This window comes from Silene latifolia, chromosome 2, assembly GCF_048544455.1.
Source record: "Silene latifolia isolate original U9 population chromosome 2, ASM4854445v1, whole genome shotgun sequence".
NCBI classification, from domain to species: Eukaryota; Viridiplantae; Streptophyta; class Magnoliopsida; order Caryophyllales; family Caryophyllaceae; genus Silene; species Silene latifolia.
In genome coordinates, this window is record NC_133527.1 from 28315504 (window position 1) to 28387592 (window position 72089).

The window sequence follows — 72089 nt, forward strand, 5'->3', positions numbered from 1 at the left end:
GAGGATTGACCTTAGGGCAGAGGTGGGAGAAAAAGTTTGGGGGACCACTGGCTAGTGACTCTTCTCTCCTCGTAAATCCCGGTACTGGTGGTAGTCTAATTATGGAAGAGGTTATCTCTAATTATGAAAATCAAGATGTATGTATGAGATTTTATATTGCCAAAGGTCTAGTAAGACTTAATATTGAACCTACGGTCCACAACTTACCTTTGGATGAGCAAGATATTAGAGGTCATGATGATTCACCACCCTTACCTTCTCCATGAAGATTGGGTTTTGGAGCATTCGAGTTATGAATGATAACCTCAAGTAGTATGAAGTTATGGAGTTGTTCTTTAAGAATAAATTAGATATCATTGGAATTATGGAAACCAGAATCAAAATTCACAATATGAATAAAATAGTGAAGCATTTTAAGCAATTTCCTCCCTACATAATATAATTCTTATTATAATGTGATAATATGGGTCTTATGAAGACCTTCTATATTCCAGATAATCAAGTTTAGTGAAGGTTCTCAGTGGATTACTCTTCAAGTTACTTATCTGAATATGATCTTTTTTATTACCTGTATGTGTTGTGTTAATGATGGACGCACTAGGCATCACTCTGACAACATATTAGTTTTTGTCTTTTATCCCGGTTCCCTTCCTTGGATTCTTCTTGGAGATTTTATCTGTGTTAGAAGAGGGGAGGAAAGGATTATTGATTGTCCTCATACTCTTGCTGATATAGATGATTTCAATTATTGTATCTGGGACTCTGGTCTTGAATACTTTCACACTATTGACTGCATTTATACATGGACTAATAAACATTAGTCTGGATGTAGAAAATGTATTAAGTTCGATAGAGTTCTAGCTAATTCTGCCTGACTCTGTGGTTATCCTTCCTCTTTCGTTGAAGCTTTAACATATGGAGTATCTAATCATTCTCCATTAATGGTTACTATGGACCCTAGTCTCTCTACTAGGCCAAAGCCTTTTCAGTTCTTGAATTGCTGGGTTGAGGATTCCCAATTTAAGGAAATTATCTCTAGGTTTTGGATACTAAGGTGACTGGCACTAAAATGTTTCAATTTATTACTCATCTAAAAATGTTAAAGCCTCAGTTTAAGCTACTCAATTCAAGAAATTACTCTCAGTTGGCTTTTAGGGTGGCTGATGTAAGAAGCAAATTGAAGTTTTGTCAAGAATCTCTTCAACAAGATCCTACTAATGAACACTTGCAGTAGGAGAAAATTGGTTTAAATTAGCAATTTTGTATTCTAAAAAAATCAGAACTTAGCATGCTAAGCCAGAGGGCTAAAGAACATGATATCAAAGATATAAATGAATGTACTTCTTACTTCTTTTCCAAAGTGGCAGTTCAAAGAAGCATTAATAATATAGCTAAAATTCAAGATATGTAAGGCAACTGGTGTACTGATGCTAAATCTATTGAAAATGATTTCTTGGTTACTATCATAATTTTCTAGGGACCAGGGAATAGTTGTTGATCCTGACTTGGGTATTTTGCAATCTGGCCCCTGTCTGGACTCAGCACAGCAGTTCTCTCTTACTCTCCCCATAAGAACTGATGAGATTAAGGAAGCTCTATTCTCTGTTGCTTCCCATAAAAGTCCTGGATCTGATGGTTTTTCATCTGGTTTTTTAAGCAAGCATGGGATATCATTCAGAAAGATTTCACTGATGTTATTTTGGATTTCTCTAAAATTGGTAAGCTGTTGAAGCGTATTGTTAACTCTACTCTTATCTCCTTAATACCTAAATAAGACAACCTAAACTTTGTCCTTGATTATAGGCGAATCTCTTGTTGTTCTACTATCTATAAAACCATAAGCAAAATCCTTACTAACAAAATCAGAAAGTTATTGTCTATTCTAGTAGGCCCCGAACGGGCTGCATTTGTTGAGGGAAGGTCCATCTTTGATAACATGCTCCTTACTCAAGATCTTGTTAGAGGCAACTCTACGAGTCATGCCTCCCCAAGACGTATGAACAAAATTGACATTTAGAATGCTTTTGACTCTTTGGGTTGAGGTTTTTGAAAACAATGTTGGTTACCCTGGGGTTCCTTAATCAGTTCATTCATTAGGTAACTTGTGTTACTAATGCACACTACTCTTTGAAAATTAATGGTAGCGTTGGTGGTTATTTTCCTAGTTAGAAAGCTCTAAGGCAAGGAAATCCTATGTCCTCCTTGCTATTTCTCTTAAGCGTGGAAATCCTTTCAGGGAGTTTAAGGACTCTGAAGTTTAATATTCACTCAAAATGTGTAAGAAACAAGCTCTCCCATCCACTCTTTGCTGATAACTTGCTCATCTTCTCTAGAGAAGATTTAAAATCTGTAAAGGCAATTATTCAAGGGGTGGAATTGTTTACTTCTTGGCCACGACTGTAACATCCTCCATTAATTAGGAAGCCATTAGCAAGGCCTTCCTAACCAAATGGAGGTGCTACACATCTTGATTGCCCAAGGTAGTAGTGCGAACAACCAAGTTAGAAGTAATTTAGCATAGATAAGTTTTAAATTAAAAGAGTTAATAAATATTCGGGAATTAAACTACAATACCAAATTATAGAAACCAAGGTGAAATAAGTTGAGACTAGTGAATAATGTCAAAAATTAAGAAATGCGAAATGGTGACATGCTAAATGATGGACCCCTCCAAGCCTCCGACTCAACCAAATGCACAAAGCTACATGTCAATTCACTGCTCCCCATATGACCAAAAATATCATATGGTTCACCACCGATTTTGAAAACATTTAAGGTCAGTCTTAATAATACAAGTGCTTACGAAAATATAACATGAGTAAACAATATGAAATGCAACAATGCTATACAACAATGAAGTATGGCAACCACAAGTCACCTCTAACACCACTCCTCCTCCAAACCAAACCCGGTGACGACATCGCAACACCGCCACCAATAGCCGGACCGCAGTCCGTAAAATATACTCTGGACATCCCCAAAGTACCGAGCCCGAACGCTAATCGGACCCCTGCCACACATCATGACACTACACGAGTCCATTCATACTCAAGTCATAAACGTGCACGTGCCTCTTGGAGTGGGAAACTCCAAGAGGTGAACCAAGCGTAAGACGGACCTCCAGATCCGTCTTACGTCACCTCAACAACCCAACATAAACACACCCTAACAATCCACCACCAACCTCTTCCAACATCCACAAGTAATCAATGTTCACACAATATATGCCAAATAAGCATTCCCACATTAACATGAATCAAAATATGACATGAATGCATATGTTCATCATTATTCCAACCTGATTAATTCAATTTCATGTTATAGTGCAATTCAAATGATAATGTGAAGCTAATACCACTTACCCATCAACATAACATGGTGAATTTTCAATACTAATATGCAATAAACATTAATTTCCCAAATAATCATGTTATAATGCAATTATGACATATATTAAGGAATTCATGGCAATTAACACAAATATAAACAACCATATTATTAAGACCGAGTAGGGAAACCCTACCTTTTGCAAATCTTCAACGACAACAACAACAACAACAACAACAACAACAACAACAACAACAACAACAACAACAACAACAACAACAACAACAACAACAACAACAACAAGCACACTCTAGAAGGGCTCCTCTGAGAAGTCTCCTTCTACATTTAATTAAGGGAATACTATCCCAAAAGTATTCAATAATAATAATAACAACAATAACAATAACAATAACAATAACAATAACAATAACAATAACAATAACAATAACAATAATAATCATAATAATAATAATCATAAATCCTCAATTAAACTCCTTAATTACCCAACACACTAATTAAATTCCCATAAGACAAATCACCCAAAGTCTAGAGTTACTAATAACAATAAGAAAAGAAAAAGGGTGATTAACAACTTACAAATGTAAGGAAATGAAAAGATATGGGGCTTGAGCACAAACTCTTCAAGATAAAGTCGGAATCTTCAAAGGTAAGGTGTAAGGAGCATTTGATAGGATTTTAGGGTGGTTGAGGCATGGTGGGAAGTGTTTAGGGTTTCAAAAGTGAAGAAAAATATGAAAAGAGGGTATTTATATCAAGGCCCAACACACGGAGCCAGCATGAGAAAACAGTGTCTGGGCGCGTACACTCGATCGACTGCTCGTAGGCACTCGGTCGAGTGCACCAGCCACTAGGCCGAGTGGCACACAACCAGGGGTTAGGTTAACTACTCAGAGGGCACTCTGTCACTTAGCTCGGTCGAGTACTCTGCCACTCGGTCGAGTACTTTGTCATACTCAACCGAGTGCACAGCTACAAAAACCAGGGTATTACAAGGACTGAAAGCTAATGCTATGAAATCCTACCATTTAGTTTAGTAGTGTGTGTTAGATTGAAAAGAATACTCCCTCCTATTCTCTATTTTCTTCCCTATTTCCTAAAACGGATTATTCAGGTTTTCTTCCCCTTTCCTATTTTGGTAAGTTTTTCACCTATACAATTACCATTCTATCCTTACTACTTTTTAGTATTTACAATTTATGCCATCAACTTATTTCCTAATCCAACTACTAACCCAACTACTTAACCCACCCATTAACACTAATCCCAGCCCAAATAGTAATCCGGCCCAACTAATCATAAAACCCTAATGACACCCGCCATATTTAGCCCCCCCCTAATCAGAAACCCTAAGAACTCCTCTCTCTCTCTTCCGCCATCTCCTCTCACATTCTCTCTGTAAATCTCACTGATTTTCTCTCATTTCTTCCTTTGATTCTCATCAAACCTTATTCCTCATCACTGATCCATACTTTCCCACTCTCCTTTCTCTCAATCAATCACCATGTCAATGGATTTATACCTAAATCGCCATAAATTTGAAAACTTTTCGAAGTTTACAGCAGATCTGAGTTTTGTTGACTCGGATTATGAAGACGGTCCTTGTTTATTCAACAACACTGTTGATTTTGTTCGAGTTGATGATGATTTTGTTCGAGTTGATGATGATTTTGTTCGAGTTGATGAAGATTTGGAGGGTGTGATTCGAAATGATGTTGATGGGAATATTGTGACTGATTTTGGTGTTGCGGTGCTTGAATCTGAGATCGATGATGATTTGCAGAAACGAAGGGAAGAAATGGCGGAGTTTGTTCGGGTTGATTCTGAGAGAAGAATGAAGAAGATGGTGGAGAGGCGTGAAACCAAAGAGCATCGTCGTTGGTTTTTGATGGAATTGTCAAAATATTGGCCTATGTTTGGCCTTGAACTTGAAGATGACGATGGTGTGAAGGGAGATGGAGTTACTGCAGATGACGATGATGTTGATGTTGCTGGTTATAGTCAGGACATACCTGAATCTGTTGATATTGTTCTTGACACCTATGGGGAATGGGATACTATTGTCCCTGATTCTCAACCGTTACCTTTGTTTGGGGAGGTCTAATTCTGTTTCCCTGATTCTTTTAACAATTTTTTTTTTTTTTCATATGGACTAGTGATGATATAAGTTGCCTAATATGGGTTTTATACTCCTTTTTTTTACCTTGTTATTGCTCAATGATCTTATTTGAGAGCATAAAACACATTCCATGCATTACGCCACCACAATAATTTGTGATGCAGGCTATGCAAGGAGTGTTGTTGGTTATGTCCTCATCTGATTCCAAACTGTTGAAGTCTTACCGAATTAGCACTGCCTAATTTACATTTCATTAAACTTAATGTGCCCAAAAGTTCATACAAACTTATGCAAAGTTCAAAACAACCTAAAATTTACTACTGCATGCTTCATATGCTTCTGTTATGCTTTTGTTTACTCCAAAAAACTTGCTTCATCTGCTTCTGATTTACTACTGCATGCTTATCTTCACTTGTTCAAAACTTGTCTGCTCTGCTTCATAGTTGGATGCTTCATATGCTTTTGTTTACTCCAAAAAACTTGCTTCATCTGCTTCTGATTTATGCACGCATGTCAATGTCTATTTGTTGTTGTAAATTTTCAACCTGCACTGCATTACTAATAACACCCTCTTCAGTAATGTTACCAACAGGATCATTTTCACCTGTTGGGCCATTACTGGTACCTGCATGTTCTGTTAGTTCTGAAATATTTTCTGCAGCACTAATTGATTCCAACAATTCACTTATTGAGCTTGCATAACCAAGATTTTGTACATATGTGATGCACTCTTTCACTAGTTCTGCATCAGCAGTTAGATATTCAGGTAGTATACCTTGTGCTGCCAGTTTTGACTTGTGCATATGAGGCACTGGATAATCAATCCCACCTTTTAGCTTCATAATTTCTAGCATACATGCCTGCAATGTAATGAACACATAGTTCAGCCAAAGACTTCTAACTCTGTAAATGCTTTCATTGTGTTTTCAACAAGCTCGTCAACTTTCTTGGACTTTTTCTTTTGCTGAAGAGCTTGAATGGCTCTAAAAAAGCCCAAATCCAGTACATTTAAATCTGGAGAATTAGGAGGCTGATAACTAAATTGAATATTCCACCCATCTGCTTGTCCATGCTTCTTGAAATCTGCATCTTTGTTAGTTAGATGAGGTCTTGCATTATCCTGCTGTATCTGAATTTTTTTGCTGTAGTTAGCTGCCCATTTTGCCTTAATAGTAGGCAACACATTGGTAATCAACATCTCCTTGGTGACTTGCTTAGTTATTGAGTCTATAGACTTTGTTTCTAATGTCCCTGCACTTCTGTTTTTTGATTTTCTCTTAGCTGGTACCTCCATTACAAAAGGCCATATACCAAGTTTTCCATCACAAATTACTTCCTTGTTTGGACCATATTTAGGTCTTGATACACAACACATGAACATGACTTTAGTTATGAATCTTTTTGATTGAACACATCTATGGGGTCTTTTTTCTTTTTTGCCTACATAAAACCTTTGAGATGGTTTTGTTATAAAAAACCATTTCTCATCCATGTGCACTACATTACTTTGGTCTTTAAAAACAAATTGTTTGGTAAGCTTATCATATTGAAGTTGTGAAAGACAATAAATTAATCTATCAAGTTTGTTCTTATCTGTCAATAGAGGCTTGACTGCATTTGTATGTGAGTCAATCAGCTTTGCTTTCACCCATCTGTTGACTGTTGATTGACTAACACCCAGCCCTTCACTAACTCCATGCTGAGTTGTCCTACTACCCATCTCCATATTCTCTAGTTTGGTAGTGTCAAATGTGAGTCTGCTTGGCATTCTTCTACCTTTCAGTTTGCTGTTGACATTGATACCATCTCCTGCAATATGCTGCTTCTTGGCTTCATTCCAAATGTCGGTCACTGTCTTTCTACAAACCCCAAATTGTGCTGCTATTTCTGACATTGAACCATGCTTTGGTTTACCACCACTGCTTTTTTCTAGTAAAAGATCACATATTCTTGATCTTTCTAAATTATCCAGATTTTTTGTCTTCATTTATTGAGAATGTTTTTGTTGTGTTTCTGAAATGGTAAGAAAGTTGTTGTTTGGCTCTATGCAAATAAATGAATTTAGTTGATCATCCTTTCTATTTATATCATCCTTGAACTTTGCATCATGTTTAAAAACATTTGGGCGCATAAAATGAAATGTTAGTGAAATTTGGCTCCTTATTTGAAATTTGGTGCCAAATTTGGAGCCAAATTTTCATAATCAAGGCCATTTGCAGTCAGGTACTTACTTTGACACTTGGGTTTTGTGTGAAGGACAACCAACTTGGTTGAAAAGAATGGAGAAACCCATCATCAAATCTGAAGTCCAGATTAATCACCCGTTTTTTTTTTTTTTTTTTTTTTTTTTTTGTTTCGTGTTGCCTAATTAGCTGTAATTAGTGTAAGAAGACACGAATCTTATGTCCAGATTTATTAAAACGTTTATTATTGTTAAATGGAGGCATGTCTCCATATGTAATGGTTGTTAAACAACCTTGTTTTGTATAATTATCACTAATGATGAACTAAATGGGACAGTTTAATCCCATTCTTAAACATGTACTAATGTTGTTTTATTTTTTGGAGGGAGCAATTAACTTTATGCTTTATCTTATTTAACTACTAATTATTCAACACTCTCTCCACTCAACAAACCCCACCAAAGTCCTTTATTCATTCTTTATTCACTTTCTTAAAATTTGTGCCCCATCCAAAGGGGAAGAAAAAGAAGAATAGGAGGGAGTACTATTTTGCAGAACACTCAATTCTCCCAAGGGTAGCTCCCATTTAGACATTTGGGCACCCCACTTCATTCTTCCGGGTTTACTCAGGTTATGTACCATTCTCTCATCCAGAAAATTCAAGGAAAAATGTCTCACTGGGCAAGTCAAAACCTGTCCTATGATGGCAAAATACAGTTGATTAATTCCATAATATTTGGCCTTGAGAGCTTTTGGTGTTCTTGTTTATTCTTGCCCTCTGGAATCATAAAGCAAATAAAACAACTATATATGCAGGCCATTTTTATAGGGTTACAAGTAAGGGAAAAGGCGTATGGTATTTTTTGTATGTGATAAGATGTGTAGACCCTTAAGAGCAAGTGGTTTTGACATTAGAGAGTTTCTGAGCTGGAACAAATGTTTAATGCTCAAGTATTTTTGGAAATTACTTTCAGGTAAGTGTTGAGTTTGGACAGACTGTGCTAAAGCCTATCTTGTCAAGGACGTTGGTCTATGGACCATTGCTCCCTTGATTTCCTCTTCTACTCTCTGGAAGAAGATCATTTACACTAGGCATCAATTCATTCAAGAAACTGGAGGGATTAGCCAAGTTTAAAGGTTCTTATCTACTAGCACTCCTCACCATAAGCTTCAAATCAAGGAATGCTATCAAATTTTCAGAGGGTAACAGTTTCCTTTATACTGGACTAGAGCTCTTCAGGACACTGTTATCATGCTCAGTCATCACTTTATCACCATGCTGGCTATGCAACATGGTTTGTCCACCATTTACAATCTTTGTAGATGAAGATTCTATCTCATTAATAGATGTGTGCTCTGTTTGGGGGCCTATGAATCCCAGATTCACTTGTTCTTTCAATATGTTTTTTCTATGCAAGTCTTCCAAGCTATCTTAAATTGACAGAGGGTCACTCGTGCTATGCTTAGCTGATAGTAGTGTTTTGTATCGGTCTAAGTTTATCACCTTCATGTCTTTTAATATGGGTCTTTAGGTTTGGTTATCCTAATAATCAATAATTGGTTATGATGTGATAACTTGTCCATTTTTCCTCAGTTTTATACTTGATTTTGATGCACGGAACCCGAAGGTTGAGGAGAACCTTTTCACTGTCAAGACATGGCGCAAGCACCTCATATATGGCCAAATATCGAGCTGGGAGAAGTGAAGATGAGAAGAATTGAGAACAATTGAAGAGGTCAAGAATCAAAGGAATTAAGAATTCCAAATGCGAGCTTAGGCACAGCCTGCGCAAAGGGTCAGCGCAGCTGTGCCCGATTGCGCAGACAAGAGTACATTTGGCGCAGCCTGCGCAACTCTATTTTACGGGGCTTTCTAATCCGCATTTGGGCTTCTTAAGTGAGGATCTTTTTAGGTTTTCGTGAAGCCATGTATATACCCAAGATTTGAAGACCTCAAACACATCTTAGAACATCATATCATCTCATCTAATCTCATTTTTACTCTCATATTTAGGGTTTGAATCTTGTAACATTTTAGAAGACTTTCCTATAAAAGTTGTAATCTTTCTTTGTTATTTGGGTTTATGAAGACTATAGAAGGCTAATCTTCCACTATTTGGTGTAATCCATTTCGAGCTTTCATCTTTATCATTGTATTGACTCTTTAATCTTTACTCTTTCATTTATTTCAATTTTCTATGTTTGAATGTCATGATGAATGTTTTGTTGTAAAAAGTAATTACCCTTGCCTCTAGAACACTCATCTATTGCTTGAATGTTGCAAAGTTTCTTACTTTTGTGATGTTTTATTGAAGCAACTCATATTGTTGTTATCTTGGCTTAAAGTATCAACCTTTTTGAGTAGAAATTGAATATGTCATTGGGTTTGTTGGCTTAGACATACTCTTGTGATATTCCATTTACTTTCCTCTTGGTTTTGCTCTTCATGCTCTTTGCAACAATTCATACATGGTTTAATGTTAGAATTTGTAGTTTAAGTAGGATTATCATTGTTGGCTTAGATAGTGGTAATCATTTGCTTGAGGTTAGTTGTTGGGTAAATGAATTTAGAGAGAAAAGAGTCATGCTTTGAGAAAAGGTGGAACTTGTAGGATTATACCAAGTTTTCTCTCATATTATTGTTGTTTGCATACCAAGTGTTTGTTACTTTGTTTCATAAAAAAAATCATATCCTTTTTCATCTTGTTACTTGTTTCCGCCATGCCAATTCTCCTTTTATGTGTCTCAATTGTTGTCCATTGTTAATATCCATAGTTTGTGCATAGGCTTGTGTTTTGTTCATTGTCATTAGTCTAATACAAGCTTTTAGTCTTAATCCCTTCTCTTAGGTTCGACCCTTACTTCCCTTTACTACTATTCTTAGTGCATAGTGTAGAGTCAAGTTTGGTTTATAAATATCTAATTTGGTAGCTTAATTCTAGTATTTAACAACCTAGTCTTTTAAAACCTACCATTAGCCTTAATCATGAACTCGGAAGGCTATTTAGACTCACTAGTAGAGGATGGAGGAAGAAATAGGCCTGTTGTGCGTTAGCTGCTATGGTTTATTGGGTATGGCAGGAAGGAAATGCCAGAATATTTCTTGATGCTCGTTAAACCTTGGAGTAGCTTATTCATAGGATTAAGTCTTTGGTTAAAATTCATTATTATCTCATCTTAATGGTGTAAATAGTGAGGAGCTTGTCGTTGCTTTAGAGTTGTAGGTTTTCTTTGTTTTGTTCTCAACTTTGTGTTCCTTCCTTTGTATAAGTTTGGCTACTTTCTTTAATGAAAGATCACTAATTCTTACAAAAAAGAAGGTGACAGGGGAACACCTTGACAGATGCCTCAGGTTGGTGCAAACGACTCTGTTCTTTCCTCCATTCCAAAGGACATTAAGGGAAGCCGATTTGATAAGAGTCTTGATAGTTTGAACCATCCTAGCTGGCTCCTATATCAATTAGCATATGATTAATAAATTGTCACTCGAGTTTTTCATAAGCTTTTTTAAGATCGAATTTGAGGGCCGTGAATCCTTTTTTCGTTTATTTCGCCCCAATGTAGGACCTTCAGAACAAGAATAACATGGACCATAAAAGACTCTACACAACAACACACAAGTAAAAGGTTCACACAAATACCAATTCAAAGATAAGAACAAGTGTGAAATGACAATTAAGCTAACTTCACACAATTGAAAATGAACCAACACAACTATTCTAGAAACACAACTAAAAACACTAACAAAACCGTTACCTTCCCCGGCAACAGCGCCAAAATTTGGCACGCCTAAAATGTCGTTATTTAAGACGGTCAAATTAACAATTTATAAGCCACACTTAATACTAATTTAAACTAATTCTACGACAAGTAAAGTAGTAAGAAGGGGATCGTACCCAAGAGATCGAGGGGGATTTTTGAATTCGGTTTTCAATTATATTATAAGAACAATGGTAAAGTAATCAACAAACAAGTATGTAAATAAAAGGAGGGGGGTTGGTTTGGTTTTCAAAAGTAACAAAGGCAAAACAACATTCAAATAAGAGTGAGTAGCAAGTAATCAAGCAAACAAGTTTTAAGATGAAAATTTATCAAGTTTAAGGAAGACTTAACCCAACTCAATAAAGTGAGACACTTTAGTTGACAAAACCACTCAATCAATCCTTTTAACTAATGTTATTGCCCTATTAGTGAGATTAATTCTCCAAATTCCCTTAATTAGAAGCCAATCACAAGGAAATCACACTTAGTAATTGACCCAACTTATTAGTTCCCCTAGTGGAAATCACACACATATGGTAGATAACAAGAAGATATAGCAATGGAATCTAATAGGTGCAATTACTCACAATGAAATCACAATTAATGAGCAATTACAAATTAATCTCTCAAATGTTAATTAAACCAAGAAGAAATCACATTCATTAGTCTAATAACAAGTTGTTGCAAGATGGGATTACAAGGAAATCACACTTAATAAACCCAACAATAATAAATTAAGGAACTTGACAAGATTAAGTAACAAGGAAATCACACTTAATTACTATAATCAAACAAGGTTTCAAAAATTCAATACAATAAACACAAGAGATTAATAACAATAACACAAATTAAGGAAAGATTAGAGTGTCTTACAACAAAAGATTACACCTTTGAGTTTGATTAAAAAGAGGAGATTAGTTCTCCATAATAGATCTCAAACCCGAATTAGATGATAATTCTTCAATTACAACTTGATTAACAAAATTAAGCATAAGATATAGCATAAGATGGTGAATCCCTAATGGTTTTCACCTATATATAGTCCTAGGTTAAGGAGGAATTGATGGGCTTAAGTTGGATGAAGCCCGCAATCGAAACGCGTAATACCCAGGTAGGGCGCACGGTGCGCCCAGAGTGTTGGATTTCCGCTTCAACTTTTTCCTTTGCTTCTTGTCTTGGATGGTTTTTTCCTTGTTCTCTTGTAGCTTGCTTCCATGCTTCACTTGTGACTTAGAACCACCCTGAGCTTCCTCTAAAACATGATCAAAGCCTCCATAACAACTCTACACTAGGAATTGGTTAACACAGACATAAGCCAAGCAAAACCGCTTCCTAGTGTCACTTATTATGTATAAAACACGGTAAATAGATGGTAAATATATGAGCTTATCAGTGACATTACGGGTTTAGCAGGCGCATACCACTACCAACTAGAAAATTTGGCATTCATAACTTTGACATACTAAAACGGTGTTAGAGATTGCACTTGTTTAAATTCAAGATTCATGTTACAGCTTACTACATAAGAAGAGAGTCACGTTACACTCAAGGATATAGACATTGTTCGGTGCCCAACTCTTCCCGGTTCAGCATTTCTCATACTAGATGCAACTAGGATCTCGCGACAGAATAGTAGAGAAAGAGACTGTACAACTGTAGAATTGGGACTGAGTGAATCAACTGTGTACAACTCTACATGGTATATAAATCAGTTTCATGTATAAAACTGACTAATACTCCCGTACATCATTGAATAAAATGTGCTCGAATAAATGAAGGATCAAAGCAATATCGATATATCATTTATGTGGATTCTCCTGTTGACAGAGTACAAGAATGTTTAACCGGCTTTTTACAAAAACATGGCCAAATAGCTCTTAATCTCAGCATTGAAGTTATGGTGCCAACTAGCTTATCCTGCAAAGTCATTGAGCACTTCTTCAGCAATGATACTCATAACCCGAGTTTCAAACCCATTAGCAACATAGTTGCCTTTGTGGAGAGCAGATGTTACCTTAGCTTATTTGGTAAGCCCATTAGCAACAAAATCGCCATACTGAGCACTGTACTCATTCCTAGTTGAAATCCATCACAACCGAACATCCCTTGTGGGAAGAGTCTCATAAGACAGTATGCTCCTTCATTTAACTTGTCATGAACTGTCAATAACGATGGCAATGCAGTTCTCTTCACTACATGCCACTGAGTTAGGAACCTCACATGATCATTATATCTTCCATGTGACTACCCAAAATTTCCAAGATCGAAACGATTTCTTCATACTGAGGATGATCACTTTGACCTTTACAAAAAGTTGTAATTTTGCCATGTTCCTGAATACAACTCCAACCAGGAAGCTTTTTTAATCCCAGAGCCTTCATCTGAGCCCATGCATCATTTACCCCCTCCCATCTCTTCATTGAAGCATAACTATTAGCTAGTTGCACATAATTTTCAGCACTAACAGGTTTCAACTTCATCATATCTCTGGCAACAATTTCACCAAGTGTAGCATCACCCTTTTCCCGACAGGCATCGAGAAGTATGCCTAAAACTTCAACAGTAGGTTCAGAGAACATATTCTTGGTGAAGTCATACGCCTCTTCTATCCTACCAGCACGACAAAGCAGATCAACAATGCAAGCACAAGGATCATACCCTGGTTTAATTCCAAACTCTTTAATCATCGATTTGAATATGCTCAAACCTTCAGAAACCAACCCATTGTGGCTGCACGAGAAAAGGACTGATAGGAATAAGACATGGTTAGGTTGAATCCCAGTTAGTAGAAAATCGGAATACAGTTTCAAAGCCATATCTCCCTGCCCATTACTACCATATCCAGCAATCATAGTACTCCAGGACACAACGTCGTGCTTCGGCATCTTATTAAAGCATTTGCGAGCTGTGTGTAGGTCACCACATTTTGCATACATGTCTACTAAAGCTGTGTCAATCATGAGGCTTAATTGAGTGAAGGTTTTAATAACAAAGTTGTGGACCCACTTCCCCTGTTGAAGTGCCCCATTAGAGGCACAAGCTTGTAGTAAGGAAACAACAGTTATAGCATCGGGCCTTTGGAGCCCTGATCTCATCTCATTAAGCAAGCTGAGAGCGTTCCACAAATCGCCATTTTCAGCATAAGCTGCAACAATAGCATTCCATGAAACCACGTCTCTCTCACTCATACTGCTGAAAATAGCATAGCTTTGCCCTATGTGACCACACTTTCCATACATAGTAATAAGTGAATTTTGAACTGGAATATCTTTAGTCATTTTTTGCCGTAAAAGGTATCCATGCACTGATGTTCCCAATCGAAGAGAAACAAGCTTTGCACAAGCCGCAATTACAGTAGCTAAGGTATCTGTGGAGGGTCTTACTTTAGATTCGAGCATTTCACCAAAGACCACCAATGCCTTGTTTTCACCATTGTTTTGTACAAAAGCAGAAATCATTGATGTCCAGAGTATTGCATCTTTTTCTGAAACCCTTTCAAATATCTTAAACGCAGTAGATACATCGCCGTATTTTGAGTACAGTCCCACAAGTGAAGTAGCTAGGTGTGCATTTACCTCTAACCCACAAGCAATGATTTCTTCATGAATCATGGTTCCCAATCCAACATCAGTCCGCAAAGTCTCAGAAGAATTCAGGACAGTCCCAAAAGTCTGTTGGTCAGGGCTGAAACCTTCACTTCTCATTCTATTAAGAACGCACAAAAGTCCTTCAAAGTTTTCATCTTGAGCATAACACGACACCAAAGAATTCCACGAAACTATATCCCTTACAGCCATTGATTCAAACAAGTCCCTCGCAGCTTTAACTCTACCAAATTTTCCATACAAGTTTAACAAACAATTACCCAAGTTAAGTTCAGAAGCAAGACCTAAATGAATTGCATTAGCATGCAAAAACTCCAACCGCCAAAGCTCAGTAACCCTAGACACCACATTCAACAACGTAACAGAACAAGGCTGAATCCCCTCAAACCTCATCAAATTATACATATAAAACGCCCTATTAGGATCCCCACCACGCGCATAACACCCAATCATAACAGTCCAAGGAACCACATTTCTCTCAGACATTAAATCAAACAGTTTCTGTGCATTCTCAACACGGCCGAATTTAGCATAGAAATTAATCAAAGAAGTCGAAATGTAGGAATCTAAAGAATACCCATCAACAATAACACGTTGGTGTAACAAAATACCAAGAGAAAATCTCTTGAGATGGGTGCAAGCTTTGAAAAGACACGGATACGAGTGCGCATCAGTAGGTGCATGAGACCGAAGCATTGAAGAGAAAGTAAAGAGGACATCGCGGTGACGGCCATCTGAGGAAAGCCTGTTCATAGTTGAATTGAATGATTTGGTGAGTGATGATGAACATGGTTTAATGGAAGCTTTGAGCTTGTTCATCACTGCCTAATTTTGAATTATGGAAATTAGCGCGCCAACATTCTTGTCTTTAAAAGTTGTTAAATTCCGTTGTACTATTTGAGGAATACTAAAGTTAGAGAGAGAGAGGAGGTTGCAGCAACCCTATAATTATTTTCGCCTAATCCAAGATGATCTTAAGATAATATCCCTTCGTCTCAGTCACTTATTTACCTTTTGATAAAAATGCCCCTGGCAAGTAACTTTTTAATTAAAATACCCTTCACAGAGAATATAATAGGATATAAATGATTGGGACGAAGGGTATGCGGCAATACGATCTTATTATGGGTAGTTATTTCTTCATCTAGTTTCAAGTGGATTATCATGGTGCTGCTGGGTTTTTTCTTAGAGGAGTGGGAGTTGGGTGGGCTTAGGATGGGTTTAAACGGTGTTGCTAGGTTGGGTGCGGTGGCTTTTCCGAACTTTCCTGTGTGCGAGCTCTTGTTTTTTTACGTTTTTTTCTTTGGTTTTCTGTTTAAAAAATAATCGACTCTTAGAAGAGTATTTGCTTTAATTTCACTTCTTAAAGGTTTTCTATCTTAGCTTTCCGAGTTGGAGTTGTTTTTGGGAAAAGTTATGGCTGCCATTTCTATTAATACAATTTTTCTAAAACACTTTGTTATTGCACATGGAAATGGTGAGTTTAAGGAGGATGATTGGTCACTTTTTAGTTCTTTCTTACCAATGGAAGGAACCCATTTGACTAAGGTTAAATTTCTTAAGGAGAGGGGTAATGATTTTTTTAAGCAAAATATGTTTGACTCTGCTGGCGGTTGCTATGAAATGACATGTCGACTTTTATGTTTGGTTTTGGAATCGATGGAGGATTATGACGCTGAATCTGTATTGCAACTAGCAATATCTTTAAATTTGAATCTAGCGGCTTGCGCTAACAAGCTCCATGAGTATGAGGTGGCTATAAACTTTTGCTTTTTGGTTTTGTCATCCTTCCCAAAAAATGTTAAGACTCTTTTTCGTCGAGCAATAGCTTGTATGAAGACTAATATGCTCATGGAAGCGCAAACTGATCTTGAAACTGCGTTAATGCTTGAACCTAAGAATAAAGATATCCTTAGAGAATTGAATGTTGTCAAGAATCTACGGGATATTAATCATAACGGTAAGAGGAGTATAGAGGACCAGTTGTCATGTGAGGTGGCTAGAGAAAATAAAAGACCTATCCCTGCTGAAAATACCGCGGACACCTTGGTTAAGGATAATGGGGGGTCTTCTTGTGGCTCTTGCGTTTCTCCACTTTCTGACTCCACTGTCATGGATACCTGCATTTCGGACGATGGTATTCCTATAAATCTCGAAGGAAATTCTTCTCCTAATTTTGAGTTGGATCACAATCACAAAGACCCTCAAATAGGTGATAACGAGTATATTCCTAAAAGCTCGGTTCATGAGTTCTCAAGAAAGGGTGGAGGAAATTCAAGGCTAAGGATCTCCGGTCAAGCTTATCAAAAAATGCTTCAAGGTAGTAAAGTGAATTTTTACAATAAAAAAAACTTGTCTACTATGACAATTCGGATCCTTAATACCAAGGTCACAAAGGAGGGAGGAATTGCAAGAGATCATTATAAGGGAAAGAGGAGGAGGAGACGATCAAAAAAGCGGAAACCGAAGACGGAGGTGGTAAATGAAGACACGGTAATTGAAGACACGGGTTCTTGTTCTGGAGCCATCAATGGGATTCATGTTGTTAATTCGAGGGAGTCCTTTATTGGGGATGTTAACTCGAGCTCCTTCTCTATTTGTGACGACTTATATCCTTCTGGTTCTCAAAGCCTCCAAGGAGACCAGATATGGTTGTCGCCCCTAATTCCTGCTTCCCTGTTTCTTTGGTGCATGACAGGACCAACACCTCTATTTGTTTCCAAGCCCATAAGGATCCAAGTGATCATGAGTCATTCCTTTTTTTCTGGACGTAAGAAGTGCAAGACTCCTCTGTTTGGTAAACGGTCACGTGCCTCGCCTACACGTAGGTTTTGCAGGAATCCCTCAGGTAATCGTCAAGTGAGTGAGACGAAGAGAATTTTTAACTTCAAGAAGAATCATAGGCAAAGGGATGAATCTCCGAGACACAATGTATCTACTTGCTCTACAAGTAGGTCTTTCTCCCGTAAATCTCTACGTCCTCGAGGCGTAAGTGTGTCTTGTTGCAGGTACTCCTATGAAGCCCAACTGACAAACCCAGATCGGCCCCTCAAGAAGCATTTTGTTTTTGCTAACCCCATTCTTAGTTTATTTTCTGTTTCAGATAATGTAATAATAAAGGCTGGCTCCGAGAGTCGGCTAAGCACTATGTAAGGAACCTTTCTTTCCCGTTGCCAACAAAAAAAAAAAAAACAAAACAAAAAAAAAAAAAAAAAAAAAAAGTTTCAAGTGGATTAAATGATTAATGATTTAGTGAGCAACGATTTCCATTGAATTGAATTTATATCACCATACGTTACTACAAGTACATTTTTCATTAATACGATCGCATTTTTCAGGAAACTAAATGGTCATTTAATACAGGTTTAGGGTTGTATTTTCGTATATTTTCCGATGTTTCGGATGTTTTTAGCATTTTTATACCTAGACTAGATAACAGCTTAGAGTGAGTAGAAGAACAATACATATACTTCTACATGTTAGCCGGTTCTAGAAATATTAGTCCGTCTCAATGGAGCAAGGAGACGAACAAAAACCTTCATGTAAGATAAATGTTGAAATATTGACATCCCATATTGTTACTATATCATCCAATTTTTGTGTACTGGTACAAAAGTGCAAAGAATAAGCAGTTGTACTAATTTGATGGTCTCTTTGGAGACTGATACAATCATTCATCACTCTCTCAGTTCACCAATGGCCGATAATTTTGCCACATACGAGTAATGAGAAGCCATCTCAATCTAATTTGATGACTTCTTTGGATACTCTCTCGCTCCGAATATGGTAGATCCGACCCTAACAATTGTGCTACCCATCTCAATCTGCAACAAACAAATTTTCTCATTAACCTCGGGTCAATTACATGAAGGTTGAAACATTAACAGATAAAATGTCGAGAGAAATAACAGACTAGTATCACAAGTAGTATTAATACCGTACCACTGACGATCTAAATCAACCTGTTGGGAGTTTATCATGCTTAATCAGGGTCAAAACCTAAGAGCAAGAACTTTACTGACCATGTCTTTCACCAGCTCAAATTTGGACTAAATCAGAAGGCTTACACACACACACAAAAAAGGTACGAGTAGTTATATTCCCTTCACTTACCGCTTGCTCAAAGTCGGCTGACATGCCCATTGATAACTCACACTGCTCTTCATCTATCCCAAGAGCGTTGCAAACCTCCTTTTTGCAGTTTGCTAATGACTACATGTCAACAAAACTCAGATTCAGACCAAAGGTTTTGATAAACTATTGATCATAAAGGCATTTTGGGTGTAGAATTTGATCAGAATAGTACCTTAAAGTTCTCCGGAGTTGATGTGTAATCCAGCATCCCGATAGTCATTAATCCAGAGAACTCGAGGTTTGCACAGTTTAGATGAACATGCCTTGCAAGATCTACACATCCCGAGGGTTCCACCCCAAACTTTGCTGCAAGTGAATAAAATGGACATATAAGTGATACTTCTGTTAAGCATAGTAATGAAGCAGGCACCACAAGAACTGACAAAGGACACTTAAGGATGGCGTGGACGACAGAAGACTAGTGACCTCAACATAATTGTGTCAAAGAGATTTTGAATACAATTCACCCAACCCGATACACATGATGTCATTTTGAAAGTATCTAGCAAAAAAGACTTTTAACAGCTGTAATAGAAGTCATAAAGGAGTAAAACCTTTAAACTATCCCCAATAGTCATGCATGACTTCAAAAGGAATTTTGACAAGCCCCAGTGAGCACAGTTCAAAAACAAGCGGAAGATTATGGGATTAATTGATTGAACCACACATACCCCCCACCTTCCCTTTCATCCCCAGAATCCTACAGAAGGGTAACGTTCCTCAAGTTGGGCATTTTGAGCAGCTTATTTGCATGATGCTAGCCTGCTCCGGCCATTACATAACTAAAGTAATGCACCATATCTAACATAATGTTTGCTATTAATGATGGCCAAAGCAATGTAATGGGATCAAGACGGAAAATATTAGGTGTGTAAATGATCACATTACACAAATGTAGTAGCAAATCATTCAACTTCAGGATTTGTGAACATTGCACGATTAAAGCATTTCGATTTTAGAGGTGTTTTATTACACCGCCTCCCAGAATCGTCATATGTTAATTGAAGTGATCTTTGTTTTAAGTAGATTGAATGTTGGTTCTTTATATGTATGTATTCTTCCAAATTTAACATCTTTTGTAGATGTTGTATTATTGTATGGTCTAGTAATCTACTACGGAGTAGTATTATTCACGAAATTGATATCCATAAGAAAAATAAAAGTAAAACTACACCGCCAACATAAAACTCTTGTGTCTATCATCATTTCCTACTTTTATTTCCTCTATAATCTATATAAGATCTAATGGAAAACCTGGTCTTCAAACCACCATTGATGGTCGTACAAGTTGAAATGTGATATCTAAGGTCAAGTAAAAGGGTTCAGTGAAAGCTATAGAACAGTAGAACACAAAAACTTTCACCTAAAGGGCAATCAGCCAACCAGTGCCAACCTGGACTTATATATAAGCATGTTCAGTATATACTTACATATTTCCCCACTAGTATTCACTTGCACCAACACTTTCAACGGCTTTCTTCCAAGGTTACCCACAGCACGATCAAGATGATTGGCAATCTGGAAAACAATAAGACAGATTGCAACACATTATGAAGCAAAGAATGAGGTGACATTGCTGGGTTTAGAAGCATACCACTAACCAACTGGAAAAAAATTGGCATTCATAACTTTGACATACAAAGCACGCTAAATATTCTAAGCATAATAACTACGTAGCACACTTTTTCTTTCTGATCTCAATTTGCAAACAGGCCTTGCCACGTATCAGCCGCAACATTTTTTGGTTTACCACAGTGAGATTTTGAAGGATGTTTTGAATATAGTCGATATTTGGGCTATATCACTGTCAGAAAGTGACAATAGGCTAAGCTGACCAGGCACAACGCTCAATGCACATGCACACAATTGCATTACCTATGCATTACCTATCGTCATTATTCCTCTACTTTTCTCAGTTTTTAGTCACCCTCATTTCCCTTGTTGGGCCTCCTATAGAAACAAAAATTCGAACCATTGAAGAAAAAATTCATACTTAACAAGATACCAACAATATTCATTCAACCTCAAACATCTTAAAAGGCAGTGGGTCAAGTTTTACGTGATGCAGACTGAAGTGTCTACATCATTTTGTAAGAACCATCTGAAGCTTTAGTAACAAGAAGCATTAGGACGTTTAACTTTCTCCTATTTAGAATGAAAATGCACTAAACAACATATTCATTGCATTGTGCCTGTTACCTTCTCATCATCTACACTCTCCACCATGCCAAGACTGGGAACCCCATCTGCAAATAAAAAAAAGTACATATATTGAATTCTCCCATAAAGAAGGTAAAAGATGCAAAAGAAAAGCAAATCTTTGACAAAGAAAAAACTTTTGTGCAATGTGCAGTTGTGCACACAGTAATGCTCTCACGATTGTACATAGATTTGCGAATGTGTGTTTCCATGAACGAGAAAGATATAAGTTTCACTCTTGGGAGGAAGGTTAAGCTAGCTTACTTAGAAGAGGTTTAACTTTGTTGCTCTGCAAATTCCCTATGAAATGCCACTCAATGTCTTCAGGAAGCTACACCATAAACCAGAAAACCTACGTAAGAAATTATCCGATCAAATTACGACTATAATGCAAGCTCCATGCAAGATTGTGAGCGAAACACATGTAACCTAATAACTTTAACCTTTCATTTGATACGGAAAATGAATGAATATCTCAAGTTCTCATAAAGTTGACAAATAACAAAATGTATCTCATAAAATTTCGGCTCAAAACTTATTGTTAGTCCGAAAATCATCTGACAGTTCATCTATCTTACAAGTTACAAAGGTGCATAATTTACTCCCAACACAAACTTGAATTCTCTCATGTCAATAAAACACTAACTAGGAACCCAGATAAATCAATCACTTCCATGTGCTCGATAGTCCGAATGCAGTTAAATGCTAAACGTTTCTTTGTTCTATATTTTTCAACCGATTATAAACTGAAACAATACAGAATTACCTACAAATTTCACCTCAAACGGTCACTCATATACCTCAAATTCGATTCAAATCAATAATTAAGCAACAATCAAACAACGCACCAAAATCACTCCTACTTTATTCTAAAACGTAATAAAACAACAAATTAATCAAAAGAAACAAAATTAAATCCGAAAACTACTTGTAATTAAGATGAATAAAGGATTAAAAATTACTTGAGGAGCTTTATCAATGAGTTCTTGAACGTAATTCTCGCCGAAACAGCGATGTCCGGCGTCGTAAACCTCGCGAAGGACGGAAACAGGTTTAGTCTTACTGACGGCGACAACCTTGACCCGGTCTGGCCGACGGTTGGCTCTCTCGGCAGCTAGAGCGACCCGGTTGAGGACTGATCGGAGCGCCGCCGCTGCTACGCTTTCCATTGCCGAGGATGCTGCCATCGACGGCAAATGATCAGAAGTGCGCGTTGTTCCGTCGTCGTCGGTGGTGATAGTGGGGTGTTCGTTGGCTTTACTCTGGTTTGATGGTTGTGGTGGTTGTTGCTCTTTTAGATTGCTCATTTCTCGGAAACTAGACTTTGGGTGTGAGATACGGGCCTGACCGAAAATATACGGTACCATATCATTTGAATTTTTATGTACTCGTATTATATCATTAGGGTGTAATTAAAGAAGCCAGATTATTTATTCCACCCGTCTTGTAGAATAGCGTCTTTGGTTGAATCCTCCTTGCGGTCTCTCTGAAACAATGAACAACCGCGGGGCTCGGCTTTGGGCGAGGAACTCACTCGACGCTCAAGTCGAAAACTTAGAGATAAGTTGTTGTTCTTGGTGAAGTATATATTGTAGAGAGATAAGGAAGATATTACAAGATGAATAGTGATTCTTAGGTTAAATTGTGGATCTCCTCCTCAATGAGAGTTGAGGAGTATTTATAAACTTTCACCTTTTGTCACGTAGTGGCCAAGTGGCTAGCAGGTGGAAAGACCGATCGCGCCTCGGCCGAGGGACCCATGGCGGCCGGCGGGCCCCTGTTGACTCGCCGCCTAGGGGTCTTGGATATGAGTTCGCGGATATGTGCCCCCCGGTGCTAGTTGTCAAGCCGAGGCCAAGAGACAGCCGACAATTTCTCGCGTCGGTTAAGTCGTCTAAGCCGAGATTGACTTCTTGTGGATATCTTTGACCTTGCTCAATATGTTGGAGTCGGCGGGTGCAGAATATGCCCCATCAATTTGCCCCCAGCGTAGTCTACGCCGTGGTATGGGCTCCGATGTATGTTGAGCGTATATTCTGCGCAAGTTCAAATTTCTGCCCCGGCTTCTTCTTCCCCGGCATGGCTCTGCTTAGGCCGTACCATATCCCCCCTCCACATGGATGTATAATGGACATCCGATGTGGAAAAGACAATGACGCCGGGCCGAGACCCGGGTGGAGAGTCGGTTGTTTCGATTGCCCCCTGGCCGGGTGCTTTCTGGCTTGGTTGATCATGTGGCCGGCAGAGAAACGGATACTTAGGAATTTGTTGAGGAAGATGAATGGGCAGAGAGATTTGAAGGGGCGTGTTGAAGACGCTTGGTCACTGTTGCATTTATTGACGTTCAACTGTTGCAACGATTGACATTCCGTGGTTGCATGTCCGACACGTGTCTGTTCTTGCCGATTGTTTGGCGTTTCGGGTCGTGCCCGATTGGTCCTTCTTCATGGGCCTTCCCCTATAAATAGGGCAGTTAATCCCCGAAATTGGGCACCAATTTCATTTTCTCAAAAATTTTCTTCTTTCTAGCCCTCTTTGATGAAACTTCTCTCTAACTTTCAGAATCATTACTCCGGCGTAGCATTTTTCTTCAAGGTAAACAAACAAATTTTCTCTTTTTAACTTGTAAGTTTTGTTGTAAACATGTCTTCTACTGATGCCGGACCTAGCAAACCTGCGCCGGGGGGTTCCCCGCCGCGTCTTGATGAGGAGGAGATGTTAGACGCCGTCCCGATAAGGTCCGGGGGCCCTAGGTCTCCTTCTCCCGAAGTTGACCCAAAGGCTTTGGAGGATTGGGAGGACGATGACGATGTTGATGATGATGACGATGATGCTGAAAGGGCTCGCCCTAATGAGGGAAGGCAGTATGTCATGGATCACGACGACCCCTGTAAGGTCGGCCCTGACCGTACCTGGACCCATAAGTTCGCCAGTTGCTCCGGCAAGACATTTTTCGAGGGCCATTTCTACTTTGGCAGGGGATACAAAATTGTTATCCCTGAGTAGGGTCAGGCCATCTTTTGCCCTCCACCGGGTTTCACCGGCGTATACATCCGGCACCTGGAGTACGGGCTCCGATTTCCGCTGAATGATTACGTTATGGCCATCATTAGAGCCATGAACGTCGCTGTGGCCCAGCTGCACCCGTTGGCTATTAGGACCATAGTCGGCTTTGTCTGGCTCTGTCTCTTTAAGGGGGAGGTCCCAACGGTTAATTTATTCCGTCGGCTTCACCATCTTCGGCAGTCATTTTCTGGTCGCGTCGGATGGTACAGCGTGCAAATGGAGCCCGGGTTACGTCTCCGTTGATAAGCTGTCTTCTTGCAAAGACTGGAAAGATCGGTGGGTGTACATTGAGGTGCCGGATGACTATCCGCTGCCCCGGTCCTTCTAGCACCAAGTTAATTTGCGGTGCGAGACTAAGGCGGAGCATGACAGATGGGTCACCCGGAAAAAGCTTAAGATGGACGCCAGCAAGGTCCCTCTTACTGAGGATGAGAAGCTGGCGATGAGGCTTTTTGAGGCGGACAAGAGTGGGGTGCCGAAAAGATGGATTCCCCCAACGCAGATCATTCTTCAGGATGAGCTGCTCTGCCATGTCGGCCTCATACCGGCCCTAGCACAGGGTGAGTGGGGTCGGTGTGAGGCCCATCTCTGCTCTCAATGTTTTTTCATTTTGAACTTTGGTTTCTTGCTTAACTCTTGCTTTGTTTCTTTTGCAGATCATTTTGGCTCGGACCTATCTGAGGATATTCTTAAGAGAATGGGGCTGCACAAGGATAAGACCGTTGCTGTTTTGCATCCTAAGGCCTTAGCCCGTGATCGCATAACGTCGCCGAATGATCTCATGGATCAGCGGCTGAAAGGCTTGAATGTGGAGGCGGCCCAGGCGAAGGTTGCTAGTAACATGCCGCGCCGGACGCGGAAAACAAAGTCTTCGGCGGCGACGACGTCGACGTCAATTCCACCTCCCATCCCTTCAGTCCAGAAGGAGACGGTGGTGATCGTTGACATTACCAATGGGGGGGACTCCGATGAGGAGGGATCTCCCCTTGTCCGTAAGAGGAAAGAGCCTGTTCCTGCCGCTATTGCTTCTGCTGCTACTGCTGAAACTGCTGCCGGCGAGGAAGTGCGTCCTCCGTCCAAGAAGGCCAAGCAAGGTACAGATCTATCCCGTGGCTCAGATTTAGCCGGTTTATTAGGCGTTCCTGACGACAGGCTCTTCGGTATGTCCATGTACGTTGATGCGGATGCTTTGACTGAATTTTGTGCAGATCAATCGTTGTCGGCCGTCGCTCTTATTGAGCAGCGAGTGGAGAAGAACCCCGTGCAGGCTGGTGATCAAAACGTCACCATTGACTCTTCATCCCAGAAGGCTTCCCCCTCCCAGCTTGTAGTGGAAGGCATGAGGTTGATCAAAAGGCTGGCGAAGTGGAACAAGCTGACCGGTGCTCATATTCTAGAGCAGGAGAAGGTCGCGGCTCAATCCGTTCTTGAGCTTACTGCCACTAAGAGGGTGGCCATGAAGGTGAAGCTGGATCTCCTCAATGAGCAGAGGCTTAGGGGAGATCCGAGAAGGCGCTCTTGGCCGAGAGAAAACTCGGGGAGGACGCCGAAAAGGAGGTCCTTCTTTGAGAGAGCCAAGGCCGAGGTGCGGCGGTGAAGCCGCTAAATTTCTTGGATAAGTTTGACCTTGTTCAGAGGCACGCCGACCTTTATTTTAAGCAGAGGGACGAATTCAGGGGCCTGTTTCAGGCCCAGGGGAAGGTGGTTCGGAACAAGGATGCTGTCATCGCCCAAAGGGAGGAGGACATTGAGACGCTCCAAACCGTTATCCTTCCTAACATGTGGCCCAATACCGGGACCTGGCCGAAGAAGCTGCCAGGGAAGTGATTGGGGAGCTGTTTCCTCTTGATGACTCCTTTCCGTGGGATAAATTTGACGAGCTGTTTGACGACAAGCTCGAAGCTAAGGAGAAAGCCGCGGAGGAGAGGGCCAAGGAGGAGGTAAGGGTGAAGAAGGAGGAAGAGGCGGCCGCGGAGAAGGCGCTCTTCGAGAAGGCTAAGGCGGCCAAGGAGGAAGCCGAGAGGATGAAGGCGGTGAGGCCGCCGAGGCCGAGGCCGCTAAGAAAGCCGAGGCCGAGGTCTTGAAGCTAAGGTCGCTAAGAAAGCTTCGGGTCGCCCCTCAAAGATGATCTTGCTACCGCCGCCGATGGCAAGCAAAGCAACAGGCATAGGGAGACAGCGGTCGTCACCAGGCTCACCGGCGTCTCGGATAGCTTCAGCTGTTCGGGAGCCAATTATTAAGCCTTCCCTCCCTGCCATCTTTTGGCGCTTCAAATGATATCTGTAACCTTTTGCTTTTCTTTTCCTTGTATTTTGTACAACTTTGGTAGGTTGTGTTTTGGCTTATCCTTATGGGGACGGCCGTCGTCTGTATTCTCCTCACTTGTAACCTGTTATCTTTTTTAATAAGAGTTCGTTTCTTTTGCCTCCGGCTTGGCCGGGGTCTTTACCTTATTTTTTCTGAGTTGTCCTCTTGCGCTAATAGTTGAGCATCTCAACTGTACTTAACGTTTTCACTTTGCCTCTGGCTTGGCCGAGGTCTTTTCTCGTCTTCGTCTGAGTTGTCTTCTTACATTATTAATTGAGCGCCTCTTTCGTTTCCGCCTCGGCCTGGCCGAGGCAGTCTAGAGTGCGTATCTCAACTGTGTTTAACGTTCCTAAGGCATGTTGATCGCTTTTGCGGGTATCAGCTGTGCCGGTAGTGACTGCCGTGGCGTCTACCTCTTGGGGTGACTGCGACGGCGCCTGCTTCTTGATGATGACTGCCGTGGCGTCTACCACTTGGAGTGACTGCTGCGACGTCTACCTCTTGGGGTGACTGCCGTAGCGTCTACTACTTGGGGTGACTGCGACGGCGCCTGCTTCTTGATGATGACTGCCGTGGCGTCTACCACTTGGAGTGACTGCTGCGACGTCTACCTCTTGGGGTGACTGCCGTAGCGTCTACTACTTGGTGGTGACTGCCGCTCTTGTCGGTGTGACAGTGTGAGCCGGCGTCTACCTCTTGATGGTGACTGCCGCTCTTGTCGGTGTCACAGTGTGAGCCGGTGTCTGTTTCTGATAGTGACTATGGCGGGGGAAATGAACACTTTGATGGATAACTTGGACAATTCTTCATTAGATATAAACATGTGTTGGGGTGCCCACTGTTGTCTTGGGCACCTCCGCCGCTATACAAATTTTTTCCCGAGATTGTCTTCGTCCTAATGGCTCATCAAAGGCGCACCCTCCATGTCTGTCAGCCGGTATGTCTTGAGAGAGCGTCAGACCTGGGAATGCACTGTATCTGGAAGGATTTTAATTTGGCGATGTCGGCTTTTACCCTTTCTAGGTATCTTACCATCCCGTCGTCTCGAGCCTCATACTCTCCTCTGATTTGGTTGGCCACCAACAGTGAGCATGTTTTCAGCACGACGTGCTCCGCCCCGGCAGCCCTAGCTAACTCGACTCCATTTATCACCGCCTCGTATTCGGATTCGTTGTTTGAGGTCGGGAAGGTAAATTCCAAGGCGTGCTCAAACACGTTCCCGTTTGGGCTGGTGATAAGGATGCCGGCTCCCGAGCTGTTCGCCGTGGGGGACCCGTCAGTAGTTATTTCCCATATGCCGGGATGCGGTTCTTCTTGGTCGGTCGGGGTTCCTTCAACCATGCCGACGTTGGTATTCATCGGGTCGCCCTCCTGCTGCAAGGCTGGGCTCTTCCCCTTCTCTGACTTCTTTGCCACTTTGAGGGATTGCATGTTGCACCCTCTGGCGGATATCTGGGTGTTGACCACCTCGTCCTTCTCGTCCTTGGAGACGAGCTTATGCGCTTCCCCCCGGTCCGAGACATACATCAGTGTCAGGGCCCGGATGGACATGACTGCATCGACCTCGCTCAGAGTGACTCGGCCTATGAGAAGGTTGTAGGCGGACGAGCCGTCAATGACCACGAACTCCGATAGGACGTTCTTAGCCGCATTCCCCTCGCCGAACATCACTGGCAGTCTGATTGACCCCAGGGGTACCAGGCCGGCCCCGGAAAAACTGTACAACGGATTGGTGCAGGGGCTCAAGTCTTCAACCTTCAGGCCGAGGCTGAGGAAGCACTCCCTGAACATGATGTTCGTGTAGGCGCCTGTGTCAATCAGGCACCTCTTGACCAGGTGGTTGGTTATGTCCAAGTGGACTACAAGTGGGTCGCTGTGAGGGGCGATGACTCCCTCGCAGTGCTTCTTCCCAATAGTCATGTCGGGGATGTTGGAAGTGGGGATCGCTGTTTTGGGCACAAAGTTGATGGCCTGATATAGCTCGTTCAGGTGCCGTTTGTGCCCATGAGCGGACCCACCGTTCTCGTTGCCCCCGATGACAACATGGATTACTCCTATCCGTTCAAAGACGGATTTCTTATTTGAACCGCCGGCCTCAGTCTTTTGGCCTTTGGCAACATACTTGCCGAGGCTCCCCTTCCGGATCAGCTCTTCAATGGCATTCTTGGATGCGGCGAGTTGTCGATAAGGTGACCGGTGTGGCCGTGGTACTTACAGTACTGGCTCGTGTCACCGTCTCCCTTCGGCTTGGGGGGCCTCTCCCACTTCTGGCCCTCGTTCTTGCTCAGGGCGAAAACCTCGGCGGCAGATACGACCAGGGGGTGTGGCCATTGAACCGTTTCTGGTAGTACGGTCCTGAACTTCCCCCGGCGCCCGCCGAGTTACGCTCTGGCGCAGATCCGTCGACCGTGACCTATTATTGTCACGGCGTCCTTCGTCCGGGTTGTCCTCCCGGCGGCTCTTTCTTTCTGAGTGCCCGGCCTCGCTGGGGCCTACCCAGGTTTTGTGGTAGTCCTCCACCTTAATGGCTTGATCGGCCATCTTTCTGGCGGAGTCTAGTCTCTGGCCGCCGCACTTGATGAGCTCATTTTTCAAGTCTCCTCTTGGGAGACCTTTCATCAGCGCGAAGGCCGCCAGTTCGCTGTTCAGCTCACGAATCTGCTGAACCTTGGCGTCGAACCTCTTCACATAACTCCGGAGAGACTCGCCTCCCTCCTGTCTGATAGTCAGGAGGTCCGATGTCTCAACGACCCTCCTCTTATTGCAAGAATACTGGGCCAAAAATATGTCCCTTAGGTCAGCGTAACAGTATACCGACCCATCGGGTAGCCCCTTGTACCAACTTTGTGCCATCCCATGCAGCGTCGTTGGGAAGACTCGGCACCAAACCTCATCAGGTTGCTCCCAAACCGACATGTAAGACTCGAAAGCCTCGGCGTGATCGGTTGGGTCGCCTTCTCCCTTGTATGCTATGGGTGTAATACCCCGTATTTTAAATAATTAATTAAACGGATATTATTGAATTAAACGGATATTATTAAATGGATATTATTAAATATTATTTAATATACATTTTATATTACTAATTATATCGGGTTAATTGTTGAGTCGGTAAATACGTTAAGTTATCGAGCTAAGTTAATTAAGACGGGTTTATATAGGATTCGAATTGTGAGGTAACCAGTTGAGCTGGCCCAATAACTGTCCAGCCCATTAAACCCTAAAGCCCAACTAAACCCTAAACATTAACCCTAACCCTAACCATAAACCTAAACCTAATAGTACCTCTCTCACAACCGCCTCCCTCTTCCCTCAGCCGCCTCCCTCCTTTCATCATCTCCAACTTCTATCTTCACGCAAAACGAGAGAGAGAGAGAGCAGGGGTGGTGTCGGTGCAGCAAGGAAGAGATAGGGATGAATGTCGACGTTCGTGGGCGGCCCTGGTGGTAGCTATGGCGGCGGAAAGGTAAGCAGCCAACTCCCTCCTCTGTTTTTCGAATTAGTGTCGGGTTTTTGGAGGGTGTTGCGTGACTTAGAGAGGTAGTAAGGGTGGTTGTTGACGGGTTATATGAGTAGTGTGGTGAGTGGCGAGTAATTTGGTGGTTGTTGGGGTGGTTGTAGGTGGTTAGGGTGGCAGTAATAGGCGGCATCGACATAGGGGGTAACAAACGAGTTTAAATGCAGTTTTCAGGCGAGTTAGACGAGTAGTGTTGGGGTGGCACCACCGTGGACTCGGGGGAGGTCGAAATGGTGGTGCCACCGTGTCGTGTTGGTGGGGTGACGGCGAGCATAGCCGTGGTGGTTTGACAGGGATTGGTGATGGTTGCGGTGGTGGTGAGAGGGGAAAAGCAGTGGGTGTTTGGTGAGGTTCGGCGGTGAACCAGGCCAAATGACGGCCCTGGTTCAACTCGCCGGCGGGATTCGACCACTGGGCTGGGTTGTTGGTGGGCTGGGTCAATGTGGGTACCACGGTGGTGGTGGTGGTGGTGGTTCGAGCGACGCATGGTGAGTGTGGGCGAGAGTGAAGTGTGGGTAGTGAGAGTCGGGTTGTTTTAGTTTTGAAACGGGTTTTGGTCATAAGTTTAATCACTAGAATTCGTTAATGAATCGTATTCTTAATTAATTAATATAAGTCCCGAGTCTTTTAATTAATTTATTCAATTTAATTCCCGAGTTATTAAATAATTAAAGACGGGTTGAGTTGTTCTATGTTGGATTCGGGTTTTCTTAAATCGTATAATTCGTTTAAAATTATCGTGTTGGTTTAAGTTCCGAGTTAATTAAAATAAAATAATAATTAATTAACTAGTGACGGGTTTTTGAGTCGGGTTTGTTAAAAGAGAAAGGTTACTATATCGGGAAAGTTTTCATTTTAAGAAATTCTATCTTTAATAACTCTCTATTTTGGGAACGGGAATAGTTAAGTAATTGTTATCATTATTTATCTTTCAGAGGACGATTTTGTGATGGAATATTATTGGGCATCTGTCCATTTGACTGCAGTACTGAGGTAGGGAAATACACTTGTCCTATTATCGTCATAGTTGAATTGTGTTGACTTGATTCCTGGTTGTTGATTTCCGTTATCATTTATATTTGGGAAGTGATTGACTGAATTTATCGTATTGTGTATGATATCACAACATCGGGTATCTGGCATGACTTTGTGATTTATCGTTCGATGAATTATATACATATTGCATTGCATTAATTCTTTGTTGAGCATTTCATATGCATTGGAGTTGGAGGATGATGTGGTGGTGATGTGGAGATACGATGTGATGTTGTGATAAGGCCCAGGCGGGTTCTGCAGGACTTGCCCTGGTGTCCTCCGTCCGCGAAGGGCGGATCGACTACGGTCGATATATATAGTCTACCGGGGATCGGTATGGTCTGGGCGTGCGGGGTTGTGTGTGATGAGTTGAGATGGAGATGGAGGTGACGGAGTATCATGCATATCATATTTCATTGTTTTATTGTTTTCCCTACTCAACCTCGTGGTTGACCCTGTGTATTCGTGAACACCGGTGATGAACCGTTTTATGGGGAGCAGACTTGACGGGTTCATGAGATAGGACGGGAGTGGATGGGCGTGAGACATCGGATCGGATGACCTAGTGGCTAGTTCATCATCTAGAAGACTTCACTTTTATTTACGTCAGTTCTTGTAATTTAATTTAAAAGGAGAATTTGTAATAATTAAGTTAAAATGTTAAATAAATTGCCTTGGAGTTTAATTTGTTATTCACTACCTCGGGAAACCGAGATGGTAACACCGTCATTTATCTGAGGAGTCCTAGTTCAGGCCCTTAAATAAACGGGGGTGTTACAATGGGTGGCAGCTTCAGCTTAGTTGGTACCGGGGTTTCTAGGACATAGGCGTTGAGGGGCTGTCTGACCACGTGTCGAACGACACGCGGCGATCGGCTCCTCGCATCCCTAGTCCGGCTCCTCTCCCCGTGGCGGGAAGGGCTTCTTCTCCGACTCTGGTGAGTCGGGCTTCTCCTCCGACTCTGACGAGTCGGACTTCTTTCGCTCCTCCGAGGCGAGCCTCGTCGGTCGGTGCGCGGCGACGCCTGTCCTCCCGCGGGTGCGGGAGGGACTTAGGTCTACCACTGGCACTCTGAGCTCCTCCGGCGTCTTGACAGAGCCAGCTTCTTCCAGTGCTCCATTCAAGTCTCTTGGGGTCACATTCTGGGCCCTGGTCTCCTGGACGGGTTCCGCCGCTCTTGTCGGTGTGACAGTGTGAGCCGACGTACTACCAATTAAGTCCAAGAGTAGCTTCAGTTTTGCTGCATCAACCACATGTCCCATGATGGTGACCTGGTTGGCGGGCAGCGGCGTATCTGGTATTATTAGCATCCCGTACTCCGGTTGAATTACCCGGCCGGTGGAGGGCTGCGCAACTCCAGAACTGTGGACGGTATTATCTTGGCAGAACTCGGTTTCGTTAGTTACGAATACCTCTTGTTGTTTTGACATCTTCTTAGCTTTTTGGGTGGGTTTTTGTTTCGGTTTTCTTTTGTTTGGGAATGAATGTGACTAGCTTCTAGTATCTTTCCCCACAGACGGCGCCAATTGTTCCGGGTATAATTCCAGAGCAGTTATTTGTTACCACCCGTGCTTGTAGAATGACGTCTTTGGTTGAATCCTCCTTGCGGTCTTCTGAAACAATGAACAAACTGAGGGCTCGGTTTTGGGCCGAGCGAACTCACTCCGACGCTCAAGTCAGTAAACTTAGAGAGATAAGTTGTTGTTACTTGGTGAAGTATATATTGTAGAGAGATAAGGAAGATATTACCAGATGAATAGTGATTCTTAGGTTAAATTGTGGATCTCCTCCTCAATGAGAGTTGAGGAGTATTTATAAACTTTCACCTTTTGTCACGTAGTGGCCAAGTGGCCAAGTGGCTAGCAGGTGGAAAGACTGATCTGCCCTCGGCCGAGGGACCCATGGCAGGCCGGCGGGCCCTGTTGACTCGCCGCCGAGGGGTCTTGGATATGAGTTCGCGGATATGTGCCCCGGCTGGCTAGTTGTCCAAGCCGAGGCACAAGAGACAGGCCGACAGGCTGCGTCGGTTAGGCTGTCTAAGCCGTTGACTTGCTGTGGATATCTTTGACCTTGCTCAATATGTTAACTGGTCAGCGGGTGCAGAATATGCCCCATCAATATCTACTATCTAGGTATGTATGTCGGCTAAAAATAAAACCGTATAATTGAAACGGTGATTGGTTAATGGTGCAATGCATATTAGTGTGTACTTGGACATCTATTAATAGTGTATATGTTGAAACTTGAAATTATAGTTAAATCCAAAAGAATGTCTAGACTAAAGTATAGGACAAAAGAGTTCACAATGTCAGAGCTTAAAATTGGCTAGGAAGTACAATTACAAAGTATATGAATCACTATAGTTTTGTGATAAACACACAAATTATCATTGATTTGGGGAGAACACAAAATATGAAACCTTGGTCTACATTAGTGTTGAGATATGAGCGAATTTAATTTCTTGGTATTGATAATGACAAGGGAGATAAATTACTTTTGACACGTTAATGAATAAGATGAGATTAATGTAAAGATGTATGTTATATATTAAATTAGAAACATACATTTCCATTAATAATATATTACATGTAACATGTTTATGTTATGTAGGTTTATTAAGCTGAGTTTTTCTAGGTAAGAAATATCCGATATGTGTTGTAAGTGTGTGAAAGATGTAGCCTCAACAATGATATAGTATGAGGTCTCTTCACCAGTGAGAGGGGTGGTGGGGATTTCAGCCTGGCCCTTTGCGTGAGATGTGTGCTCGAGGTCCTTGGATGGTTTATTGTATGAAGGTTTGTCAAGTTGTCCTTAAACTTGTACTTAATGAGATGATAATATATTATGGATGAGGAGATGGTGGACGTAGGCATTTGCCAAACCACGTAAAAATCGTGTTCTTGTATTTTTTTCCTTCTTTATGTGTGAGAGCTAATTTTCCCCAACAAGTAGTCAGTAGGTCAATACCAACATGTTTCTATAATCATCGTCGGTTATAACTCGCTTTCCCGACTACATTTTAATGGTCTTGAAGAGGAATGTCGTCGAACTTGGAGGGTGGAGGTGCATCTATGTCACAATTCCCGAGACGAAGGCATGATGAAGGATTTCGAGAACATTACCAAAAACGATGCTCCGTGAGTCCGTGATTGATACAGAGTAGTATATATACTACACACTATGTTTACAATGCGATGCATCAAACGTCAAAACTTAATTAGAAAGCTCGATTATCATTAGTTTGAACACCATGTGTAACGGGTGCTTTAGCTCTTAGTTTCTTCAAGTACAATATACCTGCTCCAATCCCTACCCCGCTTGCAACTGAAACCGCCGTCACTGTTCCTACACCATCAAGTTACAATTACTTATCATCAGCAGTTTATTAGTAGTACTCGTATATTATTGTTTCAACATCCAAATTAAATCTAAATTACGATGCTCAAGATCAGTTACGTTACCTGCAATTGCCCCATGACCTCCTCTATGTTGTTCAATCGGCCGATCTGCCATTTTCGTTTTTAACAAATTAATACTTCCAATTATCAAAACCTTACAATTCAATTAGACAAGAAAACAGAAAATTTAAACTTGTCTCACATATACTCCAAACTTGTGACAATAAAAACATACCTTTACAATAAGAGGTAACATTCCTATCCTCACACAAGCACAAGAAATCTTGACTCTTCGCTTCAAACCCGCACATACCGCCTCCTTTAGCACGGTCTTGGCACCGCAGACAATTAGTAGTCACTGGAATCTCAAAGTCGACCCTGACTCCATACTCTGGAACTTGATCATAAGGTCTATTAGTACCTATACCACCAACATTGTTCCAGTGAATGCTGGTGTAACTAGGGCAATGCTTAAGCATCATCCTTAACGACTCGGTCGCCTTAGGGTAGTATGAGCAACATGAGCTCCCTTGTAACACATTTGGTGCACATTGAGGCAAATGGCGACATAAGTAACTTGCTGGATCACATGTGGTGTCGCAACGATCTGGGTATCTCTCACAAAACATAGGCCTAGCATGGGATCATACATTATTACATACGTTGAATTTAAATTCAATTTTAAAGAGATTTTCTAACATGTGCCCAGTGACCGGGCACATATTACAATAAATGAAAAAAAGAAAAAGAAAAGAATAAACAAACCTGGGCTCCATGATGACCCGGTCGGGGCTACAATTGAAGAAGAGGTACTCATTTTGATTAGAAAGTGATAAATGAGTGCTACTATCCAAGCTAAAGGGCCTAGTGGGCCGAGTAAACCGGTTTCCATCATGACAAGCCCACATAAGTGGATCCAACACCAAAATATGCGGGTCTGAATAACTTATGGACTTAACCGTGTACCGACCAGAGGGAGTACGAAGCTCCAAGGTGTTCCCCGAGCATACCAAAATGTGGCGGTAGTAGGGGCTACCGCAACCATCATCAATGCTTAAGGGGTAGTTTATTTCAATACCTCCACAAGATGTCCTACAAAGGGAGGATTGTGATGTGGTTAAGGGTAGAATTAAAGATATTAAGGTGGTTACAATTATAAGAATTAAAATGTTGGTTTTATGGTAGTCCATTTAATTTAGAGATAGATTAAGAAGATTTTGTGGCATATGATATGTATGATACAAGAGGTTGGATTGGTGTATTTGGAGTAGTAGATTTGAGTGAGTGAAGAAAAGAATCAAAATGTAAGATGAAACTTGTAATTTGTTTACTCTTTTAGGTGTCCTTTTTACACTTTTTCCATGTTTATTTAATTGTAATGTTTTTTCATAAGAAATGTTCTTTGTTTCCCTAGTGATGTGTTAGAGAAGTAAGCACCTAGCTTTATGATTACCACTGCATTTTCCAAATTGGTTGTTCCAAAATCAAACAAGGTCGATGCAATTACAATGCAACGATATTGTGACTTATCGTGTTGGTTACATATCCATGGACCTGCCCGTTGCATGTTCGTACGACACTCCGATACTTCCAGGTGTTATATATGTGAGTTTTGGAACATACTCGTGTCATTCCCATTGCCGAATGTACTTTGTATGGTACGCGGTTCATGGACATCCGAAAGAAAATTATGTGTGCATTTATCGAATGTTTAAGTGTAAGACACTTACAATTTGAAGCCTGTGACATAATACTATGGATTCGCTATACCGGTTATTTTTTTTTTTTTTTTTTTTTTTTGGTTGGAGCGATAATTTGTCCTAAGTTCAAAAGAAAAATTGAACACAAATTGTTGTATAAGACTGTCTCATACCATAAGACTAGTCCATTAACTATAAGGCCCAAAAAACACATTGGAAAAAATTACAAAATTCGACTATATAAAACTGAACTCTGATTGAAGTTAACTGTCATCTTCTCAACTTCTTTAAAAAAAACCACTTCCACCACTTCACCTGTGTCCTCCCCTGTACCACGTCCTCTTTGATCACGTCAAACCTCGCTACCGATGCGGCGATCTAATAACCATTCAACCCTATCTTGGCTCAACCTTCAGGCTACACTTATGGACTACTACTTCCACCTCCAATCCCGACCTCAAACAACGACATTATTTTATGCACGCAACATCTCCCTACAAATTTTCATCTAAGGCTATGAGTTATACCATAACCCAGCAAGTTGTTACACTAAAACTGTTGGGTCATTAAGCTAAAACTCAGACTTCACGACTGTTGGAAGTGATGCATTGAAAAGCAACAATAGTTGTGAGAGTTTGTCCCACATCGGTGGGAAACTCCTCCTTTTTGTTGTTTATATTGCTACCTTCTACTGATGGGCTAAGAGATTGGTCCAAGGAGGCTTTTGTGGTGAGTGTTGGGCCTGTGGGTATGGGCCCAAACACACACGCGCGGGGGCCGGCCTGGCCTAGCCCGGGCTCGGGTTTGGGTTTGGGTAGAGCACCTGCGAACTGGTATTTCTATTCTCCTTCTGTTTCCGCATCTTTCGAATAACAACGACTCTTAAACTGCAAACTTGAAATTGAAATTGTGAGTTATGAAGTTAAAACTCGTAAATATTAAACTAAATATATACATATATATATATATATATATATGCTCCAATTAAAATATATAATCTTTTCATAAATCTCAAAGTTCTCAACATAAAAAAGTGAGTATTCAAAGTTAAATCAATAAGTTAAAATTTATAATTGCTGATTTAAATTTAAATCCTGGATTTTTAAATCAAATTTCCAAACCTGATGGTACTTATTGTTCATCGTGATATCAATGATCATCTTCTTTTAGTGTAGTTGATCGCGCGGTCAAATGGAAGGGAGAGAAAGTCGACCGAATTTAATGACGTCAATAGTTGTTGAAGATGTTGGGCCCTCGGTGAATACGGGGATAACAAAAACGGTGTTGAAAGGGTCGTATTGATGGCAGTAGCTGTTATTCGAAAGATGCAGAAACAGAAGGAGAATAGAAATACCAGTCGCAGACGAAAATATAAGCGATGAGAAATAAACCCGAATGTAGTGCCGTAGTATAAACCACTGCCTTGAAAAATATTTCTCCGGTACGACCGTGGTGGCGATCAGCTAGTGCCGGTAGTTCCCCAAGGTTAACACTACAGTCCCCACGCAGTTCCGCCCACTCGGAACTGTGAGACTTGGAACGATAAAATCAGCAATACCCAGAAATTATTAGAGAGCAGAGAAGAGAAGAGAGTTGATTTTTGTGTGTTTTAGAAGTGAAACAGGTTGCTCTATTTATAGTAAAAATAGAGCAATAGAGTAACAGCACATCAAAAACCGCCCCACAAAAGCAGCAGTCAAGACCGAGTTAGTGGGCAGATTAAGCTCCTTAATCGCAGGCACTAACAGTCTCATTTGACTGACTAAATCAACACACTCAACCACCAAACAGAATGAATGTAGACAGCCCATTACACACAAGAGCAAAAAGGTAAAAGGGGGCCTTTGGCCCGCACCGCAGGTGCTCTACCCAAACCCAAACCCGAGCTCGAGCCGGGCCGGGCCGGCGCGCGCGCGCGTGTGTGTTTGGACCCAAACCCACAGGCCCAAGACTTACAACAAAAGCCCCTTTGGTCCACTCACTTAACCAATAGAGAACAAGTTGATATAAAAGCCAAAGGTGGAAGCGATATTCCACCGATGTGGGATGTCAAACAACCAAAAAGCAATTGTTGAAAGTTGCTGTAGAAAGCCATCATTTCCAACAATCCCCCACTGATGGCGAAGAGAAAGAAAAAAGAAATTCCTGGGTAAAGGAAGGATTGGATACTTAGGTATCAATATCTTTCGATTTGAATTGACACTTTAGTGCAATGAGGAAACAACTTACTTACAGCGAGAGAATATCTTGCGATTTGAATTCCTAGCTGAGCTTCGGTCGATACCCCCCACAACACATATCATACCTTCAGATTAAGATCGTTCCGCGAAAGTGCAACGCGCTCTTTAAGAGTTATGCGTTTACCTCGGTACTAATATATATGTTCAGAAGACTTCTCATAGTCTAATGATCGTTACACCTACGTAGGTGACTCAAGTGCTTCTCAATAGCACTTCTCACATGAGTCATTAAGGACCTAAGTCCAACCTGGTATATGATTCATCAAGTGCGTCTCAAAAGCACCACCATAAAGGCTATGAATCATACAACGCCATAGGAATAGAAGCTTTAGACCTAGTCAAGTCTCACTCTTGACCTAAGGACTTAAGCCCCATTCCCCTCGACGTATCAACGACTAGTCTCCTAGCCAGCCCTTTAGTACAGGGATCAGCAAGATTATTTTCGGACTTCACATAGTCCAAAGCAATCACTCCATTGTCTTGGAGTTGTCTAACTGCAACGTGCCTTATTCGAATGTTCTCTTCTTTGAATTGTAGACACTATTCTTTGCAACACCAATAGCAGCCTGCGAGTCACAGTGTAGGGAGACCGGTGTTAGCCGTCCACCCCACACTGGTATATCAGCTAAAGGTTTCTCAACCATTCAGCCTCTTATCCTGCCAACTCAAGAGCTATGAACTCAGATTCCATGGTAGAGCGTGCGATACAAGTCATTTAGAGGACTTCCACGATATAGCACCTCCACCCATGGTAAAGACATAACCACTAGTAGACAGGATCTCGGCGTTACTGCAACCCGTTCGCATCACAATATCCCTCTAAAACAGCAGGAAATTTACTATAATGCAAACATAAGTCTACTGTTCCTTTTAAGTACTTTAGTAAACGACGAAGAGCATTCCAGTGTTCATTACTAGGGTTATGTGTATAACGACTCGGTCTACTAACTGCATAAGCAATATCTGGTCGAGTACAGTTCATTAAAAACATCACACTACCTAGGATTTTAGCATACTCTTCTCGGGAAACACTCCTGCCCAAGTTTTTACACAAGTGTACACTAGGATCATAGGGTGTTCTAGCAGGCACATCATCAAAGCAGTTAAACTTTTTCAACACTTTTTCAACATAATGAGATTGACTTAGACAGATTCCATTGGGGTTTCGGATGACCTTAACTCCTAGGATAACATCAGCTTCTCCTAAGTCTTTCATCTCAAATTGTGATGACAAAAAATCTTTGGTTCTAATTATGACCTCCAAATTATTACCAAGTATTAGCATGTCATCAACATATAGGCATATAATTACACAATCAGATTCCATCTTTTTTGAATAAACACATGAATCAGAATTGTTAACCACATAGCCATTACTTATTAAAGTGTTGTTAAATTTCTCATACCACTGTTTAGGTGCTTGTTTCAGTCCATAAAGTGACTTGTTCAGTTTACACACTTTACTCTCTTGACCCTCAATCACAAAACCTTCAGGTTGAGACATATAGATCTCTTCCCTTAGTTCACCATTCAAAAAGGCAGTTTTAACATCCATCTGATGTATAACAAGGTTATGAATAGCAGCTAAGGCGACAAGAGTCCTAATAGTCGAAATTTTGGTCACAGGAGAGTAAGTATCAAAATAATCAATACCCTTCTTTTGTGTAAAGCCTCTAACTACAAGTCTAGCTTTGAACCTCTCTATTGTACCGTCAGGTCTCATTTTCTTTTTAAAGATCCATTTACTTGTAATGGGTTTACTACCTTTAGGTAAATCAGTCAACTCCCAAGTCTGATTTGACACAATAGAGTCAAGTTCACTTTTAATAGCATCTTTCCAAAAATTAGCATCAATGGATTTCATTGCCTCACTATAGGTTTTTGGGTCATCTTCTATTAAAAAGGCCGAAACAAACTCATCACTAGCACAAACAGTGTATCCTAGTTCGACAACATAGTTGTATCATAATCATCACCGAAGTTCTTTGGGCATCTAGGTCTTTTACTTCTTCTAGGTTCAACAGAAACATCAATAGAAGTGCTAGCACTAGCATGTGAAGACAAATCAGGAGATGCAACAGATAAACTAGGAGATGGTACAACATGATTTTACGAAAAGGAAAAACATGCTCAAAAAATTCGGCATCTCTAGCCTCAGATATAGAACGGTCAGTCAAAGACATAAATCTATAAGCAGAGCTATTTTGAGCATAACCTATAAACACACAATCATAGGTCTTAGGTCCAACGGTAGGTCTCCTAAAATCAGGTAAACCCACTTTAGCTAAACACCCCCATACCCTAAGGAAGCTCAGGTTAGGAGGATAGCCCTTCCAAATCTCGTAGGGTGTCTTGTCAATTTTCTTATGAGGTACACGGTTAAGAATGTGACAAGCTGAAAGAATTGCTTCCCCCCACATATCATCAGATAGGCCAGATTTAAAAGCATAGCGTTCATCATTTCTTTTAAGGTTCTATTTTTACGTTCAGCTACACCATTGGATTGGGGTAAATAAGGTGGACTAGTCTCATGTATTAAACCGTTTGCAGCACAAAAGTCAGCTAGATAACTGGATTTATACTCACCACCTCTATCAGATCTTACCCTTTTAATTTTCCTGTCAAGTTGGTTCTCAACTTCATTCTTAAAGTTTATAAAAGAGTGTTCAGCTTTATCTTTAGTCTTAAGCAGATAGACACGGGTGTATCTAGAACAGTCATCTATAAACGTAACATAATAATTCTTGCCACCTCTACTTGCAACATTTTTGAAGTCAGCTAGGTCGGTGTGAATTAATTCAAGAAGACTCGTGTTCCTAGTAGTCACAGGTTTACTAGGTTTCTTTGTAAACTTAGCCTCAACACAGCTAGCACATTTAGAGAATTCTTGACTCGTCAAACTCGGAATTAAACTCATAGTTCTAAGTTTTTTAATATAATCCACATTCACATGACCTAACCTACCATGCCAAATATCAATAGACTCAGCGATATAAGCAAAAGAAGATGCAATATTATTAATAGCAGAATCAGAGTTCAATACAAAAAGACCCCCAGAAAGATAACCCTTGCCCACAAATTCCCCATTACGCGACATTACCACCTTCTCAGCCTCAAAAACAAGTTTCAAACCAGCTTTGTTTAATAAGGCACCAGACATAAGGTTTCGACGCAATGAGGGTACAAATAAAACATTACTGAGAGTAAGTGTTTTCCCTGAGGTGAGTTTGAGAAAGATCTTGTCTTTGCCTGTGATCTTTGCAGATGAAGGATTACCCATGTAGACGCATTCCCCATCAGCAACTTCCTCGAACTCAGCAAATAAACCCCTATCAGCACAGAGGTGTCTCGAAGCTCCAGTATCCAAGACCCATTCAAAGAACATTACCCACCAGATTAGCTTCCACAACCACAGCTGCAATAACATCATCAGTCACAGCAACATTGGCCTCAGCAGATTTCTTCTCATAACATTGGTAGGCTTTGTGACCAGCTTTTCCGCACACATAGCAGACAATAGGACCTTTAGCAGCTTTCTGAATCCTAGGAACCGGTTTGGTATGCTTCCCTGGACCATTCTTCTTAGCAGGCCATGGTTCTTACCCTGACCAACCTTGACCTTACCCTTACCCTTATATTTCTCAGCATAAGACGGACCACCAGACTCAACCAGATTAGCTTTTACAGCAGGAACAGTCACAGATTGACTAGCAGGAAGGTCTTTAAGGCGATTAGCCTCCTCGGTCCTCATATGTCCTATAAGTTCCTTAAGGGACAGGTCTTTCTTTTTGTGCTTAAGTTGGTTTCGGTAATCAGACCAGGAGGGAGGGAATTTCTCTAGCAGAACATTAGCTACAAAGATGTCATCAAGTTTCATGCCCTCATTCACAACATCAGCACATAAGTTTTCATAGACATGGACTTGATCCATTATAGGTTTCCCGTCAGCCATTTGAAATCCCAACCATTTTCCCACAACATATTTCTTTTTCCCCGCGTCATCAGCCCCGTACTTGGTTTCTAAAGCCTCCCAAATAAACTTAGCCGATTTATTAACAGCAAATAAATCGAACAAGGTGTTTGTCATATTATTCAGAATGTGACACCTAGCAGTTTTGTTGTCCTTTACAAATTTTGCAATATCCTCTTCATTGGACTTAACATCTTTAGAGGGAGGAGGGGTTTTCTCAGCATCAGTAGGGGTGATAGGCTTAGGCGGGTCACTAAATAAAACGTAATCAATTTCTAACTGCTCAAAATACATCAACAATTTCTGGGACCAACGTTTATAATTGTGACCATCCAACGACTCTAGTTTCGACATATCAGGAACAATTTTCGAGATAACAGACATGTTGCAGCAACAAATAGTTTTCAAATTGTTATTCGAAAGATGCAGAAACAGAAGGAGAATAGAAATACCAGTCACAGACGAAAATATAAGCGATGAGAAATAAACCCGAATGTAGTGTCGTAGTATAAACCACTGCCTTGAAAACTATTTCTCCAGTACGACCGTGGTGGCGATCAGCTAGTGCCGGTAGTTCCCCAAGGTTAACACTACAGTCCCCACGCAGTTCCGCCCACTCAGAACTGTGAGACTTGGAACGATAAAATCAGCAATACCCAGAAATTATTAGAGAGCAGAGAAGAGAAGAGAGTTGATTTTTGTGTGTTTTAGAAGTGAAACAGGTTGCTCTATTTATAGTAAAAATAGAGCAATAGAGTAACAGCACATCAAAAACCGCCCCACAAAAGCAGCAGTCAAGACCGAGTTAGTGGGCAGATTAAGCTCCTTAATCGCAGGCACTAACAGTCTCATTTGACTGACTAAATCAACACACTCAACCACCAAACAGAATGAATGTAGACAGCCCATTACACACAAGAGCAAAAAGGTAAAAGGGGGCCTTTGGCCCGCACCGCAGGTGCTCTACCCAAACCCAAACCCGAGCCCGAGCCCGAGTCGGGCCGGGCCGGCGCGCGCGCGCGTGTATGTGTTTGGACCCAAACCCACAGGCCCAAGACTTACAACAAAAGCCCCTTTGGTCCACTCACTTAACCAATAGAGAACAAGTTGATATAAAAGCCAAAGGTGGAAGCTATATTTCACCGATGTGGGATGTCAAACAACCAAAAAGCAATTGTTGAAAGTTGCTGTAGAAAGCCATCATTTCCAACAGTAGCGTTGGTGGTGGACTGGTGGTAGAGGTAGATGTGGTGTGAGTTTATGGAACTTTGTTCTCGACTTCTTGTTATCAGATGTTCATGGAAGGAAGGAGCTTTCAATTCTAATCAACTCTTTGTTGGGCTAACTTCTTCTATTGGGCAATTGTCGAAAAAAAAAACTTCTTCTATTCGGCCCGTCCTATGCTATAGGACGGTCCTATAGGAGAGTTGCTGAAAATTGAATTATACTAAGGGTTTTTTTTGTCAAACACAACCTTTAAAAAAATGTTTTTTCCAAACACCACCTTTAAAAAAAAGTTTGTAAAACACAACCTTTAATAAAAATTTTGTTGCCAAACACGACTTTTTGACTGAAAGACTTAACATTTTGCAATGGGGTAAGTTTCAATCGATGTTTGGGATAGCAAACGATGTCAGTTTGAGGTGTTCTTGGACTCGTTGGAAAGGTGGAAATACAACCTTTCCATGGATTATCAACACGATGGTCAAAGGTGGCCTTATGTGGGGTCTATTGCTGTGTAAAGTAAGGCTGGTTGGAGAGATTAGCGGGTGGTCGGGGATTTTTAGTGGGTCTTTTAATGAGGTTATAATGCTTTGTTTGGTCTGAAAATTGGTGTGTAGGTAGCGGGGAGTGCAAGGTAGGTCTTAATTGTGTTTTTTGCGGTGGTTGTTGGTTGCAAGTGGTGGTTCGAGGGGAGTTAAATTGGAGGTAAAAAACAATCAAAAGAATGTCAAAGTAGGATTTTTTTTTGTGGGTCAATTCACTCACCTCAAACCACTACTTACAACAAACAACCACCAAAAGTAACACAACTACGACCTACCTTATGCTCCCTTCTATATATATACCAAATTTTAGACCAAATAAAACATCTTAACCTCATTTAAAGACCCACGAAAAACCCTATGACCACTCGCTTTAGAGCTAGCCTCTCCAACCAGCCTTACTTTACACATTCATTGACCCCACATAAGGCCACATTTGACCATCGTATTGATAACCCCTGGAAAGCTTGTATTTCCACCTTTCCAACGAATCCAAGAACACCTTAAACCGACATCATTTGCTATCTCAAATGTCGACTGAAAGTTACTCCATTGCAAAATGTTATGTCTTTCGGCCAAAAAGTCGTGTTTGACAACAAAAAATTTATTAAAGGTTGTGTTTTATAAACTTTTTTTTAAAGGTGGTGTTTGGAGAAAACTTTTTTTTAAAGGTTGTGTTTGACAAAAAACTCTTATACCAATTTAATATTTATCTACACAAACCCCGTACGGGCCGTACCTATTATTGGTTATCGTAGTTAGGGCTTCGGACATGTCTGGTCGTACGTTGTTTAACAGCTTTATAGTTGATACCTAAGGATCTATGGCCCAATACTATTTAAGCCCATTAAATTTCAACTTCTTAGACCCATGGCCGCATGGCTATGGGTCCTGCTATACGTCGTCGACAAATTACTAAATATCGTCGACAATTAACGTAAAATTCCAAGTTTGCCCTCCATATCATGACTCCATATTGGTCTCACCAAAATGCAATTTCCGTCTCAAAACAGAAATGAAATTACCGTCTCACTAAAACACAAGTCACCGTCTCACTAAAATATTTCAAACCAAAAAAAAAAAGTCGGGTTTTGTAATTAACAACATGAACGGGAACGATTTTAACAACGATTTCAACAATGAAGATAGTAACGAGGTTAGTTTACGATTTAGTTTTGTTAAAAATTTATGTTTTATTATCGTTTGAATCCCGAATTAGGATAGATGCCATGAATGTAGACGGAATTATGATAGAATTTGTGACGGATTTATATGAAAAAGCAATTGAAAAAAAAAAAAAAAAAAAAAAAGAAAGAACACGGAACTGGGCTGAGACGTGGGGGTTCTTCGTCTCAGGCCCAGTCCAGACGAAGAAATGGGTCGTCTTATATTGGGCTTGGACGAAGGAATCCTTCGTCTGGGCTTGGTGTTGGACGAAGGATTCCTTCGTCTGGGCTTGGTGTTGGACGAAGGTTTCCTTCGTCTGGCACATTGTTTTTTTTTTTTTTTTTTTTTTTTTTTTTTTTCTTTTTGTTTTAGAGTTTCTCGTTACTTTTTTTTTTTTTTTCTTTGTTTTTTTTTTTGTTTCCGACTCGTTTTGTATAAAATAATTAATTTCCGTATATGTATTAAATTTTTTTATTTTTTATAGTTTCCGACAATTCAAATAATTATAATTAATTTCCGTTATTTCCGACTCGTTGTGTACAAAATAATTAAATGCCGTTTTTGTATTATAAAACAATTGAATTAATTAATTACCGTCTTTATATGAAATTTTTATCTTTAACATTTCCGACTCGTTTTGTAAAAAATAACTTATTACCGTGTTTGTATTAATTTTATATTTACTTCGACTAGTCCCGTAGCAAATAATTGAATTAATAACTAACTTGTTGAAATGCGTGCGCAGGTGATTAACGATGGAGACGGTGTTGATTACTCAGATCATTTTACGCCAACCAGATTTTTTGCATCTAGTACTGAAGCGTTTAATTGGGCATATGAGATCGGGCTCCGACTCGGGTTTGGTATAAAAAAATCAAGCAACAAGAAAGTTGGTCGTAACACGAATTTGAGACAACGTTATTTTGTTTGTCGGATGGGTGGAAAAGGTCCCGTAAATAAGGATGCCGATTCTTTAATGAGGGGTAACACCGCTACCGCGTGGTGCAATTGCAAATTTTCAATGAAAGTTGTTGAATTAGAAGAGAATAAGTGGCAGCTTGTGATGAGATCCGGGTTTCATAATCATGGTTTAACGTTGTATTGTGACGGCGACAGATACTTTGCAAAGTTTGATGACGAGGAGTTGGCTTTTATCGATGCCCAAGTTAGAGCTCACGTTAGACCGGCAATTATTAGTGCGGGTTTACATCAGCGGAATCCGGAAAAGTCAAGACCTAATCGGCGACAAATCTACAACCGTTCTCAGAAAGTAAGGGTCGAGGAAAGAGATGGGAGAAACCCGGCACAACAGATGTTAGCACTTGCGGTTCAGCATAAGTACGTTCATTATTGGGTCACTGATCAAGAGACCGATGAGCTAACCCACGTGTTCATGGCTCATCCAGAAGCGGTTAAGATGTTTCGATCATACTATTATGTGGTACAGATCGATTCCACGTACAAGACAAATGACTACCGTCTTCCGCTTGTTGAGATGGTTGGAGTCACACCCGTCGGGAAGAGCTTTGTCATCGCGTATGCTCTTGTGACGCATGAGTCGGAGGAGAAATATCTGTGGGTCCTACGGAAACTGAAGGCCCTGCTCAATGATGTCGTTCAACCTAATGCTATTGTTACTGATTGCGAGAAAGGTTTGTTGAACGCGATTCCTATTGTTTTTCCGGATTCGTCTCACTTGCTATGTCTTTGGCATATATATTCTAACGTGGAGACGAAAGCACTTGATATCACGGGTCAAGATAATTGGGCTAAGCATGTAACTTTTAACTTGTTTACTGCGGTTGTCGAGGCGGAGACCGAAGATAAGTTTAATGTTGCGTGGGGCAAATTGGCAAGGGAATGGGCGGGAGTGGCGGCTTATATTGAGAGGCAATGGTTCCCGCACTTGGAAAAATGGGCCAAGTATAGAACGAACAACATAACTCATTTTGGCAATACTTCTACATCACGGGTTGAGTCGGCTCATGCGAATTTGAAGAGATGGCTGAATAGCGCGAAACTGGCAGTTGATAGCATCTGGAGTCGGTTTCATTCTTTGATGGAAACGCAACATGTTGAGATCCGACACTCGTTGGAGTTATCTAGATCGAGGCGGTTGACGGGGATTCAGCGATTATTTTCCAGACTTTCTTGCAAAATATCAAAGAATGCCATCATTGAATTGCGTAAAGAATTCGAAAGAGGTGCCAAGATGACGGAAGATGCCTTGACGATCGATTGCGGTTGTGTAAAGGCTACTACACTTGGTTTGTTATGTGCTTGTTCACTTCACCGCATTTCTAGAAACGGATCTCGGGTCCCTGTTGATGTGTTACATGCATTTTGGAGGAAGTTGGAGTACGATGGTTCGGAGGCAATGCCGACTTGTGATGATGATCGGTTGGAGGAGTTATTCGATGAAATTCGGAATGCAGATGATGAAGATGACGATTCCTCATCTTCTTCATGATCTTGAATCTCAATTTCTTCAGGTTGGGTAGACATATATTGAGTCAATAAATCATTCAAGTAGAGATAAAGAATTCCTTGCCCCGACACTCTACCAGCACATAAGTCTGATAGTCTTGGGTAATCAATCACGGTGAGAATGCGCTCAAAATATGTAAAGATATCACTTTTTAACCTACGAAACTCCCACATCTTCTCGTTTAGTACTTCATCAGAAACAACCTCATCTCTAAGCTTTGGAGTTAGAACATGATCCGGGTTTCCTTGTAAAATTATACAAAGGGTACCAATTGGAGGCTCTTCAAGCAGGTGCCATACAGTGTCACTAGGAACCACTGATTCAAGACGCTCAATTAGAATTGGTAAATTTTGAACAATTAAATCGATTCTTATTTGATAAACTCTGATTTTTTCAGCATTTGTGAGAACCATTTTAGGATTGGATGTTGTGAGTGAATAATTAGTATTGTAGTGAGTGAAGATGATTTGGATGTTGTGATTGAAATTGACATAGAATGGCCTATTTATAACCTATTAATTGTAACGGTTATTTTTGAATTACAACGGTTATTTTGAATTATAACGGCTATTTTTGAATTATAACGGTCACATTTTTCCCTATATAAACATCTACATAATGTTGTAATTTTGCACTCATCTTCAACCTTTTCTATTTTCCAATCATCTTCATCATCTTCCATTTTCTTCTTCAAATCTTTACTTATGTCAACATCATCCTCAATGTGGGGAACCCGACCAATTGAAGGCCTTGATTTTAAGAATCAAATTTGCAACCGTTGTCAAAGAAACGCTATCATTATGATTTCCGGGACAGCTACTAATCCGAAGAAAGCTTTTTTTAAGTGCGTACCTTGCAATCGTTTTGTGTCGTGGTTGACTGAAGATCATTTAACAATAACAAAAAAGTTGAATATAGCATGTCAAGATGAAGGTGATGATGCATCAAGTGGAAATGTCATGAAAGAGCAAGTGATAGGTATAAAAAAGGAGTTTCGGAAATGACAAGGATGATGAAGTTTTATTTCAAGTGTATCTTGTATTTGTTTGTTTTCATTATGTTGGCCATTGTCATGAAGTAGTTACTATTTTCAGAAATGTATGAATTTGCATCAGTTGCTATGTATTCAAGAAATTTAAGAAATTTAAGAAATTTCAGAATTTAAAACCGTCAATTTTTTTGAAATAATAGTAAACTACCATAATCATCCAACATAAATAATGTCTTCAAAAACGTACAAAATAAATGAAAACAAACACAAATTAGTCTCCCACTACTGATTATCCTCTTCCTCGCTATCAGTATAAACACCATACGCTCTCTTTGAACAACATCACCGGGTGTTTGACGAGGTCCTCACCGACGTATGATATCCCCTGACCCTCTCAATCAATGGGTCGACGTTCTTCATCATCTTGCGGAGGAAGGCAAGCATTTCTTGTCATCCTTAATTTTTTCGCCTCGTAAAGCGAAACATTACAAAGCACGTGCGGTCTGCAAATTGACAAGAACAACTAAAACATTATAAACATTATCGAGGAACAAAGAAGAAAATTATATCGATTATTACAACAACGTAAGTAATATTATTACCTCGGCGGGAATATCAAAATCCTCATGTGGCGGGGGGCATCATGGTGGTCGGGATCAATGATGAACGGGTGAGAATTCCCATTAAACCAAGCCTCATACTCTGGCTCCGTCTCACCGGGAAGCTAAGCGGTCTCGATTTACGAGAAAGTGAACCACGTGATCCCGCCAAACAATCCCAAAGATGATCGGTCTCCCAACCCCAACACTAACCTCGCACCGAAACCCGGCGGGACGACGCGCCGTCAATCTCATAATGGGATTGGGTATGATCCGCACATACCCAAACCGTCGTAAACACCGATCGGTGGGTACGGCTCCGCTATGTCCATGAAACGAATACAACCGGTATACAAAGTACGAGGATGATACTCCTCCTGACGCGGCCCGTACGGATCCCACCTAATGGAAGCACAAGTAAGCCCATCCAACAACCTCCGATACTCCAACAATTTCTCCGCATTTTGAGCGAAAGGACCAACGGATCTCCAAGAACACGACCGAGGCCGAGTAGAGTAGGGTCAATTGCCGAAGGTGGACCGGGTCTGAACATAGGAAAATACTCATAGATCCACGATTGCAACAAGGTCAAGCAACCACCAATAGTCTTCACACCAGCACGTGAAGCTACCCCCAACTGTCGGTACATGAAGGCAAGTACACCGGCTCCCCAAGCGTAGTCGTGTACACAATCAGTATCATACACTAAAGGAAACAACTGAGGACGTAACCTATCACCCGATTTGTCGACAAAAAGTGTCGACCCCAACACCTGACCAAAAACCCCGAGCAAAAACAACATCACAATTAGCTCTCGCCGTTTCACAACCGCATCTACCAATATACCCCCACTCTTGTAAATAGGGACCTTCTTAGTAGAGTTTAACGGCAACCTCAATGCTCGATGAAATCCCAAAGAAGCCACATACATACATAAGGGGATCCGCCAACGTCCCGTCATTACTCTCCACCTTTACAACGATTTACACAAAGAACCCGAACGCCTAAGATCTCGCGCAACATCGTGAAGGAGTATGGACATCTCCCAAAAGGCATGTGAAAACTGTTGGTGTCGGGTTGCCATCTCTCAACAAAGGCAGAAATAAGGGGCATGTTATAATACTCGGTCATGGAATCTAATAGGTGAGAAAGACCGTCACCGTCATAAATAGTCTTAACGGTAGGAGGGAGTTGCCAACAACTCAACAACCTCGTCTTACCAAACCGGTGGTAACCGTCAAAACCGGTCGACCGACCTCATTAGGAGTCGACCATATGGTGTTGGCAATGTGGCCCCGAAGCTAGGAATCACGTGGGGAAAGTCGGGACCACCGGGAACACGATGATCGATCAACCAAGAGACATCCTTACCCGACTTCTTCTTCGGAGCCACCACACTACTAGAACTACCATCCGACCTCCGCCGGAAACGCCCTCCTCGGTCCGTCTACGTGGCACCCTACGCACTCGCTCAATACCCGCCTCCTCCTCACCTATCACATCACCGGACCGAACAGCTCCTCCTCCTCCACCCGCTCATCGGTCCACGAATCGGTACTACCATCTCCAACCTCGGACTCAAACTGGAGCCCCTTTCGAGCTCGAACTTGACGGTCATTTCCTCCACCGGCCATCTATTCAAAAAATAAAACAAAGAATTTATAAATATAAGTTTAAGTAAATTAAAAATTAAAAAAAAAAAACAAAATAACCCGGAACGGGGTTTATTAATAATAATTAATTAATATTTTACGTAAACTAAACGAGACGCAACAAAAATTATTTTACAACAACTTGATTACTTAAATTTATAAAACAAAGAATTTATAAATATAAGTTTAAGTAAATTAAAAAATAAATAAAAAAACAAAATATCCCCAAAAGGGGTTTATTAGTAATAATTAATTAATACTTTACGTCGACAAAACGAGACGGAAAAAATATAAATTTACAACGACTTCGCCACGGACGATAACTATTATTAATAATTTATTAGTTTATAACGATAACAAAACAAGACGGAAAAAAAAATATTTAAAAAAAAAAAAAAAAAAAGTATCGACAAATTCTAAAACATAAAGAAAAAAGAAAAAAAAAAAAAAAAAAAAAAAACAAGACAAATGGGCCAGACGAAGAACTCCTTCGTCCAACTCCAGGCCCAGACGAAAGAATTCTTCGTCCAGAGCCCATATTAGACGAGGAATTCTTTCGTCTGGGCCTGGACTTGGACGAAGAAGTTCTCTCTGGGGGCCCGGATTCGTGTGTTTTTTTTTTTTTTTTTTCGATTATTCCGTTTGATTTTCGCGAAACACGACTAAATCCGATTGAAATCAAAGCATCTATCCTAATTCCGTCACAACTTTGGCATCTATCCTAATTCCGTCACAAATTTACAAACTAAGCAAAATAATACAAAAATTTTTTAATACTAATCACATACCTTGGTTAATGTTTGAATTCGTGACGGAAATTATGCGGTCGATACGTTTTTTTGTTGAAATTTGAGTCGGGTTTTTTTTTTCAAAATTTGGAATATGAAAGGTAGTTATTGAATAAAAAGGAAAATATAAGGGGGAGTGTGAGGGAGGGGCAAAATTGGAAGTTCATTAAAATTGTCGACGATATTTAGTAATTTGTCGACGACCTTTAGCAGCTAGGTATGTTATTCATCAACGGTAGGTCTCGTTTCAGACGATCATTTTCGTCTAAAGGCTTCAGATGGGTTATATACTACTTATATGTAATCATTTTATGATGAGATGTGACCATTTAATAAAATGGTCAAATGGTCACGTCTGACCATAAAATGGTCATATATGACCCGTCTAAAAATTTCAGACGAAAATGGCATCTGAAATGAAAATTTGTGATTCAAGTACTCCATGTCCATATTTTGTCCATCTAGGGTTTTGTATTTCTTTGTCTGTGTTGTCGAAGGGAATTCCAAAAAATCAAAGAACACAATAAAACACGATATTCTTTATTATATGGTCGTATAATAAAATTATCAATGTAAACATCAATTCATATTATTAGATTCGGTAATTTTATAATAAAACTCAAAATTATTAAATTAAAATTCAAAAATTTATCTTACTGCTCAAAAATTATACCATTTAATGTACTAAATCAGATGTATAATCCACTTAATGGTAATTAATTATTTTAGTGAAATGACTGAAGTCTCATCGTAAAATATATAATCAACTCCGATTTGAAACCATGACTCGAATCTGGTTGTAACCATCCACGTTAAACGCATCATATGAATTAAAAAATACATGCAAAATCTGGGCGTGGTACGTTGTGCAATTTAATCAAGAAAAAGACTAGGATTAGTCATATAGTATTGACTATCGTAAAAATTGTCCAATGTAGGTTTCCCAATTGTTGTATAGCAAACGTCAATGGCAGGCAGACACCAAAATGGGCCACAAATTGGCATTTAAAGTTACATGTTTCCAAATCAAATGTTCCAAAATTTAAATGTACGTATTAGGCTAACACAAAATCTCATTTATAACGGCACATATCCGTCACTTTAGAGTGACGGATACCATTTTCCCTCACAAATAACTCAAATAGAGGAGAGAGAGAAGCACATGGGGTGCCCCCACCTTGTCCCCCCTATCCGTTTTATGAGTGCTATTATCCATCACTTACTTCGATCCGTCTTCAGCAAGACTAATTGTTAGGCTAATTACGTTTTGGGACTCTATTTGAAACGACGTTGACAATAGTCAAATGTGTCACTAAACCAAAGGAAAACGTCGATTTGGTTGTGACAAATTAAACAAAAGGTCTATGTCGTAATAAATGGTAATCCATTTCTTCAAGACTTGGCGCCTCCTGTGACATGACATTTCAACTATTGATACAAGGGATGTGCTTATAGACCACTCGACTAAGTTTTTTTTTTTTTTTTTTTTTTTTTTGAGACATATATTTTTGAAATAAAAATGGCCAAAAATTAACATATATCATGTAGTAATGACTAATGATAGTAGAGACAAATTTGTAATAGTTCATGGACAATTTGCTCTGTCATATAATGTTTATGTGACCTATTTTAAACATAAAATAAATATGTTCATTTTAGAAAAGAATTTTGTATAGGGTTAAGGTATATGATAACCCATGCATTTATCTTTGGTTTGATGTACTCATCTTATATGCGGTAAAGGATCAAATATGTAACTATTTATGCAATGAAATGTATAATCAGTGACAAAGCTATGTCAACCGATTAATTAATCAAAAATTAAATGGATGACTAAATGTTGTAATACGTGTCGAGTGGATCGAGTTGGGGTGTATTGGAGTAGATTAATGGTATTGGAATGTACCGACGGAAATAAGACATACGCGGGATGTGAATGAAAATATTAGTGTCCCTTTATAAATCAATGTGTCCCTTGTATTATGTATAAATAGAACTTTGTTGTAAACAAATATGGTAAAGGTTTGATTATTCTTGTGGTTTTTATTTCAACTTTTTTTTTAAGTTTGTCATATGTTCTTTTTTCTATTTTCCTACTTAATAGTTTTTGAGTATTAATTATAACAAACTGAACGGTGTAATCCACGTGAATTTTGCTTCAAAATATATCAACTAAGAGATTTGAAAATGAGGAATCTCATTTCTCACAAGAATGAACATAGTTCATCGTATGTAGTCGAAAGTCTATGCCCTTTATTTGTAGGTTTGTGTGAAATAGTTAGTTAGCACTTGTACATATTATGTTAATACTTGTATATAAACAATAAGGTTGTACATACTGTTTAACTTAATAAACACATTCTTTTATTTACTCTCATCTCTCTAGATATTTTCTCCCTCTAAACATTCTAGAACTCTCTTTAATTCTTCTCTTCAATATACTTCAATCCGCCATGGCTGAGAGTTCAAGCTCCGCTGCTCATCTTCACATGGTATCAGAGCAGGTTTAATCCTGTCTCTGCATACGCATGATTTCATTCTCATTCAATTTTAATTTCGATCGTTTCATTCCAGAAAATCCTAATTTTTTTTTTTTCGAAACCCTAATTTTCCAGAAAAATCCTAAAAATTCAATTCATCTGTTCTTCTTTTCTTTTTCCGATTCATTCTCTTGATTCGCTACAACACAAATTGTTCTTCTCGCGAAATCGATTCAATTAAAAGCCTGCAAGATGCCGGAAAACGAAGCGGAAGTGTATCAGAATCCATACGATGATCCTCTTTATCTGTCACAATCAGATTATCCTTCAATGAAATTGACAGATACGATTTTCAATGGAAAGAATTACTCTCATTGGAGTCGTAGTGTTCTTCTTGGTCTAAGTTCGAAGAATAAGCAAGGATTTGTTACCGGAGGTACACCTAGGCCTGACGCTACTTCGCCAAAGCTACAGCAATGGTTAAGGTGTGATTCAATGGTGCGCTGTTGGATACTTTACTCAATTGCAGGTGAGATTAAGGTAGCATTCACGTTATCGAAGACTGCAAGGTCGCTATGGATTGATGTTCAGGAACGATATGGACAATCTAATGGTCCTCTATTGTTCCAGTTGAAGAAAGAAATCAGGAATATTTCTCAAGACGGTGATTCCGTTGCGGAATATTTCACTAAACTCAAGCGTCGCTGGGATGACGTCGAAGAAATTGAAGCTTTTCCTGAATGCAGTTGTGGTATAATGGAGAAGTGTTCTTGTAATATCTTGAAAAAGATTCTTGAAGCAGCTTCGAAGGAGAAATTGATTGCTTTTTTAATGGGATTGAACAATTCTTATGAGCATCTCCGGACTAACATCCTTTCCATGGAGCCACTACCTAATATCAATAAAGCGTATTCGATTTTACAGCAAGTTGAAAGTCAAAAATCTATTTCTTTGATTCAGCAGTCTGCTCCTGATGCTAGTGCGTTGAATGCAGCAAAGCAAGATTTCTCTAAGAGTGGTGGATCTCCAGGAGCGTGGAATGTGTGGAAGCGGGATGGTAAAAAGCCGAAGTTGAATGACAGAGTTGAGAGATGGTGTTATGCTTGCAACAAGGCAGGCCATACTCCAAACACTTGTTTCATGCTACATCCAGAGTTACGAACTGATTATATGGCAAGAAAAGCAGCTGGCTTTCAGAAGCAATATAATGGATACAATGGAAATAATGGTGCAGCAGGTTTCCAGAAGCAATACAATGGACCTAATGGCTACAAAGGTTCCAAGTTCATGGCTAATGCAAATTGAAGTTTATGAAGATACTCCTCTTGATCTTTGGTATTTCTCGGTCTTCATTGCAAGCACTTCTAGAGCAAATGATTATCCTCAAGTTGATCCGCTCTGGTTTTCGCAATTTATCAACAAGTGATGCGAGGCCATTCATTCTAATAAAGATTTGGTCCTTCTATGGATTTATAATCTGCTGCAGATAAACTTTGCAGGTATTATCCTTGCCACTAATGTTGTTTCTGACATTACTACTTCTGCTCATATTGATTGGATACTTGACTCCGGTGCCACAGATCATATGACAGCCCATAAATCATTATTTCCTTGCTTGAAATTGTTACCTAAACCTGTTCTTATCGGTTTACCTGATGGTTCCACTAAAGTAGTGAAACATTTTGGTGATATACAAGTCAGTCCTGAAATTGTTCTTAAAGATGTGTTATATGTTCCTGAGTTTCAACACAATCTTTTGTCCATTGGGAAGTTAATTTCCTGCTGTGGCATGAGAGTACTTTTTGACAATTACCAGTGCGTTATACAGGACCAGGGTAACAAACTGGTGGCTGCTTGTCAAAAAGAAGGTGGACTTTATAAGTTCAAGCAACATGAGTTTGGTTTTGGACAGAAGCCTCTTATAGATATAAGGAATAATGATAATTCTAGATATCTTAGTAGTAATATGAAAGCACATTTGTGTTCTACTAGTAATGGTTTTGCTTGTTCTAAGATTGATAGGTGTGTTGTTCATAGCAAGTTAGAATTAATGCATGCACGTCTTGGTCATACTTCCAATGTAAAGATGCAGCATATTCCATTAATAAATAAAGAAGATTTAAAGAATTATGTGTGTGAAACTTGCATAATGGCAAAATTGCATAAAATGTCTTTTGAAAGAGATTATTCTAGAGCTAGTCATATTTTTGATCTTATACACATAGATTTGTGGGGGCCATATAAAATAGCTAGCATTACTGGGGCACATTACTTTCTTACAATAGTAGATGATCATTCACGAGTCACTTGGACTTTTTTATTGAATAATAAAGAACAAGTGCCCTCAACCATAGACACTTTTTTGGCTCATGTTTACACTCAATATGGTCTCTCTGTTAAGAGAGTTCGAAGTGATAATGGAACAGAGATAATTCAAGAATTCTGTATCCAATTATTTGCCAAGAAAGGGATTTTGCATCAAAAGAGTCTTCCTGGAGTGCCTCAACAAAATGGTAGAGTGGAGAGAAAACATCGTCATCTTTTAGAAACTGCTAGAGCTATGAGATTGTATGCAAACTTGCCTAAGAAGTTCTGGGGAGAGTGTTTACTGGCAGCAACATACATCATTAATAAGTTACCCACTACAGTTTTGGGATGGAAAACTCCTGTTGAAGTGTTAATGGGAAAGCAGGCCACTTATGAAGAGTTAAAGGTCATAGGTTGCCTATGTTTTGCATTAATTTCTGCAAGACAGAGAGATAAATTTGATGCCAAGGCTAGAAAATGCTTGTTTTTGGGATACCCCTTTGGGCAAAAGGGTTACAAACTCTATGATTTGGAGTCTCATAAAATCATTGTGAGTAGAGATGTGATTTTTAATGAGACAATATTTCCTTATAAATCAAAGGAACCTTCAAATAATACTCAGGACACACCTGAAGTTTCTCCTGATCCTCATCATTTTTTGGATGATTCTGATCCCATTTCCTCTACAATACCTTCTCATACTGTTTCTACACCACATACAACATGTGAGAACATTGTTATCAACAGTGATACTATCACTTCTTCCACCTCTAGACATCTTTGAGCATACCATACCCGCCACAAGAAAATCACAAAGAAGTGTGAGGCCACCCAGTGGCCTTCAAGATTTTATTTGTCCAACTATTCAAAAACATAGTTCATTTTCAGTCCTTGATCTGGCCACATATCCACCAGATATCACTGCCTCCCTCAACAATGTTATGGCAATTCCTGAACCTTCCACATACAAACAGGCCCAATCTGATTCTAATTGGGTACAAGCAATGCAACTTGAATTAAATGCACTAGAGAGCAATGGAACATGGGAATTGACTAGTTTACCACCTGGATTCAAAGCAATAGGGTCCAAGTGGGTGTTTAAAGTAAAGTTCAAACAAGATGGTACTGTTGAGAGGTATAAGGCTAGATTGGTTGCCAAAGGCTATAATCAAGTTGAGGGGAAGGATTTCAAGCACACGTTTTCACCTGTAGCCAAGTTTACTACAGTAAGAGTTTTATTATCAGTGGCAGCTGCTAAGGGTTGGCACATCAAGCAATTGGATATTAACAACGCCTTTCTACATGGCTTTCTTGAGGAAGAGGTTTATATGCAACCTCCTGAAGGTTATCTCAAAGCTAAACCTGGTCAAGTATGCAAGTTACAACGCTCCCTTTATGGGCTTAAGCAAGCCTCTAGACAGTGGAATGTGGAGTTAACAAAGTTGCTTCTATCTCAAGGGTTTGTCCAGTCCAAGCACGACTATTCTCTTTTTGTTAGAGATTCTCATGGATCTTTTGTGCTTGTCTTAGTCTATGTGGATGACTTACTTCTCACTGGTTCGGATACTCAGTATATGACATATTTGAAAAACGTGCTTGACAAAGCCTTTACCATAAAGGATCTGGGTGATGTCAGGTATTTTTTAGGGCTGGAAATTACAAGATCAGCAGGGGGACTTATGCTCAATCAGAGAAAGTATGTCCATGACCTCTTACATGATGCAGGTATGGACAACTGTACTCCAGCCCCTTTTCCTCTCCCAAGAGGTTTAAAATTGTCCATTGAAGATGGCCGTCTATTGCCAGATCCGGAAGTTTATAGGAAGATTGTAGGGAAATTACTTTACCTCAATTTAACTCGGCCTGATCTGTCATACTCAGTGCAACATCTTAGCCAGTTTCTGAATGCACCTCGAGAACCTCATCTTCAAGCTGCTGTCCATGTGTTAAGATATTTGCAGGGTACTAAGGATGCAGCATTGTTTTACTCAGCTGATAATGACCTAAGTTTACAAGCATTTTGTGATGCTGACTGGGGAACATGTCAGTTCAGCTGTAGGTCAGTGACAGGGCAGTGTGTTTTTCTTGGTCAGTCTCTCATTTCTTGGAAGACCAAGAAGCAAAAGACGGTGTCAAAGTCATCAGCAGAATCAGAATATCGTGCTATGTCATACACAGCGGGTGAGATAGTTTGGTTGCAAGGACTGTTACAAGACTTCAAGATCAAAGTGCCACAACCTATACCATTGTTTTGTGATAATAAATCTGCCCAACACATAGCTGCAAATCCGGTTTTTCATGAAAGAACCAAACATTTGAACATTGATTGTCACTATGTGAGGGAGAAAGTCCAAGAAGGTCTGATCATTACCAAGCATGTCAAGTCCCAATGTCAGCTTGCAGACTTATTGACAAAGCCCTTAGGGCAACAGCAACATTTCTTTCTTTCTTCCAAGCTGGGACTGCTATTTGATCCTCACTTAGCATTCCCACCTTGAGGGGGGGATGTGAAATAGTTAGTTAGCACTTGTACATATTATGTTAATACTTGTATATAAACAATAAGGTTGTACATACTGTTTAACTTAATAAACACATTCTTTTATTTACTCTCATCTCTCTAGATATTTTCTCCCTCTAAACATTCTAGAACTCTCTTTAATTCTTCTCTTCAATATACTTCAATCCGCCATGGCTGAGAGTTCAAGCTCCGCTGCTCATCTTCACAGTTTGGATAATGGATAATTTGACTAACTTTCACCAACTGATAAGTCACGACCATGGTTTTAATGTTTTTACTTTTCGGCTCTTTTGATTTTCAGATTTGAATCAATTTCATTTTAGGATTATTTATTTTTTATAAATACCAGGTAGTATCCCGCGCTTCGCGCGGCCTGTTTAAATATTTTATTATTATAATTGAAGTAAAATATTATTTTATTGTTATAATTGAAGAAAAATATTATAATTGATATATGACTTTTAATATTTTTCATTATAAATAGAAATAGATTAATTTTTTTCAAATATTTGTTTTTTAGGTTTAACTTCAAAGCTTTCAAATAAAATACATATGTGTCATAAGTGATAGGCCTTAGTTAGTTATGCATGATCAATGTTTTATAAATAAGTATACAATAATTTTTTAAGGATAATAATAAAAAAAAGCATCTTTTCTCTCTTTCTCACGTATTTTCTTACAAAATGTCTATTATAACGGAAATTATACTCAATTGAAAGTAGTTTTTGCAATAAACGAAATTATTTACATTTTAGAACTTTTATCAAAATATTCTTATAATAAAATTAAATTCAAATACCAGAGGTTATTTAATGTAATTTAGTAAATACCGTAATATTTGTTAAATTATAATTAATATTTTGCTGAGATTTATTCGTTATTTACTGTGCCCATATTTAATGATTAGTTGTAGTTAATGATTATAATCAAGGTTAGAACGCCACGTGGCGCATCTGAACGGTCAGTGTGTATATTTAGTTCATTTAACTGAACTATGTCTTTAAACAATTTATAACTTTCATCCGTTGTTTATTTTACACTATCTAAATTTGACTATTATTTGTGTTTTTCTTGTGGTAACGTTTCTTTATTGACTTTACATTTTCCCATTCATGCCAATAATCGGCCTTAGTAATTGTCGATAAAATAAGAATTTCATAGAATTTTGAAAGTGGTAAGCTACTTTATTAGCATATACAATGGCTCTTGAATCTTCATTTTCATGGTTATAATATTATAAATACTTACCATATTCAATTGATTGGAACTTATATAAGATTCTATAATCTTAAATGTAAATGCATTATAATTTATTTAATATTTTTTTTAAGGGTTATTTAATGATAATACTCTGAACTATTGCACCCCTTCTCAAAATACTCCATACTTTAAATTAACTAGGAATACTACCAACTAATACACCTCCTCCCACGTAATGAAACAGGTAGAAGGGCTACCTGTTCGACCGGTTACTCTTTTTAATTTTTCATTCCTTATTCACTTTTACCTTTCATTTGTTTCATTTTCTACGTTTTTCTCTTCCTTTTTCTTCTATCTTCATTACCAGACCTTTTCTACCTTTTTTTCTTCCTTTTTCTTCTTTCCTCCTTGTACATGTTCATCCATTCTCGTCATTCGTCATCCGTCCTTCATCGCCATTCATCTCTTTGCACAAATTACCCGATTGAAGACGGCCTAATTTCGATTTTGCCCTTAATTGATTACACAATGATAGAGGTAAATCAATTTTGCCCTCAATTGATTAGTGGTGTTATTTATTTATTTTCTTAAGTTTGATTTTTCCCAAGTTATTGCATTTGCAATGTCTTAAATAATTATTTTTTGTTGTTATTTATTGAATCTGAAAAGCTTAATTTTTGTACAATTAAATTGAATTTTTGTATAGAGTTTTCAACTTTTTTTTTGAATTAATCTTGTTTTTAAGGTTTGTGCCCTCTTTTATACATGGGTTTTGTTGAAAATTTAAATTTTTCTCAATTTAATTGAATTTTGATTGTAACTTTTGTATAAAATTTTCAACTTTTTTGTTAAATTAATGTTGTTTTCAAAGTTTGTGCCTTATTTTGTATAAGGGTGTTGTTGGGTGAATCTGAAAAGTATACAAATGGGATCAAGATTGAGGAAAAGGATCATTACCATGATTAATTATTCAAGCCTATTTCTATCATATTTGAATGCAGCGTAACATCGATCATTACCAGGAAAAGGAAGACAGAAGATTGGAAAAATTAAGAGTGGAAATTGCCTGAATGTTTTTCAAGTTTTCTTTTTGGTTTTATATTGTTTTTATAGGGGTTTTTTTGTCAGAATATACCTAATATTTAGGGTAGTTTGTACCAAGGTACCTAACATTTTTTTTTTTGCCCAAAGGTACCTAATATTTACAATTTATATGTCGTATGCCACCAAATGCCTATTTCCGTTAAAAAAAGTCAACAATCGTTAGTTGACTAACGATTGTCCTTTACATCTTCCCTTCCAAATCTATATTTTTACCCTCCATTTTTGCACTTTATATATCATGTTTTCTTTCATCCTCCATTATTACTCCACTCCCAAATGTTGGTGCGGCATTCCTGGTGCTGCGAAAACTTCCAAAATCCGGGTCGAAAGTTTATACTTTATAGCTGGCAAGTTGTAAAATTCAGAGACGGAAAAACAAACTTCAAATTAATTGGGTAATTAAGTCGCAGTATAATCAACGCAAAAAAAAGGAATTAGGGAACAATATTATTAAAGCAAGATCGTCGCAATAAGCCACACAATTCTAATTGAAAAAAGTAGGATTCTGATAAAAAAATTAGGGTTTTAGATTATTGATGAAAACCGATTACTTTAATTAGAAAAAAAAAAGACAAATCAATTGAATACAAAACGAAAGCAAGAGGAAGCACTAGAAGTTGTTTACCTTGGAGATTTCAGCTTGATTATGCACTTTAATGGCAGCAAAGTGTAAGTAAAGTTTGGTAAAAGTAAGAAATAAAGAGGAGAAGCACAGGGCCGAATGTTTGATAAGTAAACGACTGTAAAAATGCGGTAACAATTAAAACACAAGCAACTTCTACTAAGTTCCGTTAGTCAACTAACGATTGTTGACTTTTTTTAACGGAAATAGGCATTTGGTGCCATACGACATATAAATTGTAAATATTAGGTACCTTTGGGCAAAAAAAAAAATGTTAGGTACCTTGGTACAAACTACCCTAAATATTAGGTATCTTCTTACAAAAAACCCTTTTTATAGCAATAACATCGATATAATTAGTGACGTAAAAAAAATTGAAAGGTATAATTTTGTTCAATTTAATTGAAATTGGTTGTATAATTTTGAAAAGTATAATTTTGTTGAGATTTGGTTATAAAAAAAAACAGAAAACTACGGTATAATTTTGTTCAATATCCTCTAAAATGTAAGGGGTAAAAAGATAAGTTCTTAGGTAAAGAAAAAAAAGTGGGTCCGCCTGATACATTACCTGCTACACCAGGTAAAAAAAAGAGCAATTCTGTTAGAGGAGAGGGGATGCATTGGTTGGTAGTATTCCTAGTTAATTTAAAGTATGGAGTATTTTGAGAAGAGGTGCAATAGTTCATAGTATTATCATTAAATAACCCTTTTTTTAATGTCAAACACAACCTTATAAAAACTTTTTTTAACACCATCTTTAAAAAAAAAAGTTTATCAAACACAATCTTTAATAAATTCGAGAAAGATGTTGGGATTTTGCATGCCACTTTCTCAAACTCACTACTCATAATATTATTGTTGGTTATTTGTTACCACCTTTGGATTGTTCAATGCAAAAAGCTATAGTTTATATGTACCCCGTCAATGTTACAAACAAAGATAATTTTCTGTAATAATATCTAATAAAGGCGTTAATTAGGTAGGCAGAAAAAAATTAAAGAATTTCAGAATTCTCAACCCAGTTTATTTATTTGTGCAGAACTAAAAAATACAAAACCTCAAAAAGCCAATAAGTAAGAAAACAAATAGAGCATACTAATGAGTACTGACCTTGAAATAAATTCAAAAGACCATAATAAAATTATAGCCTTACATATATACAAATACACTATCAAAATACATATCCCAAATAAAAGTTTAAAACTCATCCTACAACGGTGAGCATGTTACGGTTTGTCGGTTTCTAACTTCGACATACATGTATTCCGTAAATGCTATGAACAAAGATGAACACTCGTAGGATCTATAAAACCATTGTGTATTGTTGCCCGATTGAAAACGAATATGAAAGAACTAATCTTCTCCCATAGAGTTCGCATACTTGTCAGTGATGAAAATATGAAAAGAATGCCATAGAGAAAAGACTAAGCATTTTTTATGAGAACGAAAAATGTCTTATGAGTATTTATAATCAGCCCTTAGAGAGAAAACTTGTGTGCCAAATACGGAGTATTATTAGTCATATGTTATTTATGATCATCCGTTGAATATGTGCGATATTTTTTTGGTTTGCATATTCATGTATGTGCCAATTTTTTTTTTTTTTGCATGTACATGTATGTGCCACTTTAATTTGTATTAGACTTGATTTCATTAGACTTGACTTTATAGAAAACCTACGATCATTAATATATTAGGTATGTACGGAGTAATTGCGTTGTCAACCTCGTTTAGTAACTTCAACTTTTTTTTTTTTTTTACAATGACACGTGTCAATCCACAATTCTCCTAACCCAGTTATATATATATATATATATATATATATATATATATATAAGATATAAGATTAAGATACACATAGTCTTAAAAAATTATCCTTATACTGCGTATATATAACTAGTCTATTCATATTATAATTTATATACTCTGTAGAACATTTAGTAATTGTAATACGAGTAATAATTAGGTTGAACTATACAAACGTCTTAAAATAGAATAAGGAGTTATTTGGTTACCCTTTGCAAAACAAATAAATTACAATTAAATTTCGTAGAAATTTTAATTTCTCTATAATGGAGGAATGAAGTTGCTAACCTAGGTAAGTGAGAATTGCGGTGGAATTTACTTCCCATATTACAACCAAATAACTTTCTCAAAATACATGTGAAATGCATAATGATGGGAATTTCTACTTCCCTGGAATTACAATTCTTCTTATCAATCAAACTACACTTATAAAAACGCGAAAGTGATAATTAAGCCCCTTAACTTTGTTCAATTGTGAAATTAGACTCCGTACATTTCATTTGGAGCAATCAAGCCCCTTAAGTTTTACCAAAAGTGAAATTTAACCCCATTTTGAAAATTTTCACAAGAATTTTAATTAAAAATATTTTATATTAGTATTAAGCAATTTATTAAATACTAAAAATTAGTAATTGCAACTTTACGAATTTTTACATAATTTATTAATCATTGAAGAACACTTTTACATATATATTTGGTAAATTATTTATAATTTATATAATATTCATACATATATAATAAATTGTCTATGTACTATAAAATTAAAAAAAAATAGTTCTCAATATTTAATATAAATATAAAAGTTCTAAAATTATAAAACAGAATATTTTATAATTGATAAATTATATTAAAAGTGATTTTAATATAAGAATTTAGTGAAAATTAAGAAAATAGGGTTGAATTTCACTTTTGGTTAAATTTATGGGGCCTGATTGTTCAAAATGAAACTTACGGGGTCTAATTTCACAATTGAATAAAATTAAGGGGCTTAATTACCACTTTCGTGCTTATAAAAATATCATAAAACTAAATATTACGAAAAGAGAAAAAATATTCTAAAATAAACATTCATTTGAAACATTTTTACCTGAAGTATATATAAGCAGAATAAATTAGAAAAAATTAAATAAAATAATAAATTTAGTCAAGCAACGTCCAGTCTCAGTCAATACAGTGTTCAACCCTTAGACGTGGTTCATGGCCATGCTTAATACCGTAGGTTACATCAAATAATAATTGTGTTTCAATTTCAACCAATAAATTTCACGAAAACCCTCTTCTTCACAAGTACAGTGAAACAAGGAACGTGATAGAAGGATCAAGCTGTTGTGTAACCAGTTTTTTAATAGCAGCTATAAATTAGCTTAATGTCGACGAGATTTAAATCTAGTTTCTCATTGTATCTCGACTAGAGCTACAAATACACTTTAAAACATTTTTGTTAAATAATGTTTTAGCAATACCATCAGTATAGCAAAATCATTAAAATCTAAGATAATGAATAATTATCAATATTTTCGTTCAAAATTTTCCTATTTTACATGAATCTTAAAAATGGGACAATTCTAAAAAAAAAATCCAAGGTAGTGCAATAAAACAAGAAAATAAGGGTAATGGGTTAGTTGACTAAGATTGGTGTTGACAAAATAACAACTACTCACGTGGCTAACTTGCATGCTTTGAAAGAGAAAATTGTAATTTTTGGAAGAGTAGGTTGGATAACCGCAATCAATGAACATTTCATTAACTAGTCTATGAAGAAACATCGGAGACTTTTGTAGACGCCTGGTGTTAAATTTAACCACGGGCATGGGTCACACCCAAACGGAGGAGAAAGAATCCACAACTTAAACCCAAGAGGATTAGCTCATTGCCTTATAAAATGGTAATTCTTCTCCTCTTTTATCAATGTTCACATGTAAGGCCAATTATTCAGACAGACTGGACAAATTCATTCAACTGAGCAACTTTGCTCGTCGAGCTGTAAACGTGGCCCAGTATTAACTCAGACCGGACAAATTCAACTGAGCAACTTTGCTCGTCCGACTGCAAACTTTGGCCCATGAAAACCCAGGTCTTTAACCATGGACTCTGATACCATATTAAATTCAACAACGGGCCTGGGCCGCACCCGAACGGAGGAGAAAGAGTCCACATACAACAGGCCCAAGAGGGTTCCACTCTAAAACCAATTGGCGATAGAGGGAGTAGCCCCTTGCCTTATAAAGTGATAATTCTGCTCCTCTTTTATCAATGTGGAACAACCCTCACATGTGAAACTTTGAGTTTCTTCACAGCCGATTAAAGGAGTCTAAACGAATGATAAAGGGATGTTTTTGGTGAGAGTTAGCTTGCTCTCATTCAAAGAAACTATCGTGTATTTTCACACTTTAGATCATTTTGGTTAGATTACTTCGGTTTAGGGTTGACTATGTTTAGGTTTGGATAGAAAAAATAGATCGTATTGGATCATTATTTGGTTTGGATTGAGCCTAGATCAGATTCATTTAAGCTTGATTCGGTCCTTGGTTTTATTTTTTGAAGTTTTGATTTCTGGTGCAGTCCGGTTCAAGACTGGTTAATTTCGGTTCAGACTAAATGGACCAAAATTTAGATGCTTTGTATTAATTTTCGAAACTTTATTAAGTAATTACGTATTTTATCTTCGAAACGATAGTATAAAACTATAAACTTAATATTAGTAATTAGTTATAATACATTAATCAACTAGCTTAGTTCATTTTTCATATAGATATTTAGTTCCTACATACATGTATTGGTTGCCGTAGACCATATTGTTTAGTTACAAAAAGTATCACCCTATGAACTAGAAGGTTGTTTTCTATTGATCTATCAAATTTCCAAAACCAAGGGTGACGGCCTCATTTGATACGTTTTTTCATAAGACTATGTTTACTGGTAGGTTAGATTAGTATACATTTAGAGTAAATACAAACAATGATAGAAAATTTATAAATTATATTCAAAACCAAAACGTCATGATCTACCTTTGAAAGTTCGCTCCAAACGTTTTCTTGTGGAAATAAATTAATCAAATACCATGTGTATTTTAGTCTTTAGATCACATCTCTATATTTAAATTATATATTATTTAATTTATACTTACTAAAAATGGTCAAATTTAGCAAGCGAAGACATTTTCATATTTATCTAAGTAGTTAATACGATATTGGTGTATGATGTTGAAGTTCTTTGTTAGAAGACTCTGGCCAGTCACGATATGGAAATGAAGCTGTGTGGACAAAATTGAGCGGAATTCTACAATTGAGGACGTCAAATGCTTGAATTTAGTGGCCGTGCTAATAAATTGCTATTTTAATAGATAAACTTATGCCACTCTCACTCAAATAAAATAATAAACGTTCTTACTACTTTCTCTATCCCAGTCAATAATTTACATTTATTTTATATTTTTTTTACAAAATAAAACAAATATAAATTATTCACTGGACAGAATGAGTACTCCATAGTCATCCAAGTAAAGTTAAGCTTAAATATGTTTTTAATTTCAATCATCATGTTCATTTCGAATTCAAAATTAGGTTACACCTTAGCGACGGTATAAAAGGTTATGTGATTGCCCATTAATTTGCCTTTAATATTCCAAAAGAGATTACCTCAATTGTCGTTATGGGATTCTCATGATCAAAAAAATGGTTACGTGATAATTCCATGTCGTATATATATGCAATTGAGTAAGAGTGCATCACTCCATCTTTTGTAGCGAAAATATCAATTCATTGATAAAATTAGAGTCCAGGTCAGATCAACTCATTAAAAATATGGACATTGTTTTTAGTCAGCTGATCAATCTCACATTATATTAACGTAAAATTGTCATTGAAAATGTTCAATGTTACACATACTTATTAGTTATTCCTACGTATAAAACGTCTCAAACTTAAGTAAATCGGTGTAAGTATATGAATATATAAAGAAATTAACCATAAATATAAAGAAAATTCAAGAGACTAATCTTACAAAGACATTATAAAAGGACATTTTGTCTTGTTGCTGACGGAGTGACGGGTGTGGGCGGGTGTGGGATGAGGGCACCATCAAGGTGATGGATGAAGTTGGACAATGAAACAATAGTATAGGATAGTAGCTCCAATTGAAAATAGACGATTGTTCTGTATTTTACACCCTAAAACAATTTTGGTAAACATCGCTGATGCAAGGTGTACTAGACTATGAAATACTATGACGTTATTCCAAAGACTATCATTCTCTCAAACAAAGTCCGTTTATAGAAAAGTGACACCACCGCATTCGTTACGGTGCTTTCATATTAATATAAAACAAATATGTGTGTATTATTGATTTTATCAAATTCAATTTTGTTTGGTGTAATTATTTTGTTTACATAGTTTTAACACTGACTACATCCATGGAATAATAAACATATCAATACCGAGCTTGTGACTTGTGATAGGTAATTGCAACATGATCTTGGTCGATGTATTATAAATTCTGATTCCACTACAGATGGTTAAGAGATTATACTCGTAGCTGAATTCTCAATCAATTGGTTACATTTGATGTTACAGCATTAGACCGAACTCGGAAATCATCTACGCACCTGCACCCACACAATTTAGATTTATTATTGTTTGTGTGAAAACAAGATTAGTACCTTGAAGGTCGTAACTATCCTCCTATACTTTGTGATCCACCCTTTAATGCAAGGATTTGAGTCACGGTTGTAGATGTATAATATAATAAGTAGCGCTAAATTACTTAGGTCAAACTACCAAATTGGTAAAAAAAGTGGAGGGTTGTTGCCAAATTGGTAAAAACAGTTTTACATGTGACAAATTGGTAAAAAAAACTAATGGAATGTGACAAATTGGCCAAAAAAGTTTCACTTTAACAAATACTCTGTCATTGCAACAAGATTTGACAAAATCACCCTTATCGAATTAGTAACCTAAAAAAAAATTATATATCCGAGACTCGTCATTAGCAACTATGACCCGAAACTTAAAATTAACAAACCTGCCCCAAATTCGATCTAACGTTGTTAAACATGTTTTTCTCTTATTTGAAAAATTCGACCAAAAAAATGATTAGATCCATAAATATTTGGACAAAAATTACTCGTAAACATTGATTTTTAATATTTCACCTCAGATAGATATATAAATCAATGAAATATTAAATAAGAAAAATAATTCAATTTTCATTTTCGAGCCTAGTAGGACTTAGTTTCAAGCCAACGGTCTCCGGATCACATGCATATTTTCTTTGGATGATAGGACGCCCAAACCCCGAAAAAAGTCGAGTTGGTTCCGGGTTACCTTGTAAGTGGACCTGGAAAAACCGACCTGACCCGATTAATTCGACTAAAAAAGGCCGACCCGAGATCCAAATTTACCAGAACTACAACTCCCAAATTTAACACGAAACCCGATTGATCTCACACAACCTGAACTTTGTTAACTAGGATCTGACGCGACCCGACCTGCAATGAACAAATCTGAAACCCCGACCCGAAAATGACGCGAAAAATGTAACACTCTAATTGAACAAATAAATGAATAATTTAAAAACACACTTAATAGTTAATTTAATTTACGTTAAAATAAAGAATCAGTTATCAAAATTAAATTAAAAATAGGTAATAGTATTAAACGTACTTTTTTTTCTCTTAACCATTGACCCGAATATGACTCTGGCCCGAGATAACCTGACCAACATACCAGAAAAATATCCAAAACTACTCGACCCGACCCGAACTAACCCGATAATAGGACAACCCGAAATGACCCGACCTAAACCCGACTCAATTGACCCGTTTGCCAGGTTTAGTTGTAAACTTCATCCTGTCATCTATTCTTATTTCTTTGGTTTTCGGTTAGATTTTGTGAGTTAGGTGACTTGGGTAAAGCCTAAAGGGTATTTTAGTTAAATTTAGTTCTAGGAATAACAAATTAACTAAAGTAATAGGTTTTTGGACAATTTGTCACATTCCTTAGGTTTTTTTTACCAATTTGTCACAAGTGAAACTTTTTTTTACCAATTTGGCAACTATACTCCACTTTTTTTTACCAATTTGGTTATTTGGCCAAAATACTTATGATAATTTTGCGCTCAACAATGAATGATATAATTCTCAAACTTAAACACAGGAATTCCTAACGATACTTATATATCAAGAAGATTCCAATAACACAACATCAACTAGAGTATTCACAAGAATACTTGTGGATGCTAAATTACAAACTAAGGGATAGATGCTGACCTCCATGATTGGATGGGCTCGTCATGCTACTTCTACTTCTAATGCTAATCTACGCTATGCCTAAGAGACTAATCTAAAGATAGACTAAGTTGTAGTTGTTGTTGTTGTTTGCTTGAATGAAATGTCTCCTTATATATAGGCATCACCCGGCTACTTGGAAACTACTCTTTAGTGGGAGGCGGTTGATAAACCACCGAGTCTTATTGAAGCTTCATATGGACGCTTAATCGCTTATCACGCCCCTTAGCCCAGCGTTCCTCCATTTGGACTTCTTGGACTCCGTTTATCTTCCATCTTGGATTAACATAATTTAGACCCAGTAGCCTTATTCCTTAGTTTTTAGGCTCATATACCATTCAAAAAATAGATTTAGTACCTTAACTAAATTAAGGGCTAACAATTATTATTATTATTTAAGACAATGAAAGAAAATTCTAATAATAATAATAAAATATTTGGTCGTTTATACAAAAGACGTGGTCAATATTAAAAAGAACTCTTAACAATTAACACAAATTAAATGCGAAAATTTTGATTGGTCAAATTTGGGATCTCTGGTTTTCGGTGATTGTAGACTTGCGGTTCATATGATATTATGATTATTAGTAAGTCAAGAGTAGTGAAGGTGTAACCTAGTCAATAGGGAATAATAAAGCGACGCTCGTAGATTTGGAATTTTAGACCCTCTTTTGTAGCAACTCCAGCCATTTTATTCGGTCCCACCCTATCACCATTCGATCACTCACGGTCTTACAATACAAAACCAAGTGACCATCCTTGTACAGATTCGTGTTTAAGACGGATAATATCCATCTTAAACTTAAAACAGGTTAAATATATTTAGGTAGAATAATATTTAGTCCGTCTTATAAATTTAAGATGAATAGTACCAATGTACCATCTTAAGCAAGACTAACTGTCATCCTTATTTAGCATTAGCTATGACAAATTTTATGGAGGGATTATTTGACTAACCATAGATCTTGTTAAATGTAGGGTTTTGTACACCCTATGAGCCCGGATCTAATCACAAGTATTATACAAATTAACATAGGAAATAAGATGAATCACGTACCTCTTAGCGCAGCGGAATAGTAACGATAATAAGAAGTATATTTGATGTAGAAATCAGAAACCCCAGACAAATAATAAGCACCCCACTTGTGATGCCTCTACCGGTATCCACACAGGTACTAATCTGCGCCTCGTATGCTAGTACTGAAGGGAAAAAATCTAACTTGGAGAAAACTCATTTTCTCTCTCTTAGTGTATCTCTCTTTATGTCAGACAAAAGAATAAAACCCTAATTAGGTTTGTCACACAAACCCTCTTTATATAGATGAGATACATAGGTTAGTTTCCTAAACCCTATCAGAAAAGCGCAGCTGGACCTAATCATTATTAGAGCTCGGTTAGTATTAATTATAAGTCCCGACTTATAATTATACTAATCCCGTACCTTTTATGTGTGACCCAATAGGCCCATTTAAGACTACCAGATACGTAAACCACCTTACGTGTCAAACCGACATTGGCCTCTAGCAAGGCATATCGATTACATAGACTTAAGTGAGTTAATTCGTATAGGACAGTGGACAAAACTCCTTCAGTCTCCCACTTGTACATGTCCTTATAAGAACCATTATAAGGCTTTTTGCTACTATTGTCTGCAACTAAGAATGAGGTAGGAAAAGTGTCAACCTCATATACCCAAATCATTTTTCTCGAATCTCCGAGTTGACTTGTAAAAGAG

General features: G+C 38.7%; 5 protein-coding genes across 5 annotated transcripts; 1 reads left to right on the forward strand and 4 right to left on the reverse strand.

Moving 5' to 3' along the window:
• Nucleotides 1–6347: 6347 nt before the first annotated feature.
• Nucleotides 6348–7451, reverse strand: LOC141638061 (uncharacterized). Its single transcript, XM_074447510.1, has one exon. The coding sequence runs from the start codon at nucleotides 7449–7451 to the stop codon at nucleotides 6348–6350; it is 1104 nt and encodes a 367-aa protein (XP_074303611.1).
• Nucleotides 7452–13158: 5707 nt separating this feature from the next.
• Nucleotides 13159–16088, reverse strand: LOC141642540 (pentatricopeptide repeat-containing protein At4g04370). Its single transcript, XM_074451377.1, has one exon. The coding sequence runs from the start codon at nucleotides 15831–15833 to the stop codon at nucleotides 13626–13628; it is 2208 nt and encodes a 735-aa protein (XP_074307478.1). The 5' UTR covers nucleotides 15834–16088; the 3' UTR covers nucleotides 13159–13625.
• Nucleotides 16089–18506: 2418 nt separating this feature from the next.
• Nucleotides 18507–22716, reverse strand: LOC141642541 (uncharacterized). The gene is made up of 7 exons (XM_074451378.1): nucleotides 22310–22716; nucleotides 21612–21678; nucleotides 21348–21394; nucleotides 20579–20666; nucleotides 19321–19454; nucleotides 19128–19226; nucleotides 18507–18838 (listed from the first exon to the last, which is right to left on the reverse strand). Exons 1-7 carry the CDS (start codon nucleotides 22712–22714, stop codon nucleotides 18758–18760), a joined length of 921 nt encoding a protein of 306 aa, XP_074307479.1. The 5' UTR covers nucleotides 22715–22716; the 3' UTR covers nucleotides 18507–18757.
• An 11653-nt stretch (nucleotides 22717–34369) lies between these two features.
• Nucleotides 34370–35964, reverse strand: LOC141629069 (uncharacterized). The gene is made up of 4 exons (XM_074442136.1): nucleotides 35436–35964; nucleotides 34906–35303; nucleotides 34734–34778; nucleotides 34370–34617 (listed from the first exon to the last, which is right to left on the reverse strand). The coding sequence occupies exons 1-4, from the start codon at nucleotides 35858–35860 to the stop codon at nucleotides 34490–34492; spliced, it is 996 nt and encodes a 331-aa protein (XP_074298237.1). The 5' UTR covers nucleotides 35861–35964; the 3' UTR covers nucleotides 34370–34489.
• Nucleotides 35965–45242: 9278 nt separating this feature from the next.
• On the forward strand, nucleotides 45243–47983 carry LOC141638070 (protein FAR1-RELATED SEQUENCE 5-like). Its single transcript, XM_074447519.1, has 2 exons — nucleotides 45243–45502; nucleotides 46259–47983. Exons 1-2 carry the CDS (start codon nucleotides 45452–45454, stop codon nucleotides 47981–47983), a joined length of 1776 nt encoding a protein of 591 aa, XP_074303620.1. The 5' UTR covers nucleotides 45243–45451.
• The last annotated feature ends 24106 nt before the right edge of the window (nucleotides 47984–72089 follow it).

Coding starts and splice junctions, on each gene's coding strand:
- LOC141638061 (XM_074447510.1), bottom strand. CDS start 7,451: ATGAAGACAAAAAATCTGGATAATTTAGAAAGATCAAGAATATGTGAT.
- LOC141642540 (XM_074451377.1), bottom strand. CDS start 15,833: ATGAACAAGCTCAAAGCTTCCATTAAACCATGTTCATCATCACTCACC.
- LOC141642541 (XM_074451378.1), bottom strand. CDS start 22,714: ATGGTACCGTATATTTTCGGTCAGGCCCGTATCTCACACCCAAAGTCT. Junction 21,679..22,309: donor TCATTGATAAAGCTCCTCAA/GTAATTTTTAAT, acceptor TTTATGGTGTAG/CTTCCTGAAGACATTGAGTG. Junction 21,395..21,611: donor CAAAGTTAAACCTCTTCTAA/GTAAGCTAGCTT, acceptor TTTTATTTGCAG/ATGGGGTTCCCAGTCTTGGC.
- LOC141629069 (XM_074442136.1), bottom strand. CDS start 35,860: ATGGACTACCATAAAACCAACATTTTAATTCTTATAATTGTAACCACC. Junction 35,304..35,435: donor CGGGTCATCATGGAGCCCAG/GTTTGTTTATTC, acceptor ATCCCATGCTAG/GCCTATGTTTTGTGAGAGAT. Junction 34,779..34,905: donor TGTTACCTCTTATTGTAAAG/GTATGTTTTTAT, acceptor CGAAAATGGCAG/ATCGGCCGATTGAACAACAT.
- LOC141638070 (XM_074447519.1), top strand. CDS start 45,452: ATGAACGGGAACGATTTTAACAACGATTTCAACAATGAAGATAGTAAC. Junction 45,503..46,258: donor ACAATGAAGATAGTAACGAG/GTTAGTTTACGA, acceptor ATGCGTGCGCAG/GTGATTAACGATGGAGACGG.